The sequence below is a fragment of the Notechis scutatus genome, chromosome 2 (genome assembly GCF_049901735.1).
Source record: "Notechis scutatus isolate UNSWTSFEM ecotype Mainland chromosome 2, rNotScu1.2, whole genome shotgun sequence".
Taxonomy (NCBI): Eukaryota; Metazoa; Chordata; class Lepidosauria; order Squamata; family Elapidae; genus Notechis; species Notechis scutatus.
In genome coordinates, this window is record NC_142010.1 from 81397980 (window position 1) to 81470068 (window position 72089).

The 72089-nt window shown below is 42.3% G+C and overlaps 1 protein-coding gene across 6 annotated transcripts; it reads left to right on the plus strand.

Moving 5' to 3' along the window:
* Positions 1 to 16027: 16027 nt before the first annotated feature.
* On the plus strand, positions 16028 to 58193 carry PITX1 (paired like homeodomain 1). Of its 6 annotated transcripts, none has more exons than XM_087955283.1 (6): positions 16028 to 16413; positions 17155 to 17488; positions 20358 to 20413; positions 41371 to 41520; positions 46456 to 46661; positions 56154 to 58193. In XM_087955283.1, exons 3-6 carry the CDS (start codon positions 20368 to 20370, stop codon positions 56685 to 56687), a joined length of 936 nt encoding a protein of 311 aa, XP_087811409.1. In that variant the 5' UTR covers positions 16028 to 16413; positions 17155 to 17488; positions 20358 to 20367; the 3' UTR covers positions 56688 to 58193. The 6 variants fall into 6 exon arrangements, with proteins under 6 accessions (XP_087811409.1, XP_087811408.1, XP_087811410.1 ...); XM_087955282.1 differs by having other exon boundaries at positions 16338 to 16452; XM_087955284.1 differs by lacking the exon at positions 16028 to 16413 and adding an exon at positions 16585 to 16857.
* The last annotated feature ends 13896 nt before the right edge of the window (positions 58194 to 72089 follow it).

Sequence of the window (72089 nt, forward strand, 5' to 3'; positions counted from 1 at the left end):
AGAAAAGTTACATTCTAAACTTGACACATTAAAAAAAATACGTTTTAATGAAATAGAATAGAATTCTTTATTCATGGGCAATGCAGCCAAAGGCCAGATAGCTTCTAAAAAATCAACTACCGGTATGTACATTATAACTAAAGATAGGCATACAAAGCAGTTATATCTTAATTCCTTTTCAGTTTGCTTGATATATTATGGTTGGAAGATTTTCCTCTAAAATTCAGGATATGGATCTCTGCCAGAGAAGGTAGGATTTAGATTTGATGGACCAGACATATTGTCTGTTTTTGTTTTTAATTAATGAAAGCTCCTATTATGTCCATTTGTTTACTTAAATATAAAGTAGAATAAACCTGAGTCTTTAAAGGCAAACATTTAAATCGGTAGTTAGTCTAGAAAAATACACATCTTAAGTAGTTTTGGCAACTTTATCAGAGATTATGAAGAGTAACACAGTTTCTTCAGAACAATGTTTCTGATATTTACCAACTCATTACCCAAACAATGCATCCAAGAAATCTTTGCAATGTGTGCATCTTTAATGAAAGCAAAAAGAATGTATAATTGGTGGAACACATGAGTTTAAGTTAAGCCAACAACACTAAGAATTCAGGCGGGTGGTAAAACATCCCTAATAAATTATACATACATATTCCTGTGAGTGTGTGTGTGTGTGTTTGTGTGTGTGTGTAAGCAGTCATTTATGTATGCATAATATATAATAGCATGTATAAAGTGCATAGTCTGTAATTTTTTTTAGCTATCATCTGCAGATAGTTTTTGAAAAAAGCTTGTCCTTTCCTAAATCTAACAAAAATCACCATGCTGTGTGGATTATTTTTCTCTCTCTCTTTTTCTGGCTTATAAATTAGCAATTTACCAGGGGTAAAGGGCCATACTAATACTAAATGGCAGGCCAGGAAACATACCCTAAGAAATACTGAGCAGGGCCAGGACAAAAAATTAATTAGATTTCATTTACATATCTGTTTAATTACAATTGTACAGAACTACTGTGATTACTATTCAGTCATGTATTTTAAAATGTTCTTCTCCTGCAGTGAAAGTTTCCATTTGATTACAACTTTTGGAGATCTCTGAAGGCATTACATAAAGCACTAGAATTTTACATTATATGCCACTCTGTCTTAGGATAAAACTCCAAGTCTTGATCTGGTTAAAAACACCCATCCAAATGTCTGTATGGGTGTATAGAATTAGTAACCGAGATTTGCCATAGATTACAAATTAACCATTCATTGATTTGGCTGCAACAGAGTAACATGCCTGTCCTCTAGAAACTGGGACATTTCATGATTACAAGTAATGCTTTTTATTCAGTCAAACTATGAGATTAACTGTATTGTGTCATAGAACAGTATGATAGATTTGGTGATTATTATTGTTATTATACATACACATATCTTCACAATATTTTAATGAAATGATATAGACCCAGTCATGCAGTAAGTTCCATAGCTGAGAAGATATTGAATTCTGAACTTGGTTCTCCTTACTCAAAGGCTCAGAGATATTCTTTCATAAATGTAGTAAAAGAAGAGAAAGCAGCGGCCCTTGGTCCCACTGCCTGGGATGATTCCCTTTTGCCCATCAATTGCTTGTCCTATAGTTTCAACAAATATGATTACTCATGGTTACCAAATCTGGTTGCAAACACTATTAGACAATTGCAAAAAACTTCTGTATCTCTTTGCGGTCGTGCAGGGGTGGGATTCTACCAGTTCACATCTATTCTCCAGAACCGGTTGTCAACTTTCTAAGTAGTCCGGAGAACCGGTTGTTAGAAGAAATTACTGGCCTAATCCTGTAAGGAAGGCAGGAAGGAAACATTCTGGTGTTGCTTACAGAAACTGCCTCTCCGTTGACCCTTATTACATTCTTGGCAGGACTGGACTTCCTGCTGTAATGGGCCAAATCCATTGTGTGCCAAGCCTCACGTGAGCAACCTCAATGGTTCCGGTGCATGCTAGGTCTCACGTAGGCTGAAAACAGACACCAGGAACAAGACCATAAAACACGTCACAAGGGCAGTTAACTGGAATGCAGTTTGGTTTGCTAGTTTAAATTTACCATGGCATGGTTATTGGAAGATGCGATGCATCCACTAACATTCCTACGCATGTAACATAATGATTGGATAAACTCACCCCCTTTGTGTGTTCCCAATAAAAGGAGTTCCCCAAACCCTGATCGGGGCAGCTCACCCAAGATAGAACCTGTGTTGGTGTCTTTCTTGATGCATTCGACCACCCAGTGAGAAGCCTTCCATATGCGGAGCAAAGCCGCAATTGGTGACCCCGACGTGATCCACTAAAAGGAACGGGTGCGTCTCTCTTCGACTGCCTATCTCACCCGGCCGGGCGAGCCAGTTGCAACTCAGGGAAGCCGTCTCGTGTCACGGATCCCTCCCCAGGAATCTTCATCAAAGGAGACATCCTCCTTTCAGGTGAGTATGGGCGGAAAATTCTCCAAAGAGCAGATGGCACGTTTGCAGGAATTGGAAGAATTAACGAAGAGTTCAATTCGTATTTTTGGGAGTCAGGGCAAAATGCTCCTGATTCCAACTAAAAAGGACCTTATCACCCTTTTGACTTACATTTACATACAATATCCGGCTTATCCGGATAAAGGGTCCTTGAAAGTCTCCACATGGCAACGTTTGGGTGATTATTTTCATGATAACCCCAGGGCTCCACCAAAAATTCTGACCACGTGGAGGACAGTCATGGAATGCTTAACAATCCATGGCTCAGCGCTGACTAAAGCCCCCCCTGGGGATCCTCCTCCTCCCTATGCAGCTGAAACCAAGACAAAGGACGCTTTCCCATTAAAAACTCCCCCCCCCCCACTGCTCCTGAACCCATGAGTTCTCCTAACTTAAATTCAGCGAAGGATCAAACACCCATGGGAGCATTCGCACAAGCCATGGTGCAGGGATGCAGAGAAGGCTCTCTTACTCTAGAGGAGGTCTCTCTCTGTCCCTTTGATGCCGAGTTCGTAGAGAAGCTTCAGAAAGCCATTCATAGGCAAATCTCTAATGAAGAAGCTTCTGTTAAAACTGGCTGTTGAAAATGCTAATGAGGATTGCAAGAGGATCCTGCAGCCTCTATCTGCCCGAGGGGGGGTTTCCCTCTCCGGACTATATGTTTGAAAGTAAACAAGAAAGCAGCAAGGAAAAAAGAAATGGGAGGGCAACCCCTAGTGGGCTGGCCTTTCCAGAGAACACAGATTGATTTCACCGGAGTACTAACTCCATACGCATATCTGGGCTATAAAATGCTTTCTGCTACTGCCTATCCTTCACTTCCCTCTTTGTCTCTACCTTCTCAACCCACCTTGGTTCAACTATCTGGGTACCATAAACTGGTACCATAAATCTTTCCTGTCTTTAACCACTGATATTCTTTCTCCATTGTTTGAAGCCCTTACTTGGGGGGAAAAGCCTGCTGACACAATATCCTTGCAGCAACCTAAGCTTCAAGCAATACATCACCACAAAGAGCTGAACTTGCTGCAACCATATTAGTCTTCCAGAATTTTAACGAACCCATCAACTTGATCTTAGACAGCCTATATGTTACTCAAATAGTCTCTACTATCCATGACTCTTACCTCTCTCCTGCAATTGATAAAAACCTCCTCTCTCTTTTTGTTACATTACAACACCTTGTTGCACAGCGTCAACATCCTTTCTTTGTAGCACACATTCGTAGCCACCAACCCTTCCCAGGAATCCTCCAGGAAGGCAATGATGTGGCGGATCAAGCAGCTGCAGGCATCATGACATCACACACATTGACTCCTTGGGAGAGTCATTCTTATTTCCATCAAAACACCAAAGCTCTCATGAAATATTTCAACCTCACTATGGCAGAAGCCTCAGCCATTAGGCAACAATGCCCCACCTGTAGTCAACAAGCCCATTCCATTCCCTTAGGGGTAAATCCCCGCGGGTTGAAAGCCTGCGAAATATGGCAAATGGATGTTACTCAATTTCCTTCATTTGCCCCCTGGAAGTATCTGCATGTTACAATTGATACTTATTCAGGGTTCATAATGGCAACTCCGCAAAGAGGAGAAGCCTCCAAACATGTCATCAATCATTGCATTCGCACTTTTGCATCGTTGGGACGCCCAAATGAAATAAAAACAGATACTGCATACACTAGAGAGGGCTAACTTAACGCTAAAAACAGCGTTAGAACGAAATTTGATCAAAGGGAAAAGAACCCTTGGCCTCCCGGTGATGCAAGACACTCTTAATCTCTGTCTTTATACCCTCAACTTCCTCAACCTCTCTGGCACCCCTGCTATGACAGCAGCGGACGGCATTTTTCCTCCCCCTCCCCTGATTCTCCCAAACCACAGGTATACTACCGCCAACTGCCAGACCCTACTTGGAAGGGTCCTGCTGCTCTCCTCACCTGGGGTCGTGGCTACGCAGCTATCCAGCTTCCAGATCGTGTCCTGTGGGTTCCTGGATGGCACATCAGACCATACCACCCCAAAGTAGAAAAGTCACCACCTGCAGACATATCAACATGATTCGTCTCGTTGCCTTGCCAACCCTCTTCCTCTTTCTTGCTGCACATGCCTCCAAGGTCTCCATTCCATCTCAAGTGACGTACTTCACGCCAGGTACTCCCCTCCTGCTGACCTGCACTGCATCTGGGGACATCTTTCCCCCTTACCTCAGATGGTCAACGCTCCCTAAGCCGTGGCCCCACATCTCCAGCAATGCTTCCTTCCAGATCAACACTTTTGAACATCCCCCTCGAACTACACTCCTCATACTTCGCCCCACTGCCACCACCTATTATTGCTCCGGTCGACGCCTCTATGATTCCATAAGCAACATTTATGAATCCTGGACAGTCCTTAGACCCCGTTCATCTCGTCATTATCACAGACAATTCGCAAGTCAGCCTGACATTTATGCTCAGGCCACCCCTTTTCTACATCGGATTAAGAGATCGCAGAACTCTGCCAGCGCATCAGATGGTTGCACCCCCTGCCTGACCAAAACCACGCAGGCAGGATCCACTCAAATAACTCTCATCTACCATACCCAACAACCGCAGAAGTGCCTTCCTACGGGAAAAACTTGCCAAAACAATGGGACCATGTACCATCTATGCAAGATGAACTCAAAAACCATTTGCTACGATCCCAAGGCAGCTGTACGTCTCAACGTCACCTTATGGGCAGGACTTCCAAAAACCTCTGGCAGATCCGATCCTGAAGGGGAAGGAAAACTTTATTACCTAAACCACACCACCGTGCTCAAGGACGGTACTAACCCAATTGTTTTAATCTTTGATGTTTGTGTTGCTTGTTCTAAACCAGGGGGACATTCATGTGGGTCGGATGACTGGAAATCAACGTACGCCCACAATCATAAATACTTGTGTCATACACCCATTAACTGGGCCATGGGGAACCCCAACCACTGGACCCCTTGTGGAGGTTCCGTTGAGTGCTCGGGTTGGTCTTGTGTCTGTGATTATACCGGGGGAGGGTACTCAGGTTGCAATCATCTGTCACATTTCAAACGAATATCAGGGTCTACCACAGACAATAAGGTAGAAATCACTATCTCCAGGCAACACCCTGCCTTGGAAACTTATGGTATAGGGATTGATGGCACAGGAATAGACCCAAATACTTACATTACCATAAAAACTGAAATAATTTATGAGGGCGAGGAAACATCATTAGGCTGGTCAGTATATAATAATTTAAGGAAATTAGAAAAAGCCCCTGATACCAGCATTATTGCAAAAAAACTTGTTCATGGATATGGCAGAAAAAATTGCAAAACAACTTGCAGTAACCAATTGTTTTGTCTGTGGGGGAACCACCACAGGAGAACAATGGCCATGGCAAGCCTTAGAAGCCTCGCCATCTCTGTTTAATAACATGTCTTCTGTAGGAAACATAACAGCTAGAATAGCTTCCGATCCACTTATCTGGACAATTACCACTAACTTAATTGGTAGAAACTGTTTTTCCCGAAATGGATCCACTCCAGTAGGACACCTCCTTTGCTTAGGTACATGGGATAACTCCTACCAGACTTGGACAGCACCTGACAATGCTACCACCACACCTGCCAAATTCAACACTTCCCTCCTACCTTATCTCTATGACACAACATCCTCTCAAATTTGGACAGCTCCAAATAACATGTATTGGATTTGTGGTAACCTAGCCTATCCGTCCCTTCCAGCAGATTGGCAAGGGTCATGTGTATTGGGGTGGATAAGACCTTCCTTTTTCCTCCTACCGATCTCCATCAAGCAAGAACTGGGCATCCCTGTGTATGATACATTATCCCACAAGAAAAGAGACACCGATAATACCTTTGCAGGTTTCCCCTGTCAATCAGAATATGAAGGGGACACCTGGACCTCAGAAAGAATCGTCTGCACCTTCAGCATTGCTAGTTGGGCCCAAGATGGCTCCTGGGGGTACAGAACCCCCATATACATGATTAATAGAATTATGCGTTTACAAGCTGTTTTAGATTTAGCAGGACAACGTATAGACAAGGCTCTAAACACTCTAGCAACTGCTACGGACAAATTACGCACAGCTGTCTACCAAAATCATTTAGCTTTAGACTACATACTAGCCAAAGAAGGAGGGGTATGTGGTAGGTTCAATCTTACGAACTGTTGTCTTCAAATTGACAAAGTTGGCAAAGTAGTAGCACAATTAACAACTGAGATGCGACAATTAACCTACAATCCTAATCAAGTATGGCAAGGTATTGATTTTAAGAATATTTTTAGTTCTTGGTTCCCTAAACTACCAGGATTACAAAGCCATAGTAGCTCTCATAGGTATGATTGCTGCAGGATGCGTTATTCTTCCATGTGTGTTACCAATATTTGTTCGTACCATCTCCAATAGTCTGTCTTTATTAGCTGAAAAGCGTGCCATTGCACAGGTTAATGCCCTCTGGGAAAAAGAACCTCTGTACAAAGTCATACCCTCAGAAGACCCTGATGCGTGCGCTCGCACAAGTTTTTTGCATGGGTAGTGATGAAGATCCAGAAGAAATTCCTCCATATAAAACTAAAACAGAGGAGATGCTGTAATGGGCCAAATCCATTGTGTGCCAAGCCTCACGTGAGCAACCTCAATGGTTCCGGTGCATGCTAGGTCTCACGTAGGCTGAAAACAGACACCAGGAACAAGACCATAAAACACGTCACAAGGGCAGTTAACTGGAATGCAGTTTGGTTTGCTAGTTTAAATTTACCATGGCATGGTTATTGGAAGATGCGATGCATCCACTAACATTCCTACGCATGTAACATAATGATTGGATAAACTCACCCCCTTTGTGTGTTCCCAATAAAAGGAGTTCCCCAAACCCTGATCGGGGCAGCTCACCCAAGATAGAACCTGTGTTGGTGTCTTTCTTGATGCATTCGACCACCCAGTGAGAAGCCTTCCATATGCGGAGCAAAGCCGCAACTTCCTGTCTCAGGAACGTCTCTGGAGTTTTTTTTCCCTCCTTTGCTGGTACTTTGCTTGTGTGGAGAGACCATTCAAAGTTACAATGGCACTGAAAAAAAGTGACTTATGACCATTTTTCATACTTACGACTGTTGCAGCATCCCCACAATCATGAGAGGCCAGGTGAGGAGATGAGTGCCTCGATGTGAGTGATATTGAATTGGCCACGCCCAGCCAATAACATGACCAAGGCACGCCCACCACCTAAGCCACACCCATAGAATCCCACCCCTGCTGTTGTGTCTTGTGAACTGGCTGTTTCCAGTGTAGTCATGATGATAAATGGAATCCCAATAGGAGCCTTAGCAGAAGAACAGCACAGAAAGAATCCTGGTAGAGAACCAGGCACTGGGAAGATACAGTACAACACTATTTTTATTTTTATTTTGGACTTTTTCTATTGATTATTACAGTCTCTGGTTCCTCTTCTCTGCCAGCTGAACTTTATTGGTGAAATCATCCTCCTTCCTTCACAGCAAAACCAGGGTTGAGTTACACACTTAGAATCATACTTTATTTTCCATAACAGACCATACACTGGTAAACTGAAATATAACTTACTTGGGCTTAGAATCTTGTGTGAATTAAATCATTGTGTTTTGCAAATCATAATTTAGAGTTTAGCACTATGTAGACCTAGACAACTGTAGTTAATTCAGTAAACCATAGTTTAATACAGTGCATAAAATTAATCAAAGGGCCCTGTTGCAAACCCACACAGGGATTATGGCCACTACACTCCCAACAGAAGGAACAGAAGGACAGGACTTCAGTGGTATTGCTCTCAATGTATTCATCACGTACTCCAGGGTTGGATCTGCATTAAAAAAAGAGCTTTGAAAAATGCCTATGTATTTAAAATTCATGTGGTAATTATGGACATTTGGACAATATTATAAATGATTTATTGAAAAAAATGCTGGAAGCAAAATATAACGGAGCTTTAGCATGAACTAGATTCCCATTTCTTGACCTTCATTTTTTCCATTTTATCCCAACCAACAAAATCTGTTAGACCATCCATGGACCTGCTAAATGTGTTAGCTCAAAATTTGTATTTCTGAAGATTATAATTCTTATTCCCATGTCTCTATTGTCAGTCTCCAACAGGCTCAGAAATTGCTATATTCAGTTCCCAGAACTAGAAAGAAATTGTAAAGGTTTATTTAAGACAATTATCAAGAACTGTTGAAGATGGAAATTTAATTTTGCTTTTTTTAAAAAAGGGTACCAGATTTAGAGGTCTCTGTGCTTATGTAGATTTGCCTCAGACCAAACTGCTGACTTATTACCATCAGTTATTTTTGCAGCATTTCAAACTAAACTGCAAATTTTATATTCTTTGGAGAAAGTGAATGATTGGCATAAATAAATAATTCAACAATCTGCTTCTTTCAAATAGATTTCAAAAGGATGCTACAAACAGTGCAATTACAATCAAAGATCAACACCTTAGCATGCATCATTCAGCTGGTTCTTATATAAAACCAACATGCTTTTATGAGCTGTTTTCATGATAGCAATGGTGATACTTGTACTGGTATTGAACAGTTAACAGTTACTAAATACAATCAAGCTTCATATAATGCTTCATAGCTGTTAAAAATGTTTCTGTTTAAACATTGCATGACATTTTATATAGAGAGATCAATGTCTACGCTCCAGTTCTTTGGACAAATGCTTAAATAAAATCCTATCCTTTGTCTGAAAAGCAAACGCAGGCAGAGATCTGTACGGCTATTTCCAAACTGACCCTTGGGATTGCTGGTGATAGAAAATTGTCTCACAACAACATCAGCAACAACTGCTCATTAGTATCCAGCACATTTCATGCTTTCCAAATCCTTCATGCATTTTAACCCAGGACTGCTGCTAGTTTCCCAAATGCTACCTAACCATTTAGGATGGCAAATAAAAGATGTTATAATAAATAGGTGGCTTCAGATGTGTTTCTAGAGACAAGATGCAAATTTAAAAAAAACAAAAAAACCAAATACTAATCTTGCAATAAAAGACACATATTTTTCAATATTGTAGTTGCCCAAATGATTTAGGAATAATCTCAGCTGGTGCTCTGGATCTAATGCAAGAAATAAAATATAGTCAATATTTATGTGTATAGAAAATGCAGGGGGGGAATCTTCCTCATATAAGGACTTTCCCTACCAAAAATGCACAGGGTGTTTGGAATTTTGTTTAGAAAGCACTTAATTTACAGCAGAGTTCAACAAAATTATGAAGAATGAATACTGTAACCATAGCTCTATCTGAGTCTTATAATACAGTACATTTAAAAGAGCCAGCTTTTGATTTTCCAATTTGGAATTGGGAGTTAGAAAACCTGAACATTTAATACCTTTAGTTAATCAGCCACTTAAAAAATATGGCTGTTTTTTCAAAAAAATTAAGTACTTAGTGGCTTCACCAATTTTTTTAGTTTAATTCAAGTGAAACTAAAGATTGCATTCAAGATTCATAGAAGCCCAGGTGTAAAAAGTAGTTGACTGGGACCATAGTGTCTTGGGCCTTTCCTCTTGTCCTTTTTTTAATATTGGGATTCTTTGTTTCGTGCCAGTCTTCTAGCCACCTCCGCAGATACCTTCCAAACATACATCTTATGCTTCTATACAAAACTTCTAGCCAGAGCTTCTTGGGACTTGAGATACCATATGCTTAGTCCACCTTGAGATACTGTATGCTTATTATAATCACTACCACGCTACTACAATGCACTTTACTTAAGGATTGCCTCCAAAATGGAACTTCAATGGGTATAAAATTATTTATACTAAAAGACTACAATCAGTTCAGCAAAATAATATCTTTTCTTGTATTGCTCCATTTGTTACCTATGGTTCTAAGTACAATTCAAAATGTTATCCATCACCCATAAAGCCCTTCATACCTTAGATCCAATTACTTTCAGGACCATCTACTGCAGGTAGATTTTTCCTATCCTACACCTTTGAGTGAAGAAAGAATGCTATATATTCCACCTTCCTGAAGCTCTGGGTGTGGGGAGCCAAGAGGTTTGTTTTTTGTGCCAACCAATCCTTGCCAACTAGTCTATATCATTCATCCCAATAAAAGGTGGCCCTCTCTCTGTTAACATTCAGGAGGGATATAAACACAATTTTTTGGCCAGAGTTTTGATCTGTAATTCATAGAGATACTTCTATTGCCATGTATTACCAGTCAAATTTATCATTTTGATTAGGGTAGCATAGACATGATGTAAAACAAATATGTAATTATTTGCACACAAACAGTATTTTGCCTCCCTAGATGACTAAATAAATTAATTCAGTTCTAGGATATTTGGGGCCAAAGGTAAAGATGCTCAAGGAGAAAAGGCAGTCCAAGCCTAAATTGTACATATCACTTATATTTTAGTTCAAATAGCACATGCCTTAATCTCTTAATTAAAAGAAACATGGTTTCATGCAGATGTTATTACACTACTTTAAAATTCCTCCTTAGTCATAGAATACCAGAAACTGGAAATAATTTTAAATCTCTGTTTAATGAGGATCTTCTCAGAATTCCATCCGTTTACATTTTCTTCCCTTTTTCAGTATTATTTGTAAATTTCCCTTTGCAACCATAATAGCAGGAATTAATTTTTTATGGTGGCAGGAAATATTTTGTTAACAGCAAAGATCTCATTAGTAAAAAGGAAAAAATAAATTAATGTTTTGAATGCTGAGTTAATAACCATTCCCAGATTTATATCACATAACAGCAGAATAGCAATGTTTTTGAAATAGATTTGTTTTGTGTGAAACGATAGAGCATGTGCACTATATGCTGAAAATCTCAGATTTGCTACCTGGTATGTAAGTATCCCCAGTTAAAAGAATCAGTAAGTAACAGATGGGGAGGAATTCCCCCTTCAGTGAACATGAATTACCAATCAGAATAAACAATACAGAATAAATCAATGGCCACCAGTGGCACACAGGCTACATGTGCTCTCAACTCTTTTTTTATTACCACCCAAAGCTCCTCAAGATCATATTCTTATTCCCAAACTTTCCAGAAAGTTTAATGGGTCTATTTCAGTAAGAATGCCTTACCACAAGAATCTCCAAAAAAGGTCCCCAAAGTATGATTACCATTGGAGGGGAGGGAGAGAATAGTTCCTTGTCTTACTATATTGCATCATTGCAATATATATTTGTGTTGCTTTATATGAAGGGCCAATGCATTTCAGTTGCTTCACTTACATGCCTATATCAAACACATCTTCCCTGAGCTTGAAATCTAACTTTAAAATAAGCAGATCCCAAGATGGAATCTTTAGAATGTGAACACAGGAATGTTGCTGTTTAAATTATTGTGCAGTTGTAGCTTTCTCTTAACTGTGGCATTAAGCCACATGCACTCTCCATTTGGAAATTACCTTAACCACCGATTATTAAGCCAGCCTTCCCTAGAGCTAATTTACAAAATTTCCCAGTGCACGGTAATTGAGAAAAGGAAAAATTCCACTGGAGCCATTAAAGGTCCTGGGGGCTGGAGTTAAGGATTACGTTGCTCATTATGGACAAGAAGAACAAGAAAAAAAGGATTACTAAATACAAGAGAAATCCCTGGTGTGTGGGCTAGAAACCTTACCATCAAGTCCTTCTTAATTGTATCATCATACAAAATACATACGTGTCATTATTTTTTTTGAATCACTTCAGTGAATGCATCACAAAGTCACATCAGATACACAGTATGTAAAAGAGCAATATTCATTTGTGAAATGCAGCAGGGAGAGACCTTTGTAAGATTCTTTGTGGCTGGGCATGTGTGATTAATCTGCTAGTAGATAATTATCTGGTATACAGAAGTTACAGATGCTTCCTGTTAAGTAATAAAAATATAAGGTTTCCCAAAATATGGCATCATATTCTCTAGAGTAATTTTCTCAACTTCAGCAACTTTAACATCACTCTAGAGCAAGGATGTCCAGAGTTCAGGCTTACTTTATTTTTATTAAAATTCCAAAATCCACAATCCATCGCCTGCTGCAAAATACATGTGCTTAGAATTAAAATATTCTGAAGCCAAGATTTGTTTTGAGTACCATGATTGAATGGGATTCATATTGGTTGAGGACAAAAAATAATTCTTACTTTAAGCTTAATTTCATAGATCTAGGTTCAAGTGAAATTATTGCTGCTGTTCCAGACATCCCTTCTCTTCATTCTTGTATTAAGAAGTGCGCAGAAAAGCTATAGCAGCTCATGGCAGGCCTTGTATATGCTTGGGGGGTAGGGGGATTCTTTTCACCTAAAAATGTATCTAACGAACAATCAACAACCAAAAGCAGGAAATGGGTATCAATTTCAACTAGATGGACAAAGCATGTAGATGAGCTTCATTTGATGCACCTCAATCTTAAACATATTTTAGTTAAAGGCACAGTCCAAATCATATCTGTGTGTCTCCTGTGTAATGGTCCTTGAATGGCTTAGTCTTTCTTATTCCACTGTGAACCCAAAGACACTACCAAGAAGTACCAAATTTGTTAGTTGTAAAAACTGTTTTTTGCTTATCTTTCCTGGATGTTTTTCTTCTGGCACCCCTTCTTTCCCACCAAGTTCCTGGGATCCCAGACCACATTAAGAATAATCCTCCTTTGCTTCCCTATAGACGTTTAAGTGTGATAGTTTGCACAAGGAAGGAGAAAGGAATCAATATATTTTTAAAAACCTTCCTAATAACCTGTTATTAGACACTGATTTACATGCAATCCTCTTTTACTCCCTTTAATTTCACAGCCTCTTTGAAACAGCTGCTCCATTGCAACTTGCTCATCTAGCTGAAAAGAAATACATCACTAGCCGTCTGCCTTAAACTAGTAGAAAGTATTAATTTATGAGCTGTTTTTAGTAACCTTCATACAGCTCTGATGTGCTGGGTAGGTTCTTGTGCCAAAATCTCTCAGACAAGGTTGCGTTAACCCAAATCAACCTCATTCCTTCAATCATATTTGAAAGCCTGAGCAGCCCAACGAATACTAACATTAATATCATCAATCCATTTAACAACTGATTAATGCCCTGTATGTGAATTCTATCTACTTCTTACTTCTGGAACAAATGGAAGGCTATAATTAACTGTCTCAGTTAGCTTCTTTAATCCAATTCCATATTAGATACCTACATTTTAGTTTACATCAAGGAATCTGGAAAGTTCTAATAATTTCATTATGGATCCCTCAATAAATATGAGAGGTTTTTTTGTAAACATTTGTGTATATTTTCAACTCCATGGGGAAAAATTCCTGATATTTGTAAATGCTTGAGTGATCGGAAACCATAATTAAATAGGGAAATGTGTTGCTCATTTCTGAGATTGTGGTCAATCTTAAAATTAATATATTTTTAATCTGAGCATATCTGGGACATACACTTCTTATTGATGCCTATAGTTAAATGGGTTAAATCCTTTTCCTGAATCTACGGGTTCTGAATGGCAGGGGCTACCCAAAAATCACACTCATTTTATCTGCCGTATTATGCAGGACAATGTTAAACCTATAAAGAAATGTAATGGAAGCTCATACAATGCTACAGTGACAAAAGGTCATTAGGTCATTTTGGAGATCACACAGTGGAACTGTATCTAAAAACTTAATCAAATGAAATAAGTATGCATTTTTTTTATTTCTATTATTCAAAGCTTTGGAAAATTACCAAAAAATGAGAAGTCACTTCAAAGCACCAAACAACTTATTATCTAGCATGCTATAGTAGATTTGAATATGTTGTTTTTCCTATGCATGCTTCTAACATACACACCAATCTCATATTCTGGCAGATTGCAGCTTGTTTTTAAGGAATTAAGCAGATTGCAATAGTTAATTCATTTTATAGTACTATAGTATTACATATATTCTATACCATGAACATCCAAAAGTCAAATAGTGTAATTATAATTATATGAGTGCTTACTTTCCACTGCCATTATAAACAATATTTCTATTAATTGTGACCATATATATGTATTATTTTTCTCAGATAACCTTACGTTATTCTTTAATCAAATTGCATTCAATGAGAATTTTCAAATCATTATAGAGATGTATGTCTGGTGTGTTTCTTGGATTGATGTCCACAAGCAAGTTCAATAAATTGTAGCTCCATGTGAATGAGTACAAGACAGTAATCTTACGTTCTTGGGTTTATAATAATTTATATCCTGAACCTTACTGTTCTGAATACAGTTCAGCGTGAGATTAGGGTCACTTTAACAAATTTTAGAAAGCAGGTTACATGATAGATTCTGGCAATTATCAGCATATGCATTTTTTCTCATTTCAATCTGTCTTATTCCAAAATATCAATGTGCTTCTCTTTTATTTAATCTATGATAGCTTTGTTATTTATTTCAATGCATCTAGAATACACCAGTGTGGGATGAAAAGGATGCCAGCTCCTATATTTTTAAAAAATGCTGTGTGGACAAAATCAATTTAAACTCAAAATATCCATTACTGAAATTGATCTTTCTAGAATCTCTTTCATATAGTATATTTTTCTAGAATCTCTTTCATATATCTCCAGTTATACAGTACACATACATTATTTCCTGAATGATTTTCTGAAATTTATAAAAAAAAATGAATTCCTTGAATTAGGTCATCTGTTCAGATGTGAAATTCGCTGCCCAATTTAGCTTAGCATGTTGTTCCAGCCCACCTTTCATCTTTGTATAGTATTCTGTTGGACTGTTACTGAACTGATATGACAAAATGTGGGGAGGACAAGAAGTGATTTTTATTCTATTATTTACAAATGCATAATTTAATCTGTAATGCAATTTGGCAATCAGTTTCAACGTACAATGGATTTATCTTAGTATAAGATGGATTTACTTTCTAACAAATACGTAATGGGGAAGCTCCCCAGATCCTTTAAAGTTTAAACTACAACTCCCATAAGCCTCACAAACATTATCAATGACTTGGGACTCTGCCAATTGTAATCTAAGACTTCTGGGTGACATGAGGTGACCCAGCAGTTTCATGGACCTGCTGCAAATAAGCGGAAATGAATTAATAAAAGGGTTCAGATTCAATATTACAACACGTGGTCTTTTATCTCACATTCATGCCAAATTCAAGTTATTTTTAAACTGAAACTGCTTTTGTACAACAGGCCTCACCCCGTCCGCCTGACACCTCCACAGACACACACACACCAATTCATGCATTAACCCGGGCCTTCTCTCAACTTTCCAGAATCAACCCTTCCTCAACCTTTTCAGTCTCAGTTCACGTTTGCCCTTCTTATCGCGAGATCAAGCGACGTGATTTAACTGCAAAATACTCTTATTGTATGGGGTGTCGATTCCGTTCAGCCCCACTTGTCAGCGCGAAAGGGTTGATTCGTGGGGCAGGTCGGACTAGAGAGAGAACTTCCTTTCTCCTCACCAGAGTACTGTAAAATAATACAACTTCGCCAAGAAGTGGCCGACGGGCGAAGAAGGCCTGGGCAAGAGTTTGGAAGGCCAAACTGTGCCCGGCGACCCAAGAAAAAGGACCCGCTTAGGAGTTTCGCTTATTTTAGTCCACTGACTCCGGGCACTAATTGTATCGGTGCGGAGGCAAAGCAAGGTTAGGAGAGGCTCCGAGCCCGTCAAGGCAGACAAGCCAGCCAGCCAACCCTTTTCTCCTCTCCCCGGCCCCCAATCGTTGGCCGCCCGCTTAGACTCCCTTTCGCGGAGGGTTCCCGCCTCCTGTCATTGAGCGCTTTAGCAAAAAGTCTCGCTAACTTGAGAAAGAAGAGGAGGAGGATTAGGCCTAGCGAGGGAAAGGCATCCTTGCCTGCAAATCCCCAGGCAAAGAGCTTGTTATCCGCTGCCCGGGTGAGGCTCTCCGTAATCACCATTCCCCCAGCAAGGAAGGTGAGGGGGCGGGAATGTTAATAGGTCTGTCACTAGCAATAGGGAACCGGGAACGAGCCGGCGATTGTGGCAGGGCGCGGAGGGGAGGGAAAGGGGGCAATTTAAGCACGCCGAGAGGGAAGGAAACGAAGGCAGCCAATTTGTAGAACCTGCGCCTCGTCAGGGCCGCTCGGGGCCTCCACGTTTGGTTTCTGATTGAGAAGGGGGGGGGATACAAGAAGGCCGTCGGATAGAAGCGGGGGAGGAGGCTGCGGCGGCTGCGGCGGCTGCGGCCCGGGGTCAGGATAACAACCGGGAAAGCAGTTGCGGGAGGGAGGAAAGGAGTGGGTGCGCTGGTCAGAGAAAGGCCGCCGGCTGGATGGACGGGCAACCCTTCTTTCCTCCTTGGAGGAGGATACTCCAGCGGTAAAGAAAAGGAAAATCCTCCCAGGCGAGGTCTCGGCTGATGCCTTCTGCATCAGGAATTGGCACACCTCTTTTCTGGGGTCGAGACATCCCGGAAAGCCAGGCTCCTCCGGATTCGGGAGGCGATCTCCGGTGACGGGGCGGGAGGCGAAGGGCTGCCCGGCGGAAGAAGGGCGGCGGGTGCAGCTAGGTGCGGCGGGATCAATCAAAGGGGGCCAGGCTTCCCCACCACCACCACTCCCCAAATGCCCAAATCTCGGTGCATCCCTGGCTCACTCGCGCTCTCCCCCTCGACAGCGTTTACCACCCTGCTTGACGTCAGAAGAAACCGTGAAGATCTCCCGGAGAAAAAAGCCTAAAGCCTAAAGCTCGGGCAGCGCATACCTGACTGGTGGGCTCTCGGACAGGAGCAGGCGGAGCCAGGCGCTGCAGGGCCACGAGGGAACGAAAGGGAAGGGCCTCTCCCGAGCGCCCACCCGCCGCTCTTCTCACGCAGGGCTCCGCGAGCGGTGGAGTCTACATGGGACCCCGGGAGTAGTGCCAGAGCGCTCTGAGCGGAGGCAACTCAAATCTTTTTCTTGGCTGGCTGGGAATAAAATACCGTGAGCGAACGAGAAGATCGAGACACCCGGTAAGCGCTTCTCGGGCGAGGCGGGCGCAAGGAACGGACTGGAGGGAGAACTGCGGGATTCCGCTGCAGCCTCCGGGGAAGTTGGATTTCTCCGTTAGTTGTTTCGGGTTATTGGGAACAGCTCTCGTTTGCCCCGCGCCCCGCCTGATCCCAGGCCTTGGGTCCCCCTCCCTACTTAAACTCCCTCTCCTAACCCCAGAGGGCAGTGTTCGAACCCCACTGGCTTATGGGGTGCGGGGACTGGGGAGGGGAGAAGGTTCACTGGTCTTGCTTTCCTGTCATACACCAAGAGGGTCTCCGCGGCTAGAACTAGTCCGCGACCAGCAGAAATTCTCCTCTAACCCCTCCGAGCGGAGTTGCTCAGCGCCCCGTCTAACCGCTTGGCAATCTCCTCCCCGGTGAGGGGAGCTACGGATCGGCGAAACCCGGTCCGCAAGCCGCCCGCGGCTCCCTTCCCAGCCTCAGCACTTTCCCCCTCACTCAAAGTCGCCGTCGTCCCCGCGGCTTCCCTAATTGCAGCCTGGGCTTAGCCTTGAAGTTGCAAGTCCTTGACATCTTTATACCTTGTATAAATTCTCGAAGGTTCCTGCGCTTCGTCAAAGCTGACAAATATACCCGAAAAATATAATTCCGAAGGGGGTTACCTCATTTTGCATAAGGCCAAGTCTGAAATCAAACCAGAACGCTTTTGCTTTGGGGAGACTCTCGATGGGGCTGTCTAGCGTCAAGGTTGTGAAGAACAATTTTATTCCCTGCTGCTCCCGCTGGATCAGCATGACAAGGAGCACGCTGGGACGTCGCTAATAAATGTTATATTTTTAGGGGATTCGGTTTTCTTTTATGGCAACAGCTACTTGATCTTGGAGTATGGGATTCTATATATTTCTAACACACATTCGAGCATTTTGCAGTGGGAAAAGATTAATTTAATCTAATATTTCACAGGTGCGTTTTTCTAGAGATTATGAGAATCCAAATGATTTTCTTGCAGACAACCCTTTTTTCTGCCAGATTTTGATAATTTGCCAAATGTTGATTTTTATAAAGCCAAATAAAACATAGCATGTATTAACCCCAAATGGAAATAAAGAAGGAATTTCAATCATTGCAAAGACAATTTTAATAAAGGGAAATTAATCTTTGTTTGCATTACTTAATAGGAAATGTCATTTTAATTTAAAAAAATACAAAGTCTCAGCAAACTTAAAAGTTAATGAAAAGTATTTATATGTATGGAGGAAATCAAACTTTCCTTGTTTAAATTAAAAGTCTAAATAGAAATTATGGTACTAATAAAAACAGAAATAAGTTGATTCCAGAATTCAAAGATTGACAGAAATTGCTGCCATGTTAAAAAAAAACTGTTCCTTATAACAGAAATCCCTCATTAGTTTGACTTTTTGGATCTTACATATAGTTTAAGACAGAATACTTAGATTTAAGCAGATTTAGATTTAAATCATTGTGTTTAACTTAAAACATACACATGTTGATAGTATATCTTGGCATTATTTCGATGGATCTATATTTGTTTGTTTAGGAATACAGTTTTACTTGGAAGTAAATCCCATTTCTATCAAGGGTACTTGCTTTTTAACAAACATATGTTTCAAATCGGAGTGCCAATCCCACAATCAGTTTAAATCCAAACAAAACTCTGGTTTAAATGGACTGTGGATTTAAAATACTTCTTTCCTTGAAATAAAACAAGTACACAAGCAATTATTGTAGACAATCAACAATTGACATGTTTCTTTGGAATATGACAGTTTGCTCCCCACCCCACTCCCCAAAGCTGTGTATCTCAATATGCGCCCTTCTGTGACAGTTTTCAATCTGTTCATGTTGATCTAAAAATAGCACATAACCTGACAATGTATGATATTAATCTTTATACTGGAAGAAGGGGAACACTTTCATATCAATGCACTGAGACACATAATGTTTCCAATATTGGTTATAAGATATATGGAATCTGCTGTTATAATATTAGCTTTTTTCTGCCAACTGCCTGCCTTTGGCATTATATAATATTTAGAGTTTTCAGTTTCAGTTGTTCACTTTTGCTTTATTTTCTATTTCCTGTTCAGAATTACTCCAGTAGGTTCCTGTGGTCTGCAGGTTTTCTGGAAATCTGTTCTCACTACCCACTCCATTAATACTCCATTAGGTAATAATCCTGGGAAAAATTCAGGAATTTTCTACTTAGGCTTTGGGGCCTAAGGTTGACAAATAATTAAAAGTGAGAACTCCCACTGCTAATTGTAGGCAGCATTGATTTAATTCTCAGAACAAACCCCTTCTGAATAAAGTGAGCATAGGTCTGCATATTTGCTAGTGCCAGTGGGGGATTTCCAGGTGACAGAGATTTAAAAGGAGTTGCTGGTAATAGACTTGCCACAGCCATTTTAAAACAGGATATTGTCCTCCCATTTCACTAACAGCACTGGCTCTCCTTACCAGTTAAATCTTGGGCAGAACCCTTCCAAGTCTCCTTGTCTTCTGCCAAATCCAACTGAACCCTAGATAACAGAGGGACAACTGAGCCGTGTTTTTGTTTAGGACAGCTGGAACGGCTCCCCTCATGGCTGCATGGGGATGGTTGGATTGCGCTATGAATCTTAAGTGAGCAAATGCCCTAAGGATTTAATTCAGCAATAAAAATGTGTTTATTGTGACCCCCGCATCTTAAAATGTACTTTATTGAATGTTGGTCTTTTCGGGGTATTTCAGTTAAAAGGGGATCTCCAAGACACACACTCCGTTTGTTTTTTTAATGGAGGTTTTTTGGCGTTTATATTGTTATTTGTGTCAAAGCAAACCCTATAAAATAGTTATTTAATCACGGTGTGTTTTGTGTTGTTCACAGAGTTTGTGCTATGGAGCACGGCCGGTCCAAAAGTATCCCTCCCTATGCGGATTTAGGTAAGATGGGGTGTTTTCGCAGTTGGGAGGAGTGGGGTAATGGGGCAATTTCGAAGTGTGAGATCCGCGATTCCTTTCGTGCCCTAATAAAAAGCCCGAGGAAGCTCAGGCGTGATTCAAATTCGTTGCTTCCAGTCTCCCGATTCCCCAGGCCGGCGTCAGCGGCTGAGTGCCCCGGCTCCTGCTCCCCTCCCCACCCACCCACCCCCAGTCACTTTAGCGAGTGATTTACCTATATTAGAGATCAAGCGGTTTTTTTTTTTTTACAATGCAACCACGGAAACGAGTGGGGCAGAAGCAACCCTGGTTTTTATCATGGTTTTGGCTCTCCGGGGCTGTGGCTTCCGGGGCTGGAGGCACCCAGAAGCCAAGTGACACACCAGGTCTGATGACCCGGGTCAGGAGATCTGAAAAAAGGGCTTATTTGCCTCAAGGGAAATGCGTCTTAGCGGGGACCTATCGGTGGTGCGACCCGGTTTGCAGTGCCTTCTGGGGTGGGTGACCCTTCCTGGGACGGTCGTGGCATGAAGTTTCCAGTTTTTCCCGCCGCGAAGGGGCAAAATCCGGCGAAATCCCGACTCAGGTTGGTCAGTGGAAACGCCCACTGGACTGCCGCGGAGCTGGGGTTAAGCCGGTAAATTCCCTCGGTAAATCGCTTAGCTTACTTGCCCTGTGATCGAACTGCCCGAGTTAGCTTTGCGTTTGTGCTTGTTTTCGTTTAAATGATTATTTTCTTGAAGGCGACGTTTTTATTCGGAGGCCAGTCAGCTGAAGTTTGGGGGAAGCGTCTATCATTGACCTTTATGAGGTTTTTATCTTGAGTTTTCTCCCGAGCAGAAACTTTGATTTCTCAGCTTATTTTTCTTTAGCGTCTTAGGTTTCCCTCCTCCGCACAAAAATTGAGCCGGTTCCCGACGAAGCTTAATTATTTATCTGCTTTGGCCAGGAAATACGCCGGTTGTCCCAAGCCTCGAATTGACTCTGAGCCATATTAAAAACACTGGTCATTTATTAGAAGACTTCGGCTATTCAGGAAATGTCCCGTTAAGAGAGAACTTTTTCTCCACTGCTACCCAATTCCAAATATGCCAGCAATTAAGAGGCTGCTCGAATTAAGCATGTATAAGGAAGGGGGGGGGTGGAAGCGTGGAGATGATGGAGGGGAGGCAGAGATAGACCCAAAGGGGAAATATAATCCCTGGAGGTCCCGATGCCTTTCTTTTCAGCCTGGGAAAGGGCCCTAACGAAAAGGAAAGGCTGGCTCTTCGGTCTTTGATTACACTGGATCAGAGAGAGACTGTTAATTCAACACATATCCCCCACGCCCACAAAGGCGCTCCAAGTTCAGAGATGCCCCGAGTAACCTGAGCAGCCCGCTTAACCAACTCTCTGCCCCCTTTTCTCCATGCATGCAATTAATCTAAAAGGCATGTTCTCCATGGGGGAAAGCCAGGAATTCTCCAGGGCTCCCGATCCCACTGCCCTTCTTCCCCCACTCTCCCGGGCTTTTGTGCCTCTTCTTCCCACCTCTCTTCCCTCCAGAAAGCCCTTCTCCTCTGCACATCAAGAATAGGCATCTCTGGCTCAGCCAAGGACCGCTTTTGTCCCCAGAATAATGGTGGATAGGAAATTGCCTGTGGAGCTGAGGCAAGAACTGCATGGAGTTCGATTTCATTTGCATGGAATTCCCATTAAAGGTGGTTCACGCGATTCCTTTTTCATGCGTGCAATTATATCTCCCTTCGGCGCCATTACAGACTGCATGGTCCCAAGTCTGGGAGGTCCCTGGAAGCCATGCCCAAAACAGACCAATTGGGCAATCGATTGGCTGCTGTGGCCCTAAGGGATGAGATGGTGGCTTTGCTTTTCCTTGAAGATGGTTTGGTTGGTGTCCTTTAGTAAGGCCCTTGACTCCATCAAAAGAATCGGACTCTGCAACAGGAGCAAGTCTAGACCCAAAAGGGTAGCCTCGTGATCCGGAGCTGAGTTTCCAAGCAAGTTCAAACCAAATTCCGGAAGGATTTGATGCCAACAAGGTTTGCCATTAATTGATACCCTCCACGGAGGGCTTGATCTTTTTTTTCCACTAGGTGAAAAGGTGTCCTTTGCTTTCCTTCTGCTAACAATTCTTCACTGACTGCATTTCCATGTCAGCGATGTATAGCATCACCCTGACATTATTCTGGCAATGCGTCACTGACACCTTCTGCTTAATATTACTTCCATCTTAACTAGATATCCCATTAAAGGGGGCGTGTTCAGGTTTGTAGTGTTAATCCTAGTTGAGATCATTTCCAAGTTGCCCAAGATGCAAGTGGAAGGCTACCATGCGTAGCCTGTTTGCCCACGTTTAAATCTTGGACTTTTCTTTGAGGCAACCTCTGGTCTACTGAATGGGATGTCAAGCAGATGATTTGACCCAATCAGCCCCTGGCACACCGATATCTCTATCTATACGGGCTGCTACTGCCTTCTAGATGTTTGGAGCTTCAGCTCCTCTCATGTTCAGCCAACATAGCTGATGGGCATGATGGGAACTAATGCCCGTCCCAAGAACTCCCAAGTCCATACATGCAGTTGCACTTTAGACCGGATTCAGGAATATTTTCCAGCTCACCTAGGAAATTTCTGGACCTTCGATTAGCTAAGCTTCCTGTTGCTATAAGTCTTACTGGACAAGATCACCCCTTAGACGTTTTTCTCACCTTCTCTTTGTTTTCTGTCTTTAAAAAAAAAACAAAAAAAAAAACACGACTGAGCGATCCAGGCCTTTGTGGATTTCTTCCCCCAAACTTTTCGGCCTGGCTCCAAACCCGCCACCCTCCTTCAGGTTTCAGGAAGGAGGGTTGGCTTTTTTTTTTTTTTTTCCTTTTCCATCTGGAAACAGCCTGCAGCGACTTAGGCTAGTGCCTTAGGCTCTTCATAGTTGCTCCGGGTAGAAGAAACTGACCGCTGAAAAGGTAAAGGTCGCTGGTCGCCTTCTTTTGAGGCGGGTTTTTCTGTTTGCTTGCTTGTTTGTTTATTTTGGGACTTCCTGGTCTAACCAGGTGGTCCCTATCCAAGCGCTGGCTAGGGCCTGCCTCGGCTGAGTGGCTGAGATCACCCAAGAGCTCTCTGGCTTCAAATGAAGGCGGGTCAGCGCAGCCTGCCGTTTGTCCTTCGAAAAATAAGCTTTGGGGTGTTATTTGTCTCTGTCAAAAACAAAAACAAAAAAACCTTAAACTTCCCATTTCTTAGTCCTTGCTGTTTCTTACCCTTCCCCCCAGATTTTGTTCGGGGCTGCGAGTGTATTATTAAAAATATCTTTCTCCCGCCACCCCCACCCCCCACCTCCCTTTGAAGTAGACCTAAATGGAAGACGCTTGGGGTTCCTCGGGACTTCCTCCCGCTTTCTTTGATATGCCTGCCAGGAGGGAAGGGGGGGAAGCTCCCGGCTTGTGATGCAGGGGGTGCGAAGGGCTCCTGACGCGGCGGCCCCGCAAGTGGAAAGGTAGGAAGGGGTTCCTTTAGGCCCATTTTGTTCCTTAACACTTTGCTGATCTGCAAGGGACCAACGAGTCGGCCAGCTAGAGGAGGCCCCCTTTCCCTCCCTCCCTGCCTCCGGGAACGCGCCTTCTAAACGTCGGAGGCTCCCAAGCAAGGCCCTGGCTTCACCGGAGGAGTTGACCTGGCCGGGGAAGAGGGCCATCCTGGCCCCGGCGGCGCTCCCACAAGAAGCCCGGCACTACCGTGGTTAGCTTCCCTCTTTTCTTTCTCCCTTCCATCCCGGTGATTTGGCCCAGCCGTCTCAAGCAAGGCCCTACAGCGGGTTTGGACCCTGCACACAGCTGTAAGGAAGGAAGCCTGGCCAAACGCGGTCAAAAGGAGCCCTGGCTCCGGCACCACCACCGCTGCTTTTCTGGCAAGCGACTTCGACGGAGAGCCAGCCGGCCAAGGATCACTTTTTCGGGCCGGTCGCCCTGGGCCTCGGAACGCTCCTTCCGCTTGGCTCTTCCCTTCCCCGCCAGAAAGGGAAATAAGGCTGGAAAAGTCCTGGCCGGCTGCCTTGCCCTGAAGGCGATCGCTTGGACGGGACCCCCCTCCGGCTCGCGCCGTCTCGCAGGCCAAAAGCTCCTCGGGGCGGGGCGGTGAGCTGGAGCTGCCTTGGGAGGAACTGCGTTGGGCTGCGGGCCCTGAAGGAGCCCCGGCCGCGAAACGGGCTTAGCCTGCGGGTTCCTTCGCGTGGGGGGAGGGGGGGGAGTTTCTCCCGTCACCTAAAGGCCTCGTTTTGCAAACCTTCTTTCCCGGGGCCCCAGACAGGATGGAAAGATTGGGACTAGTTAAGGGGACAGCTTGAAGAGAGGAGGAGGGGGCGATTCGACTTTGGGCCCTGCTTGGACGCGCAGACGCTCCCGCGGGGGTGGTTCGCTTTTCCCGTCCACGCGGAGTGGCGGCTTGGCAAAGGCCGCTTTTTCCCCTCTTGGTTCAATGGCGCGAGGTGGATCCTTTGCTTTATTTTCACCAGGCTGTGTCTTAAGTTTCAGGGGCCTGTTTTGAGTTTCCGTGCAACCTACAGACGCAATGCCTTTAATCAATTGCATTATAGTGTGTCCTAGCTATCAAAGTAAAGATGGATGGAGTTTACAACATTAATTTGGTGTGTTGTGTGTGGGTTCCGCTAATGCTGCGGAATTCGCACACGTACAAACTCACACAGTATGAGTGTGCCAGTGTGGATACATAGATACGGAAGAAAGGATGGTTTTGAGAGGAATTGGGATCGGTATATACTGATTTTAGCTATGTTTCCTTTTTCTAACCCTTTGATTAGTCTGGTTTTTGTTTTGGGGTTTTTTTTTTATTAACTCCAAAGGTTGCTTATCCCAAAGGAATAAATAATATGATGGGCATGTATGTACCTACTATACGCAGAACTCTAAACTACCCAAAGCAATGAATTCTCATCCCATGTCTTTAACCCAACTGGAATTTGATAGATTTAAATATCAATAGGGTGATTGAACAGGAGGCTATCAGTGCTTGTGTGTGTGTGTGTGTGTGTGTGTGTAAAATTAGCAGTGTGCATTATTATAAGATTCCTGAGGATAAACACTGATAGTATGAAAGGGTTTTTCACTTTCCCCAGAGATTAAGACAATGAGTGATTACATGTGGTTATATAAAATAGACCCCAAAATCGATGTTACGGCCCTAAAACTTAGGGGGAAAGATATTAGGAATGGCCTCAATAAGTCCATTGCTAATGATAGACGTGCAAAGCAACCGTAAACAAAGTTACAAGGAAGCAAAAAAAAAAAAAAAAGCCTCCTCTTGCATTCAAGGGGACCTATGTCTGAATAGACATTTGTCTGTCCATGCTACTATATGTATCAACCTCTCCCACTAAAGAAATGGAATGTGACAGTAGATCAGTCCCAACTTTTACATGTAAGTGTAAAATCTACTGGTGCTTTTGTTCAAGACCTTGTAAAATACTTGATTCTGATATCGGAAGCCTTATCGTTTGGAGGCCTTTTACTGTGAAAAATAGATCTCGGTTACAACTGGGGCTCGTGTCTAGAACATTCAGAAGAATGCCAATTCAATATAAGCGCCATGAAATTTGGGGAGGGTAAGTCCTATTAATTTTAAATACAAGGCCAGGGTGAGAAGTTCTCTCTCTTCTTTTTCTTGAATTTCCACGCTATGACCATGGTAGTAAGAAGATAGTCGGGGCAGGGTCCATTTTAATTACAGACCTGCTCATTTTGTTTTTCTGGTGGAATGTTGTGGAAGGTGGCTTCCACTGACAACACTGAATAGCCAACCTTCTATCTACGACTACGCGGTGTGCTCCAGATGTTTGGAACAACCACAACTATTTTCCCCAGCAAGCAAGGTTACAGTGTTACATTACGAGCAGATAATGTCATTTTGGGAGAAACTGAATTAAAAGTTTGAGAAAAGCTCTGAAGAGTGAAAAGCTTGGATGTCGATTTTTGTCAGTTCTTGTGTGTTTTTCCCTTTTACGGCATGTTTCGTTCTCTCCCCAGCCTCCACCTTCTTAGTTGCACCTTTGAAGAAAGTATTGTGTGCATTCATTAAGCCAATGACTTGTCCCATGGCGGATTTTCAGATAGAACTTATCTTTTCTCCGCAAGATAGAAAATAGCCATTGTTCTTTTCTTCTTGTCTGCAAGAGGCTGATGGGCACATCGTCCTTCTGTGCTGCAAAGGGATTTATTGTCCTCTGATAAAATAGTTACATATTTCCCATAGAAATCCCAGTGTCACTTTGTGTCGGCGAAAGGCACACAATGAAGTCCAGCTCAGGGGCCTGACCACAGAAGGGGGGAGCAAACCTTCCTTCCATGATAAGAAGTCAAAGCCGTTTCTCCTAGCAGCTTCTTGGATGCCCTTTACTCTTCTAGGCCAACCTTCTTTAAGCTGGCGCCTTTCAGTTATCTCAGATGACAACTCCTATAGTCCACCAACCAGTGATTATGCCAGTTGGGGGGGGGGGGGTTGCAGACTTGCCCATCTCAAGGGCACCAGGTTGAGGGAGAAGGAGAAGGCCATTTCCATTCAGCTGGTCTCCAGCGTATTCCTCCAGCACAAAATATCACCTAGAAAAGTTGCAGTTGAGGGTACTTCTTCTTCTATATTTTTTTTTTTTTTTTTTTGAGACTTACACTTGTGTGGAATAAAACCTGCAAGTTTGCACCAAAGCCCTTCCCTCCAAGCCAGAACAATTTCATTATCAGCTTGGGTATTGGTATATCTGCATGATAGCGTTGACCTGCCTACTGGCTCTTACAGTGGAGCCTCCTCTATCCCATCCAGTTAAGACTTTGTCTTCTAGAGACTATGCTACCATGTGAAGGCGGGAAGAAAAAAACGTAAAATGGCTTATTAAATTCCTTTAAAAAGAGCATAACATGAAAAAAATAAAGAAGCAACCATCTCAGAAGGGAATTCACCACCTTTGGGTTTTTAAAAAATATTAGCAGTTCATTATAACAGGCTTCTCTTCGGCATTTGTTAGGAAGTGGCATCATTTACAAGTTAACAATTCTCTATACTTTATATAAGCGAAATACAAGCGTCTGTAGCATTAATTAAAGCTGTGCAAAATCAGCCCAGGCAGGGAGTCCAGTGGTGCCCTACCAGGGAAGTGAATTGCATAGGTCATTTTCTTATAAAGATGCAGATAAATGCAAGGATAAAACATGTTTGCAACAACCCTGCTTGTTTTTAAGCCACTTGTTCCCAGACTCCCACAACTGGTATGCGTGCGTGAAAGATAGACATGTTGCATCAGAGTTGTTCTTTTTTTCCTTTTTTTTTTTAAATGACTGATACTAGATAATGTTAGATTTGCAACCACAATTCATCTCTTCTGCATTTGTGGGGAACAGATGGGTTTTATCTGGATTACTCTGAGTGCTCATCCAGGCCCATTTTTGTTCCCATGGAATGGTAGACATTTTAGATTGGCTTGTCATAATTTAACTTCACTTCCTGAAGGGTAAGAGGAGAAAATCTGATCGATTGCTAATGTAGGTAGAAGTTTTACTGAACTACCAGGCACAGGCTGGTTTGGTTGTTTTTTTTAATGGCAAGGTTTCCTTTTCCAAAGTTCAAAATTACCCAACTCAAGCAATTGTATTTAAAAGTTTGTGGTTCTTCTTTGCTCGCTATTAATCAGTTAATGCAAAGGTTCTGTCAATTCTAAACATTTGATAGGGTTTAATTCAATGTAATAATTAAGTTAATTAATTGACTTTAAACTCAGATTTTAGTTTGAGCTGCCCATCTATAAAGGATCCACTATTGGTTCTTTGTAGATGTCCCTTATTTTATAGAGTATAGAATTTTTATATACTCTATCATCTTTATAGATATGTCATTTGAGAAATGACATAGATATATCGGGCAGCCTTCTGTAGAATATATTTCCAGTAAGCATATGTATAGGATCAGAAGAATATAAAATTTGTTTTAAAAAATTGTGTTCTTGAGTTACATTTTTGAAATTATCTACAGACAAATTTCTCTTCAAGCAATACAAGTTGTATCAGTCTCATAAAATCTCAATTTTAAAACACGAGGTTTACAGAAAAGCATATTAATCATTTGGGTCAAGGGGAAGATACCTGCTGTAAAATTGTCTGAGCTAATATTTATGTGGGAAGTAAATAGTTAAACAAGTCATAATAATGGGGATTTTCCAGTAGGAATTCCATGGGTATTCCTTAACTGCAAACTAACCCCCGCTTTCATGAAAAAGTATGGAATTGCACTGACCTGTCTATGGATCTAACCCACGAAGCAGTTAAAAGCGGCTGCTTGCCGATTAATCCGCTTAGGACCATTTGAACCATACAAAAAGTAGACAAGAGGAGCGCAAGTATTCTAACTGAAGAGATGTAGGCATTAACTTGAGCAAGAGGATCCCTCGGTGAAATTTGACGTTTACCCTTTTATCAAATCGGATTACAATTATTTATTGTGGTGCTATTGGTAGTGAGGATGAAGGAGAAGGGGGACTGCTGGCTCTGTGCCTACCCGTTAGTATGATTTTAATACAGAATCTCCGCGGTTTTTAGCGCCTACCCTGAAAGGCAGAAAAGCTACGTCCACCAAATGCACATGGCGGAGGGATCGAAGCCGGCCGCGGCTCTTGACTTGAAAGTAATCCCGCGATCTCCAATCACCTACTAACCTCCCCCTCCTCCAAAAAAACAAACAAAAACAAAAACAAAAAGCCCCATTTGGTCCTATGCCTTTTAGTCTACAACATAATGTATACATGTTCGCTTTACTCTAAGACTCGCTAAGTTCGATCAGGCGACTGTTGAGCAAAAATGAACAAACCTTTGCGGCGCTAGCATCTTTTCTTGGTTTAATGGGGTGGGAAACCCAAGATTGGATTGGGACAAGACAAGACGGGACTGGCCAGGACCGGGATGATGGGGCGGGGTAGAAAGATTTCCTGACTTCGTGTGCCTACAATAAAAGCGTTAACGGGAAAAGAACGGCTTCCCAAATACAACCTTCCTTAAGAAGAGATGTTGAGATCTGGACACAGGGCGCGGTCCTGGTGTTTATTCTGGGGGAGGGGGGAACAAATCGTGGGATTTGTCTTAAGGCCAGCCACTTATCAGTTGAGTTTGGTACCAAATGCAGTCTTGCAGACCTCTCTTTTCCCCTCCCTTCCCCCCCATCCTCCTGGTAGTCCATTGAATCCACCTTTCCCAAGCCCGGGCATCATCAGGTCGTGCTTCTCTCCGCAGCTTCCAGCCACCATCACCCTGCGCGCCCCTTCGGATAAGCATCCCAAGGACCGTGGCACGCGTTCTCCCAAGCTTTCTCTCTTCTGCCCCCCGCCCCCCCCCCCACATTCCCTGCCTTTGAACAAGCCACCATCCGCCTCAGAGAGCAAAAGCAGGCGGGCAGTCTTAAGGGGAGGTCACAGGAATCTTCCCTTCCAAGCGGAAGGGGACCCCCGGCCAGGCAAAACCCTACTCCAGCTTTCCCTGTTGGGGGTCGTTTTATTGCTGGCCCTCCAGGAGGCGGAGCCTCAAGGGAGACTGGTGGAGGCTAGCGGGTGATGTCACGGTCCCGATTAAATGACCCATCAGAGGAACTCTTGGGTGGATCCCTCCGGGCAGGGTTATCAAGGGGGGGGAAATCTATGCATTTGGGGTTCAAGCAGGCATCCTTTAATTATCCACGTTCCTCATTCTGTAGCAGGGGTCTCCAACCCTGGCCCCTTGGCCAATTCTGGGAGTTGAAGTCCACAAGTCTTAAAGTGGCCAAGGTTGAAGACCCCCTGCTATAAATGTATGCGAAGGTAAGATAAAGTAGTAACCCAATCTGTGAACTTTGTTCTCTTCTCGTAAAAAGGCGTCTCTGGGCTTGTCGTCTTCCTAAGACAAAATAATAAATGGTTTTCTAGCGTCGATTTAGAATCAAAATAATCCGTCTAGTTCCTTTTCAATCAGCCTCTCCCAATATGGCACTAAATTCGAAAGCAATATGTTGGCTGGGGATTCTGGGAGCTGTAATCCAACTTCAGGCAAGCACTACCAGTATATTGAGGAAAGCTCTTAAGAAATCTACACTCGCTGCACAATCATAACGACTGAACAAACCCTGGGGAGAGGAGTGTGTGCCATCCCCAATTATGCAAAGCCACTTGGCTCTTAGAACAAGCAACAGCTATTTGCAAGCCAGTTGGTCCAACCTTCTCTCTAAATGATTGGGATATTTCCTTTATTGAATTTGATTGATGATTGGTTGGTTGATTGACTGATTGATTGATTGATTGATTTTGGTGTCCTCAAGTCCGAGTTGACTCCTGGTAACTGTGTTGACTAGTCCTTGCAGTTCTTTATGTAAAATGAATTGTTCTAAGTTCTAATAACTTCATCAGAGTGATCCAATATCCAAAATGGAGGTGCAGATATTAAATGTAAAGATAATATACAGAGTCCAGCAGATCCAAGGAACTGCAGGGACACAGAAATGTAAGAAGTGAGGTGGCTTGCTTCTGAAGGACACATTCACAGACCAAACATCTTCAGGATGAGATGAGGTTGAGGAATGTAGGAATAATATAGAGCCCAGTTGCATAACTGGGTTTAAAGTGCAGTCCATCTCTTCCAAAAGCATTAAATCCATATCTCTACGGAGCTCGTATAAAACCTAACAAATATTTTGAAAAGTATTTTGAAAATGCTCAGGTATTGCATTGCTTCAGATGCCACTTCTGAAGTCAAGCCAGAATGTTCATAGCAGAAATTGTATTGGGAGAAGGGGAAATGCTACTTTAAAACAGGTAGAACTAAAGACAAATTTAAGTTGCCAGTGCTGTAAATTGGGGACGAGACAAAGGCACTATCACAAAAAGGATATGCCACATTAAAACATTACCACAACCTGTTAATGCCACAGTAGGGAATGTGCTTGGAAGGGGAGAAGGGGTATTGATTGTGTTGACAATTAAAATCTGCTTCTGTAGGGTGTACTTAGTGAAAATTGCTACTAACTAAATGACTGCGGAAGTCTTGTAGTTTAGCTTGGAACATTTCTCCAAGCCACAAACCTGAGGCTCCATTGGGAGACTGAACTGAAAACCATGGATGTGTGGGTGTGTGTGTGTGTGTGTGTGTGTGTGAGAGAGAGAGAGAGAGAGAGAGAGAGAGAGAGTGAGTGTCCTGCTGCTAGTCCAGGATCTATTGCTCCTTCAATACACAGTAGTAGTAGCAGTAAGACCCAAACAGCAACAAAAATGCACAATATAATGCACATAGTAAAAAGGGCAGTGTTCAAGCTTGAGCTACTTTGCAATTAACAAAACACAAATATTGCAGGCTACAATTACAAACTTAGCAGCAGCAAGAGTTATTTGGGGGGTGTTCTTTAGGCATCAAAAGAAGCTGCACAGAGAATTATTTCTGTCCATCTAGGAAATGAACTAAAAACAAGTGTTAGTGCCTTACAAATAGTAAAATTACTAGTAAAGCAAAACATGAGCGCCTGATTCAATACCACCTCTGTCCTTGGGAAAAGAGGATAATTTATGGATACACTGAGAAGGCAGCAGCAGGAGAAACAGAAGCTAGGTACCAACTCAGAACCCATTTGGGGCACAGATGTCTGAACTATTTGGTAGTGTAACCTCTAAATGGAACTAGCTACCAAGATCTCAAGTTTCATGCAAAGGTATAATCCCATCTCGCTTGATTACTAGGTATCCTATTGTGGTGGGGAAATGGACAAGAAAAGTCAATAAAGGGCAAACAAGGACATTTTTTCCCACCTCAGCAATATCTCTTCTACCACACTTCCTTTGATCTTCATTCTAACTTGCCCCAGTAGTCCTTGGGCCATTCATGGATCCTTGTAGAGCATAATGCCCCACATGTTGCATCCCTCCACTTCTCCTAAAATGGTCAGGCATTAGGTTTAAAGAATCAGAATTGATTTTTGTGAGAATGAGATTCCTTTATCTTTACAGTGTAAAAAATATAATTGCAGAAGATGAATGCTCTTTTTTTTTCTCCCATCTTTTAATGATTGTCAAAAATTGAAGATAGCTTTTTAATCAAGTGGTAGAAGAGATTAAAGTAATAGTAAACATGTAAGTACACTAAAATAGTTTATACTGAATCACATCAATAACTGATCACACTCAGTATTTCAGCTCCAGCCTTCCCTTACTTAGGAGTTCAAGAAGGTTGGACTTAAACCCACCATTAGCTATACTGGCTGAGGGAACATGAAGGTTGAAGCCTACCACATTGTGCTAGACATAAAGTCACGGGAAGCTGGTTTATTCTAGTTTTTCCAATTGTGCCACCCAAGATCTGTTTTTACCTAAAGATGCTCAAGAATGAATATACTTATAGTTTTGGAGTTCACCTCAACTGTTTGTCATGCTGGATGGCAGAGACACCAGAGGGAAATTGTTTAGTCATGTTAAGGAAGCCAAATCTGCAGGAGTCCATACTTCAGATCAAATGCAACTTTTTCATAACACTCAACAACTTTTTCTCTTTTTGTGTTTTTCCCTCCCCCACCCCCAACCCAATTGTGTAACATCCAAAATGGCAAAGAGTTCCTCTAACTTCCAACTTTGTGGTGGTCTGGTAATATAAGAAATATATTGCATAGGACCCGTGGTGGCGCAGTGGTTAGAATGCAGTATTGCAAGCTAATTCTGCTGACTGTTGATTGCTGACTGTCAGCAGTTCGGCAGTTCAAATGACCAGGCTTAAGGTTGACTCAGCCTTCCATCCTTCCGAGGAAGGTAAAATGAGGACCCAGGTAGTTGGAGGCAATATGCTGACTTTGTAAACTGCTTAGAGAGGGCTGTAGAGCACTGGGAAGTGGTATATAAGTCTAAGTGCTATTGCTATCACTATATTAACTACTATTACTTGAGAATAACTGCGAAGAGGCATTTCCTCCTCCTTCTGCACTGGTCCAGATATCTTGGCCTTGCAAGTAATATTGATTTTTCTCCCCACCAAAACAATTCCAGGCAGTCTTGCAGACCAAACTAGTAACAGAGGAAATCTTCCATAGTTAGGCCCTTTGTTTTAATTTCACTAAAACAATCTTTCCTCTTCAAAAGCAAACCAAAGCAAAACCCAAAACAAAACAACCCCCTACATCCAGGCTGCAGACTTGAATTACAAGTATTGTAAAGTAAAGCTCACTGAGCTCAGAGCCATTTGCTCTTAAATAAACCACTGTGGGCTTATTTTGATTGCAAAAATGCCTGAATTGATACTTGACACTAACATAATGTGTTGTTTCCCTAAAAAAAAAAGAAGAAGAAGAAGAAAAAATAGGCTTCCCCTTCTTTTTCATTGGCACTCATATAATAACAATCGTGGTCTCCAAGACTGAACTTCAAAGTCAGTTTCCCAGTGGCCACAAGAAAGGTCTTTATTTCAAATCAGGTCTGAATGGCCACTCCTCCAATCATAACTGCTTCTTAATCTGTTGCCCTGCAGATACATTGACCTAGAATATCCATCATCTGCAATAAGCATAACTCATCCACTGAAAACCTCTTCTTGGTTGAAGAGTGTACTGTATCCAAATCCACACCTGCCTTGTAAGATGTAGTGCCTGATTCCCCCCTTTGACTCTGTGCTTGGATGAAGTTTAGTATTGAGAGTTAACAAAACGCTTTGCAAAAGCAAATCCAGAAGCAACGAACCCTTTCTTACCTGGCAGCCAGGCCTGAGTGACAAAGTAACATAAGGGACTTGTGGTTGCTAGGGTCCTCCCACGCCAGTGATGGCTAACCTATGACACGCGTGTCACTCGTGACACGCCGAGGCACTTTGACTGACAAGCCTGTTGGTGTGGGGAAAACCTGCACATTTGGAGGCTGCCTGTGCTCTGCTCCAATCCCTGCTCCCTGCTTGTTGCGTGGAGGCGTGGTGTCACCGCTGCCGCAAGATCTTTGCAGCAGAGAACCAGTTTTAACCGCCAAAAACTGAGGTTTGTCAGTTTCATTACCTCAGGAGGAAAGGAGATCCATGAGGTTCACAGCCCTGTAAGGTGGCCTTCCGATCCCCAGATCCTGCACCTGCAGCCCTGAGACCAGGGAGACAAGTTTCACAGCCCTGTGTGATCACCCCAGCCCAGTTGGTCATAAACCAAATTATTGATATTTCTTGAAGTGACACACGACCCCGAGGAAGGCTACACTTTTTCCTGATTTTCAACACACCAAGCTGAAAAGGTTAGCCATCACTGTCCTACGCCATCCTGGCTTTAGATGGAGCAAATCTTTCCACCTGGCTCTTTTGATGATCCCTGGACCAGAACCCTCTCAAGGCTGTTCCTTTCATATCAGGGACTTTCCGGCCATCCCTAGCAGTCCCAGTGGCCTTCTCCTTGGCTCACCTTCTCCCTGGCTCCACCTTTCTTTCCACCTTCATCCACAACCCAGGGCTGCCGCTTGGCCCTGAGATCTGCTTCTCCCCAAAGGAACAGTTGAGCCAAGCCAGCTTTGCATCCTGGAGGTGAGAGAAAGGAGCAGAAAACAGGTACAGCTTGATTAGAGACCTTCTCCCAGGTAGCCCTGAGGTTCACAGCAGTTGTGTTTCCTGGAAAGGCCGTACACAGCAGTTGTGTTTCCTGGAAAGGCCGTACTTATTAGAACCGGCATGTATTTTCTGTTCTGAATGGAAAACATGGTGAGTGAAAAGTAAGAAGAATTCAAGTTCCTCCTATCCGACCTGGGAAGGGAAAGGGAAGGCAAGGGAGCTGTAACTCAGAAATAAGAAATTTGTCTCTCCCAGGTAGAAGCTCCTGGGAAGTAGCTTCAACAACAACAACAACAACAACAGGAGACCCATTGATTTGTTTTCCCTGCTGGCAAAGAAAGGGGCAGGCTGAACCTGCTTAGGGCCATTTTGTTACTTTGCCATTCAGCCTGATACAAAAGCAGATGATAGAGCTGCAACTTGGCACAGATGAATCCCAAGGAGGTTTCTTCCCGAGAGAGCCCCATTCATTGCAATGGGACTTTCTCCGAGACAGGAGATATATATGACTGTGGCTTGATCCTGTGTTTACCGGCCTGGAAGGCATTGGCCAATGCAAGCTGGGGAACATTGGGTTTTCTAAAGGCCTCCTGGACATTTGGTCTGCTGGCGAAGATACAAGTGTTCATGAAAACAGCAGCATCCTCTAAGGAGAGGAAGAGGAGAGGAAGTCTGTCTGAACGTTAGGCGAGTGTTGAGCAACATTGTAGTGGTGCTGCAAAACCTTGTCCTGGACGTTTTTGTTTGTTGGTTGGTTAGTTTCCTGCTTGCTGCTTTCCTGGTTCCTAAAATCCAAAAAGCCTTTGGTGTCTTCTGCTGCATTCCCAAAGGACATTTCAAAATGGTTATTCATTGTAGCAATTAGAACACCACAGACTTCATTGGTGATACAGTCAGGTAACGGGTTTACCCTTCCTCTTTAAAAGCAAAGGGTTATTATTCCAGGTACTTCTGAGGTAACAAGGCAGCTGTGTTGGAGGGACTCTGCTCCATTTACTGAAAGGAGCCTCAGCTTACCCCAAAGACCAGCCCTGGCAGTAGGCACACAATGGAGTCAATGTAAGGTAGAACCCTAACTGGGTTCCTGAATTAATCCATTTTCTGAGTTTCCTCAATATAGTAAGCCACTTCCTAATATAACAATCCGCCCCCCCCCCAAAAAAAAAAACCTAAAGAAGAATCTAACCCTAATCATTGGTTATATTGAAAGCAGCCACTGTAAAGTTGGGGTCTTTCATGAAAACTGTGATGACACCTGTGCTAATGTCCCAATCTTCAGTCTTTGACATATTTCCCACATTCGCTGGAGAGGGGGCAGTATATGTAATAGGGGAGGTCTAATAAGACCAGGGTGAAATAACTGGACTTTGGGAGTTTGTTTAACCTAAACTGACGTTGGGTGGGTTGGTTTGTTGATTATTTGGGCACTTCAGTCAGGGGAATCGTTCCTTCTCCTCCTCCTCCTCCTTCCCCCCAGTGATTTTCCTTGGCTCTGAGCTCAGTATAGACAAATATTAGGCCACGTTAAAGTTCAGAGGTCACCTTTTGGAGCATGAACGTGGGGTGGGTGGGTGTGAATGGGGTGGGAGAAGGAGGGAGGGAGGCAAACTGCCAGGAATATGAACTCGCTAGTGGGGCAAGATCTGCCTGTGGTGCTTTATCAAAAGGGCAAAGAGGGTGAGGTAGAGATTTTGCACCCCACGGTCCCCGTTGCCTTGCCAGATGGCACTGCTGGAAGTGGTTGGTTGACCAGCATCTGAAAGGCCTCAAGTTCCCCCTCCCCGGATTAATGCCCTTTGCCCGTCGCTGCAGCGCCGTTGTGGGGAGTTGTGAGCTGACTTCGACTTACGCTGTATTTAGGGTTTAAAGGGGCTTCTTAGCTCGCTCAGAAAGCCTGGGTTTGAATTGCTGGGCCTCAATGATGTGCAGGAATGAGTGTCAGAAGAAGGCGCGGGGGGGAGGTAATTCCTTCACTTGATCGGTTGGAGGGGAATCCAATTCCCGAGGCGAACTCTGGGGACAACTGGGGAACCCACCTTTGACACTTTGATACCCGAGTGGTCCTGGCAAACAGATTTTCCTCGAATTTTCCCTCGTGGAAAGGGGAACGTGGAGGGAGCCTACAAAGGCTCCTGGTTTAGGAGTTTAGGGGGTGGGAATCTGAAACGGCGCGGTTGTAACAGATTCCGGCAGGGTTTGCAGGCACTGGGGTGGATGGCTGGGCGGCCAAGAGAAGAGCTCATTCGGCGGTTCTTCTTAGGCTGTGGATCGGCTCTTAAACCACGCTCTCCAAAAAAAGCCATTTTGTTTTGCGGTGGGCGCGAGAAAAATCAGCCCGGCCGCCCTCCATCCTGAGCCCTCGCGCGGGGTGGTGGCAAGCGAGAATGCTGCAGAAGCCCAACGAAAGAATGGGATGAACAGAAGAAGTTGGCTTCTGGGGAAAGGAACCCTCCACCCTTAACTCCCTCTGGGTAAAACTCCATCGTAGTATTTCTCTCCCCCGCAAATGCGGTCCGAACATGACACCGTCCCAGGTCCAAAAAGAGGCAGATGGAGAAATTCACCTCACTTTCGGGAAGTGCTTTCATCTGTTTTCCAGATGCAGAACCAGTTTGTAACTCTCCGCTTTTAAAACTCGGGAAAAAAATCACCCTGAGGTTTGCCCCTGCCTGGAACTCGAATTCTTCAGAGCCATCACTCCCAGGAGGGTTGCAGCCAAGCGCTCCAGCCTTGGAAAGGGGAAAAAAAAAGGCCTCCCCCTTCACAACAGAAATGGTCGTGTGTCCACTCCCTCCCCCAATAAGCCCGTTAAGAGAAAGCTTCCGTTTGGCTTTTCCTGCCAATTAATGTATTTTGTGCTGGACAACACATCATAAGAAATTAGTAGTGCAATAGAAATTGCTGAAGGGCTGTTCTGTCATTTAAGATCCACCGGTATCCATAGGAGCTACGTTCATCTCGCTTAATATGAACTCAACCCAAAAGCTACGGTCACCGAACTTGCTGTGCCATGACATGGCATGCGTTTCCTTATTATTATTTAGAGATGCTTCAGTGAATCTTGCCATTGTGGTTGATGAGTCATAATGCATGGCATAGTTTCTTGTGGAGTAAATGTGCCAACTGTAATTCATTCACTAAACCCCAGTTAAAGAAGCCCATGGCTTCCTCCGACGTGTGAACCGAATCTCTGAAGGCGTCTTCCTTGAGGCGAGCTCCAACCAGTTGTGAAACTAAGGTGGAGTTTTCCTTTAAAATGGTATTTTAAACACTTCCCATCTGTTTACCAATGGGCCTTGTATGCTGTTCATTAGGTTTCCCAAAAAAGACTTTTCTCCATGTCATCATCCGAAACAGACTTTTTTTTTTAAGGAGAGTATAAATAACATGATAAAAACACCTTACTCTAATCAACAGCCTGGTTTTCGGGGAACGGGGCGAGAGCCAGATCCCGATGCACCCTTCGTGGTATTTCCATACCGGCGATTTAGAGCGCTCTTCATTACTCTACAGAACAGTAATGAAGAGAAGAGACCCCCTTCCCACAGCGTGGCTGGCCGGTTCTTCGGGTGGCCGAAGAACCCAAGAGATGTGTGCCCAGCCGCCTTTCTCAGATGAAAGCCGCAATCCTCGCGGTTGAGCTCTGGCAAGGAAGGGAACTAACTGTAAAGACGGTGAGGTGGGTTTATATGGTCGGTCTTCTAGCCGATGCTGTCATAAGGCAGCAGCTGCATCCCAAGCCTGACCCTCCACACACACACACACACACACACACCACTGGGAAGAGGAGGAAAGGGAAGGCGGCTTGGCATGGGTTTCAAAGGCATGCGCCTTAGTGTGCTGCGCCCTGGCCGGATCTAAACCCCAGGGCTTCCCCCCCGCCCTCCAGGCTGAGTTGAACGCGAATCCAATGGCCAGAGCCGCCCCTCGCCGCCGCGAACAAATTGAGGCGTCTGCAAGCAGCTTGGCTTTGAGAGGGGGTAGAAGTTGAGGCCGGAGACAAACGCTTTGGGCTGGAGTCCACACCCACAGAGCCCGGCCGCCCCACTAGTAGTGCGAAAACCAAAGCCGAGAAGGAGGATCTGTCCTGAACGACCCAGGACAGCGGAGGGAACGGCTCCGGAGTCCCGAGCTCTCCTCCTGAAGTTGTCGGTCCTGCGGCCGAGCGCTTTGTGGCCGAGGAGGTCAGGCAGCTTTCGCCTTGGCTCGCCGCTACCTAAAGGTCCCAAGAGTTTGTGGCGAAGCTCCCGTGGAAGGCAGGCGGGGGGGTGGCAAGTGAATCGCGAAAGTAGCCTAAAATGGCAGCTAGACGGTTTGAGAGGAAACTCCGCGGGGATCCAGGGATATAGGACTTGGCACGTTTGGGAGCGTTGTTGATGAACCGGGCAAATCCCATTGACTTCGACGGATTTGTCGCACCGTCATCAGATTGATAGAATTGAAAAGTCTCATTTAAGCTCAGGGTCCTCCGTGACCCAGATGAGGTTTAAAAAGATTTGGCGGCTCTTCACTTAAGACCGTCAATAATATTAACGGATTAAGCACCTTACTTAGTTGTTTATAAGGACACCTAAAAACGCCTGGTTGTTGTTGTTGTTGTCGTTGTTGTTTAAACAAAATAGTAGAAGCAGTTCCACCTTGGTTTGGAAAAAAATATTCCAGTTGGACTCGGAGAAGCCGAGGGATGTGGTTAAGGTGGTGAAGCCTGAAGTCTCGATTTCCCCGACCAAAGACACCAGGCAGGGATCCATAAAAACAAATTCTTCTCAATCTAGCCTACTATATTATATTTCCTCTCCCCGAACTCAGACCTACGGGGAAATTTCCCTGAGCCAGCATTTGCGGGCCACCAGAAGGCAAAGAGGAGATCCAGTCTGTGCTGTTCAAAAGTTTGAACTGTGTTTCCCCTCCTAAAATTGGGAGAAACATTTATAATTCATTATTAGTTTCCCCCTTCCTCCGAAAAAATATCCCCGAAGCTTTTTAAACAGAATATATACCCCCTTTTACACTACTTCCTGGCAGTTTGCTTTTAACCTCTAATGTGGTTTTTATAAGTTGCACGTCTGACACAAAAATAGGTCTCACTACATTTACTAAAAGGCTCTCCGAAGTAAACCAGAAGGAAAAAATACTTGTGAGTAAATATGGAAGGAGTTGGCTGACTTATTCGAAATCTGAGGACACGTGCAATCACCGAAAGAGTTGAATTTTTGCTTGCTTCTTCGGAAACATGTCCTGTGGTCTTTTAGTAAATGCATTTAGGGTTGCACTCTACATGAGTCACGTAGCTGAACAGTGGAATGAATAGAAGGCCGACCTTGCACATATTCACTGCAATGAAGCCCAATCAATCCCATCATTGACATCCATCCTGAGCCTGGGGAACTATCACAACAACCGCTGGGGAAGCTTTTCTTATATAGGACGTAGATGGATACAAATTGCTTTTCTGGCTAAAATTTGCCGGGAGGAATAGGCCGAGTGAACGATCGTTCAGTAAGACGGATTTCCATAGAAACTCTTCTCGAGTAAGCGATCTCCTTCCCCCCCTCCCCAACTCCCCCATTCTGGTGATTTCAATGACAGAAGCCCCCTTGCCTGAAGCGGACCTTGGAATGACGCACACTGTCTGGAGCCGGGGGGGGGAGGGGGAGAGAAGCAAAGAGAGGGGGAGCAAACTGGCTTTGGGGGGAACAGCCTCGTTCCTGAAACTCGGCTTTTTAGGGGGGTGGGGAGTGGAGGGGAAGGGGGAACCGAGCTGCAAGGAAAGGAGAAGCCGACGCGGAGCGGGCGCGGTCTCTTTAACCAATGCGAGAAGCCCACCCTCGGAAGCTCTCGCTCGCTAGGGCCGAGAGCTCGCAGGAGGCTCCAAGCAGGCGAAGGAAAGAGCTCGGTGGACGAGATCTAGTAACCAGGAGGACGGGGGGGGAGGGGGGTTGAACTTTCCTAGGCGGGGTGGAGGTGGGGGCGGGGAGGGAAGGAAGGAAGGAAGGAAGGAGGGAGGAGGAGGGAGGGAGGAAAGGAGGAAAGAAGGGGCGGAGTCTTGCTTCAACTTTCAGGCGTTCCTTCCAGGGCAGGTCATTTGAATCTTGGCCACCCCAAGCGACTCGCCTGGTTTCCTTGCCCCCCACCCCACCCCTCCCACCCCCATTCCCCGGGAAGTCGGACCTGTCTGAAGCTCGGCCGCGCCTGTCCCTACAGTCAGCCAAGCCGAATCTTAGTGGATTTAAAAGTAAATAATATCAATAAAGCGGACTTCGGTGGACCCCCTCCGCGGCAGCCTCTCGCTGCCATTCTCTCTAGTTCAGCGGTTTCTCCTTTCTCAGTTTGTATGAACATAAAGCCGAGAGCACGCAGGCTCCGCCTCAGCCTCCCTCTTGCTTATGGATTCCTTTAAAGGTGGGATGAATTTGGAAAGGCTTCCCGACAACCTGAGAACCCCGCAGGCGTCCCACGACATGGCTTCCAGCTTCCATTTGCAGAGAGCTTCCGAAGGCAGAGAACCCATCGAGAATTCGGCCAGCGAATCTTCGGACACCGAAGTCCCAGGTAAAGCCACCGTTTGGGGCGTTGGGCGGCCGCGGTTTACAGGAAGTAAGCAGAGCAAGACTCCTGCCCTCCTCCTCCATCCCTAGCGAGCAGGGCGCGATCAGGCGAGAGGGTCCCCACTCAAAGCAGAAGCGCCCCCGGAACCCCTTGGTTTCGCCATGGGAACGAGGGGCGGCGAGATTCATCGCGCCCTCTCGGTTGTGGCGGAGTTTGCGCTCAAGTTTCCCAGGCTAACTGGCACTTTTATTTTATTTTATTTTTTGTTTTCTTCTTCTTCTCCAAAATACGCAGCTCTCGATTTTTTTAAAAAAATTGTTTATTTGTTTATTTATTTTGCGAGCCCTTCCATTCGGGCTCCGGGTTTTCAAACTCACAGCAAGTCCTGTTTGGGTTTTTTTTTTGTTTTTTTGTCCAGTCTGGATAGCGTAGACGTGTAAAAGGATCTCTCTGGAGGGCCAGGGGAGGGCACCCATCAAAACTCAGGCGGGGAAGAAAAAAGAAGAAGAAGGAGAAGAAGGAGGAGGAGAAGAAGAAAAAGGTGGAGGAGAAAGGGAGGAAAGCTTCAGGCCCTGGCCAGGGAATGCGCAGACATCTTATTCCGCCCGGCGTTGCTTTCAATCCGAGATGTCTTCGTAGAGGGAGAGGCATGTTTAGGAGAGAGTTGTGTGAAAGGACACCGGCGGCAGCTTCCCTCCGTCAGCCTTATTTGCAGGTGAACGTGAGTCAATTGCCTACTCCACAACGCTAGTTATGTATGCCGTCCAACTCTTCCGAAAAGGTCTTTTGCTACGAAGAAGTGGTTCTCTTCTATTTCAGGGCAAGGGAAGGGGGGTTGCAAAATGTCATTCCCCCCCCCCCCCAAATGTAAGTGCCCAGCCACGCTCCTTGCTTGAGAAAGTTACCGCAGTGCTCCTCCTCGGCTCAAATCTTGGGAAAGTTAACTCCCTAAAAATGAGTAAAAGCAACGCCTCGATGACAGACTGTAACCCCAGAGTGAATCCTTCACACTTCTCCTTTCCCAGGAACTGTGTTGTGGACGGCAACCTATAACACCTAAGAGCATTGTGCCGGATTGGTGTGCACTTTGACAGTCGTGCTTTAGTGAAGGCATCTCGAGTGGAGAAAGGTGTTCGGGGAAATTAGTAGATATTTCTTTGGGAAAGGATTTAACTTTCAAATTAGGAAGAGAATCTAATTCTTCTACAAGAGTAGAATCCAATTCTCAAACTCCAAATCATCTCTGTATTTTAATGTGACAGCTGATCTCAATAAAACTGGCCGAGTTTCCCCGAAACTGAAATAAGTTTAAGAGGCAACCCTTCAAGTCACTCCCACTATTTATTGCTGAATTTAGGCTTGTGCTACCCTGAGACCAGCCCCTCTTAATGTTTACATATTCAGTTGCATCAGTTGGAGAAACAATTTCCACCAAGCAAAGAGAGGAAAGAGCCAAGCGAGCCAGTTCCAAGATACACAATGCATTCCAATAGGAAAAATTAAATAGGGAACCACCGGTAATATTTAATAGAAAGGGTCAAATTAAACAGGAGCCTGGGAATTTGAACGATAATGGGGCAATTGCTCAGAAAAACAACACCTTTGCCTCTAGATTTCCTCTGAAATAAATTTTAGGCTTGTTCACCTGGTAGGAGCGACCCAGCCAAAAAGCGCAGCGCCTCCTCGCCAAGTCACACCACAATTTCTTTTTTAAAAAACACACCCAGCTGTTCGGGGAGTGGTTTGCAAATGGCAGGAGGACCACTGCAGCTGAGGGTCCTTATGGTTGTGCCAAGCTGTGGTTCCTAATGGTGAAAAGGCTTCGAGCAAGCAGCACCTTCCCTGTTTAGGCCCACCACCGGAGCTTAGTTTTCACTTCTTACCTTCTGGAAAACAGTGCAACGCCAAGTCCAAGCTGGTGGGAGTGAGCTGTGTCGAGGCCCAAGGGAGAAGGCAGCTTTTTGGGGGAGCGGGGGGGGGGGGGAGAGACTCCCTTGGCAGAAGAGAGTTAAAATTCACCCCCTCTTGAGGACTGATGGGGACATAAGGTCCTTGGGGGCCCTGCCCTCTGTCTCCCTCACATTTTCCCCAAGGTCCAGCCTTAAGAAAAGCCAATGCCACCAAACCGGTCCCAAGCTGAGCCCTCTTTTCTGTGGCCTTGCTAGGAAAAAAGTGAGTGTTGTACCCGGCCCTGGTGGATAGAGAGAAGAAGCTGGAAGAGGACTACAGTTTCCTTAGGCAGCAGCAGCACCAAGGCCTTGTGGGCTCTGTGAACTGCTTCCCTACCCTCCTGTCTGAGTTGAAAGAAAGCCGCTTCTCCAGAACTAGTTGTCCTTTAGGGGCTACCGCCTGGGCACCAACCCATCTCTCTGATCAGTCTTCTGGGAAGAATATCAAAATCCAGGCCTTCAAAAGGAGGAGAGAATGTATTTAGGTTTTCAGTATACAGAATAGCCTCCCAAGTTGATTTATACCATGGAGTTGCCTAATACTTTATGGGATGGGGTTTGTTTTTTCTTCCCCCAAACAGCAGCTTGTTGTACAAGAATCAATGTGAATTTAATCTTGCCGGTGCCTGCACGTGCTCCGTGACCACTTTTCTTTCTTTCAAGAGGCATGAGTAATTTCTGCATTTTTATGTGGCATCTGATCTTGCCGAAATTAAGCCATTGAGCTCTTTGCTCTTTTCAATTAGAAAGGCAAAGCACTTTTTGTAATCTGCTGAAATCAGGGGAACATAAAGGGCTTATTTTGGGATGGATCATGTCTGCAGTTTGACTTTTCAATATAAAAAGGATGTATAAATATTAATGTGGGAGGGTGTAGGTCTGTTTAAGCATATAAATATAGTAGATGCATGTGATAAGGTGACTTTCTTAAATGTCTGTAGAGGGAGGAAGAAAAATAATATTCTCTAAAAAAAAAAACCCTCTCACTTTCTAGAAAGACATGGCTGGAGACCCACAACTCCTTTACTACACACTTCAATTTGAGTCATGCCATTTATTTTAAGCAGGCTATTAAAGAAAGCAAACAATGTGGATTATTAGCCAGGTCAACTGCAGAATCTTCTGCGTAGTTTTAATTATAATGTATTCAAACTGCAAATGGACACGCATAATATGTTCCAAAATTCTTTTGAAATACTTACATAATATCAGTTTACAAACTGATTTAGAATCATGTGAAGATGAATGTTGCTTCTCCACCACGGTGCAACCTGAACTACTTCAGTAACTATTGCACAAGCAATTCAATTATAAATACTTGGACCAAAAAGACTCTGCCTTAATTCAACTTGGGAAGCATTCTTTTCCAGGTCCCATTAGACTTGCTAGAATTTATAGGCTGCAAATTGGCCAGTTTGATTATAATTTAGTTATAAAAGTATTAGCATTGAAAGACATTTAGCTGAATTGTATTAGCATTAAGAGACATTTAGCTGAATTGTCGAGGTGTTCAACTGAATATCAAATCTTTTCAAAAGTGGTGGGTTCCACTGAATTCAGCTACACTTTTTTCAGTAGGTATGGATCTAGGCCTTAGATGGTAGAATTATCCTTTTTTGTGTTGACTCCTGATGGCTGGCTGGGTAGGTCCCTGAAGTTTCTTGGCAAGATTTGGAAAGTAGTTTTCCATGGCCTCTTTCCTAGGACTGAGAGGGATTAACTGACCCAAGGTCACCCGGCTGGCTTCATGCCCAAGGCAAGACTAGAACTCAAGAGTTTTCTGGTTTGCAGGTATATTATGCCTTAGCTGCTATATCAAACTGACTGTCAGAAAAATATCTCAGAATAATACCCTTATGCTCTCTAAACATTCACTTCAGTTCCACAAATAATAAGTTGCATCGATATTCCTAACTATATCTCATCCCCTCCAAAGCATAGTGGGAGAAACCTTCTGCCAATTTAACCTGGGAATTAATGTGAATTGTTTGTATCTGGACACTGCCATGCATTTTAAAAATAGGAGCGCCCTCACATTTAATGCACTGAAGCCTATAAAACTTGGGGCTTGAGTGAGCCCTGATGTCTTCCCACTCCCATTTACATGAATGGTTAGATCGAAGGAAAGGTCATGCCAATTGACCTGTCACTTCAAACTTGTACAAACTTTAGCCATTAGTCTACAAACACATTTTATGCTTTCTGGAGAACGTTGCGTACAAATGCAATTTTTGTATTTTTGAACAGAGATAAATCCAAATTTGCAAAATATCCTTATCTCAATAGTTTAAACAAAAACATTTTCTTAATATTATACATTTTAATTAAATATTAAAAGGGATCCTTGAAAACTCATCATGAAGGTAGAAATTCCAAATTCCCAAGGTATAGCTGCTCCTGTCCTTTCTTCCCCGTTCCTTCAGTTTAAGATGGGGAAAAGGTTGTTCTCTAGTCTAAGTAGTATACCCTTGTAAGTCCTCAGCAAAATAGAAAAAATGCCTCAAGACGATCAAAATGAGCAGTGAATTTCTTCCTTTTTGAGAGAACAAAGATTCTGATTTGTAAATGAAACTTTAAGTCATCCGAATTTTTCTATTACGCGTAAAAGCATAATTTTTAAAAAGTATTTTTTCTCTCTATTTCATCGCTTACTTTCTAGCTTTCTGAGTTTTCTATGCAGAAAGGTCATCTCTGGCCCTTGTTTCTGTAGTGACAAACCCTTCCGTTCTCCAAACTTTTTGAAACAGGGGAGCTGGTTCCAATCCAAACCTTCTCGCTGCTATTGCGAAATGGGGTATAATTTACGGGAGATTCGGGTTACAGACTTTCATATTAGTCAACTTGTTGGCAGAGGCCCGGTTACTTGCGCCGTCTTGCATTAAAAGGGCCTAGCGGAAGACCTTTAATTTTTCTTCGTAATAATACTATTAATCGCACCCCAACCGATCCTTATTGTGGTCTCGATCTCCTCGGCCCACTTACTTTCTAGAAAAGGAGCCAAGCGGCGTGCAGAAAAACGAGGAGGGGAGCGCGGACGACCCGGCGAAGAAGAAGAAGCAGAGGCGCCAAAGGACTCACTTTACCAGCCAGCAACTGCAGGAACTGGAGGCCACTTTCCAAAGGAACCGCTACCCGGACATGAGCATGCGGGAGGAGATCGCGGTGTGGACCAACCTCACGGAGCCCAGAGTCAGGGTGAGCCACCTCCGCGATCGCTCTCCAAAGCTTTCCTCTCCTCTCCCCCTCCTCCTTGCCCCACTGTATGCAGACTACGCAAAGGTCACTCCTTAGAGCTTATTCCGTCTTAGTGCCTTTCCCGGGTTGAGCGGGCTTTGCCTGGAAGTGAGCCCATCCCGTTCCACTGAGCAACCCCTGAATAAGTGTCTCGGAGACAGGAATCCAAAGAGCTCCAAGGGTTACTTGCAGGCGTCTCCCTCCTGGTTCGGATTGGGAAGGGCAAAGATCGCCGCGCGAGAGGGATGCGGGCGCGGAGGCGGCCCGCGGAACCGATCTTTGCATGAGAACAGAAGACAAAGTCGTCTTCTGCAGCCCTCTCCGTTGCAGCAACGGGGCTAAGAACCGCTGCGCTGTGTTTAAAGGGGGCCGGAGGGACGCCAGGCCCGATGGAGGCCTGATCAGGGAAAGCACAGGCCGTGTAACTTCTCCCTCCCTTTGCAAAACCCGGCTCTCGAACGCCTTCAGTTCGGGAAAAGCCCACAGAAGAAACAAAACCAACAATTACGTGAGCAAAAGTAAGGCGTAAATCCTCTTGGATCGAGCGAAGGTTTCCCCCCTCCTCCCCCCCCGTTTGGCAACCTGCATAGGGTTCCAATATTACCATGCCTCGATTAGGGTGCAATCAAGAGTTTATTGAATTGCTGTATAAATGCGGCCATCTCCCCACATTTTATTCGAAGAATCTCATCCCATGGAGGTTTGCTTAGGAACCAGAATCTCCAAAGCCACTTACTTTGAAGTAAGCTCAAGGATTACCTGTGCCTCTTCATTGCTTTTCAGTACATAAATATATACAGAAAAGGCTGCGAATCTGGGAGCTACTTTAAACACTCACACACACACACACACACACACACACACACAGAGAGAGAGAGAGAGGATTAAACCCATGTTTAAACTTTGCTGAAAGGCTAGCTGCTAAAATCAGTAAACGGAGCTGTCTGTCCGCACAGCTAAATCTCCTTGATTTCACTTGGTGTCCCTTCTAAATAAGATTATTTCTTGATTAGTTGTTGGACACTTTATTATTTTTTGTGTCCAACCCTTTGGACGCTTATTAAACGAGACTCCCAAAAATCCGTCAAAGGAAGGGACGCCCAACACGTGCTCCTAAATCTCGGCTGCGCAGTTCCGTGGAGGGTCAGCCCTGAATGAGGTTTTGCTCTCTTCGAAGTGGACCTTCGGCAGAACTGAACAGAGCATCCAAATCGGGCTGAGATTTCATCCAGGAGGTGAATCTTTATCGCAATTCCTGATGGGAAAAGATGCTTTTTCAAATGGCTTGAAATGCAGTCTCTCCTGCCTTCCCTCTATCTTGAAGGAATGGCCTTGCTAAGAAAAAACGCTAACAGAGTCACAAGCCTTTTTGCTTATTTATTCATTTATTTATTTGGGAAAAGCATGATTTGCCCAAAATAGACAAAGGTCGCCCAAGATTTATTGTTTCCTCTGGGTTGATTATAAATGCAGCCATTTAATAACAGCAATTCTGGTTCATCTTCACGGTGGAGGGAAAGAGGATGCAACGCTCCTGGTGGATGGGCTTTGTGAGTGCGCTCTTTTTCACAGGAAGGGGAAATGTATAAAAACACCAGATTCCCCCAAAAAAAAAAAGTCAGGTGAAGGAGGAAATTGTTTTTGTCTCACTTCCTACTTCTGGAAACTGATAAGGAAGCTTTGGGAATACGGATGTGTTTCTCCCCTGGTTTCTATAGCCTTCTATAGATTTCTATTGGTTCTGACTATAAATGGGAAATTTTGGGAGAAGTGCAAAAGATTAGGGATACACTGATCATTTTGATACTAATAGCCAGGTAAATGGGCCAGGTTACATGAAATCCTCCAAAATTCCCATCATGACTCAAGGGCCTTCAATGGAACTATAATAGCAGGTGTTGGCTTTAACCCTGGACAAGGCCAATAGTGTAGCTATAAAACAAATGCAATATTGGGATTGATTTGACAGGCATAATCTCTCTCTCTCTCTCTCTCTCTCTCTCTCTCTCACACACACACACACACACACACACACACACACACAAATATACTGGGCAGGTATACAGCCAGTCATAAGCACATTAGCAGATGTCCTGTGAGGTAACTAGGGCTTAATTTCAAAGAATTGTACCTAGTTCTGGAATGAAAAAAAATTAGTCAGCAGGTTAAGTTGCTATATTATTCATGGTAACACTGAGTACTGTCGTGTTTTATGAGACTTTTATCCTACAGAGTACACAGAATAGCAGTCAGTGTGCCTTTAAAAGGGTACATAGTAGAGGTAGGAACAGACAAACTCCATTACAATCAAGGGAAAGCTGTCACATACGTATAAGCAGGATTCTGCAACATGCTCAGCTAAACTCTATTTCTTTGAAATGTAATGTTTTGTGCACTTCTAATCATTCTGATTTGTGTATTGCCATTGTGCAGATGCATCCAACTGTGAATAATACAATAAACCATGATAAAGCAAACCAGAGTTTACTCTGAGATGGACATAAAACCCAAAATTTGGGCAGAATTGTGCCCAATAATGGAAGTAAATCATAGTGAACTGAAAGGTTTTAGGTGTTGCTTTCAGAGAGCTATATTAATTTATCTGTACAAGTATAAGAATAATTGCACCAATTATTTAAAAATAACCAAGAAAGAGTAACTAAATTAAAATAATATTAAGGGGGAGGAGGAAAGACAGGTATTTGGAATATTTAGCTACTTCTTAACAAGGATACACTGATCATTTTGATACTGACAGCCAGTTTATATATATATGAATTTTTGTGCCCCTCAATTCATGCCAAGCTGAGTGTAGACGAAGATACATCACTACAATGCAATGCAGTGATGTATACTTGCATATGAACAATTGCTGGGTAATAGGTTTTGTTAAAATCAATGGAGCCTCCAAATCATGGACAAGAGAAAGATTAAATTCATCAGGGGGTGGGATTATTTTGAGATTCCAAAATCAGCTAAGTGTTTTCTAGATAGACGTGGCTGCTTGAGCTGATTGTCAGGGATTTCCTGCCTTCAATGGCAGGAATTGCTGAAGTTTGTTTCAGGGGATCCAGTGTCAGAAATAACCTGTAAGACAAACAGGACTGGCATTTTATTAGTCATTCTCTTTGCTTGTTTTGTATGCTGGATTCCTGGTTTATTGGTTTTGGGTCTCCTTCCCTCAACTTCAGTTTGCTTTATGCTTTCAGGAGGGCAAATGAATCCTACAACTTCTGAAGGTGTGGGTGTATTTAATTCCTATTGGCTTGATGAATGCAGTAGTTCTTGATTTAATAGGTTCTAAATGGAGATCACCCTAAAGATATGACAATATTCCAGAAATAAGTTATTGAGGATTCCTATAATTTATTGGGGCCCACAGGGAAAAAGATATACTGAAGTTGTGTTATTTTAGCTTTTTTTAAAAAATAGATCTTCTTATTAGATTTGAAAGGAAATCAGAGCTTTTCCACATAGATTGTTGACATCTATTTAAAATATATGAGCCTCACATTCCACCCCCTAATGGGATCTACAGAAACTTACTTTGCCAAGAAGGCCTCACCAACAACCCCCCACCCCCCAACAAAACGCTAGCAGAAAAGCAGAGACTTAAGTAGCTTTAGGCATCAGTCTGCAAGAAAATCAAGAGGTTCCTCATTATTATCATCTGCAAATTAGAACCTTGTAGCCCAGGGGTCTCCAACCTTGGCAACTTTAAGACTTGTGGACTTCAACTCCCAGAGTTCTTCAGCTAGCAAAGCTGAGGAACTCTGGTTGAGGAACTCTGGGAGTTAAAGTCCACAAGTCTTAAAGTTGCCAAGGTTGGAGACCCCTGTTGTAGCCTATTCCTGTGCCTTTCAAATTAAGATCCACCAGTTTTTCTCCTGTAGAAAAAGACAGTCTTAGCTTTCAATCCTGCAGCTGCTTACTGAGTGGAAATTGGATGGGACTTAACCAGGGGTGGGATCCGACCGGTGTAACTACTGGTTTGGTTATTTACATTTTGCGCTCGTGCGCATGTCAGCTTGCTGCCTGGACAGCTGAGCAGCGCTGCACGCAGGGGCACAGCATTTGAAAAAGCACTTATTTCCTGCTTTTTCAACCGCAGCTGTGCCGCACAAAGCAGCTGAGGTTGAAAAAGCAGGAAATAAAGGTCAGATAAGAGCCCGGGCAGGTGGGTGGGCCAAAACAGCAGCAGACATAGAACCGGTTCTATGTCTGCTGCTCTTCAGAGCTACCGGTTCTACAGAGCCGGACAGAACCAGTAGAAACCCACCCCTGGACTTAATGAGTCTGCCCAAGACTTTCCTGAAATTTTAAGGGCAAAAGTCATATCAAAGCAGTTCTTCCATACTTCTATGTATTTTCTTTACTGCACTGTTTCTGTACCTTGAAGTCAGCAGAGAAATCTGAAATGCTAAGCTTAGCATTGTATTTCAGCTGATTAGTTATGCTGCCTTAAAGGAAAAATAGTAAACCATCCAATCATTTCAAAGCTTACACTCTACACTGGGGGGGGGGGGAATTCCTCTTTTAACATAGCCTTGAGGCTGCCCCTTAATGAAGCATTTTGAAAATTGCATGGCAAAGTGCTTTTGTGATAAAAGACTGGAGGGTGGGAGACTTAGTATGCTGAAAGAAGTGGCATTTTACAGTGAAAGTAATAAAAAAAATTAAAAACATACTTCTAATCACATTTGCCCCTCAACATCAGTGAGAAATCCTCACCTGGAGTACATCTATAGAGATACACTTCCCCAAAGTTTGCAGCAATGCACATTTTTTTGTTAATTTCGGCACAATTCAGCCAAAGTTTGTATAATAAAGTGCAATTGATGTCATTTGTCCCATTCTGTCCATCCTCAAATTATTCCGCATATGATCTAATTAATTGCTACAAGGTTAAAATCCTGCTGTGATCAACAGGGTTGTGTTTTGTTTTTTCACTGAAGTGCCATGAGAATTAATGAGTTTGCCCTGTAAGGAAGGAGCACTTCATACAAAGTTATTGACCCTAATAAGTTAATGTGGAGGCCAGACTTGGCTTCAGTAGGGAAGGATTGCTTCCAAATTAAAGTAGGATGTCAAGCAGAGGGTAAGCAGCCATCTGATGCTTTAATTTAGATTCCTCCACCAAGAGGTTCAATCCAATAGTCCACATTCCCTCCTTCAGACCCTCCCCCCACTGCTTATAAAATAGGGGGAAATCAATAGATTACTCCATTTCCTTCCAAATCTTAGCTCAAACTCCTCTGTAGTTGTATTTTTCTAAAACTTTAATTTGGCCAAATATGCTAAGAGGACTTTGTTTGAAAATATCTAGAGGCAGCATTAAAATATTTAGCCTCGGTTTCAGGAAATCCCTGTCTGGAAGTACTCTCTGAGAAGTGAATTTCAAGCTGCTTTTCGGCTTTTTCCACGTTTTTTTCCTCTAGGAGTTGCAGCTAATTCTTCCTCCCCAACTCCTTCTCTTGCTCTTTCTTGTTGAAACTTGCATTTTTGTTTTCATTTGGTTAAACCATTCTCCAAACTGGCAAACACATTTGATCTGCAAAGAACTTTCTAAAACAGGGGACAAAATAGGCATCTACAATCCTGTGAGTTGGGCTCAGGAATTCCATAGTTGGACTTAGGAATTACATAGCCAATTAAATTACCCCTTGCTTTGTTTTTGAGAGCCAATTTGGTGTTGTGGTTAAGGCATCAGACCAGAGACTGGATGACCATGAATTCTAGTCCTGCCTTTGGCAGAAAGCCAACTGGGTGACTATGGGCCAGTCCCTTTCTCTCAGCCCTAGGAAGGAGGCAAGGGCAAACTACATCTCAAAAACTTTGTCAAGGAAACTGCAGGGGCTTCTCCAGGTGATTTCTGAGAATCAGACATGATTCAATGGGGGGGGGGGAGTTGCACTGTAGTCCCACCAGAACTACAGAGCCACCTTTAGGAAAAAAGGTATTCCCACAAAGTGGTTAGATTCTCAGGTTAGCTGAGAGCCCAGTTTTGCTCTCAACAATAGCTTTTTGCATCTGCTTGATAGGAGTTGGCAGCCAACTCCTATCAAAATCCTAACCTACCAGTAATGCAGGCAGTTCCACTAGCCATATTTCCTCCAGGAATCACGTGGCTAAGGCCTACTGCTCTTAGAAGTGGACCCAGTGCAATTGCAACTGCGTCCTGCCTCAGGTTACGAATGAGATATTTTTCCGGTGTTTTTGAATCCCTGGGTTTTTCATGAAAACAAATTGAAAGCCTTTCCTAAAAGATTATTTTCTCAAAGATTGCACCAGCTTCTCTCCTCTGTTAGACCTCCCCAGGGCATCTAAACTGATTCCCTTTTCTGGCAGCAGAACTATAAATACTGAACATTCAGTTGTAAAAGCAGATGCCACTTTTGGTGAAAGGCAAAAGATGCATAGGACTGGTTGGCTGTGTCTACCTTTAGGATACTTGCCTCATCCGTTTCTAATTTCCAGAAATAAGGAATTTTTGTTTATTTGTTTTTTTAAGTTGGATAAAGCCACCAGGATCAGTCTGAGAACAGCAGTTTGGGCAAGAGGTTTGGCCAGAAAGTGGTTAATGGAAGGGAAACAAGTAAATGAAATCCAGAGATCTTGAACAGGAAACAAAGGAGATGCCAAGTCAAGGCAGCAGTCTGTAAGGCTCCAATCGCAAAATGAAAAGGCCATCTCCAGAGAGAAATGCCAGCTATCCCTCTGACTAAATGCTGTCTGGGACAATCTTTATCTGCTTTGGATATAAAGGGCAACTATTGAAAACATTGGTGTTTTTTCCAAGACAGCCTATTTAAGGACAGGGGCTTTTTTTTTAAGGTGAGAATTTATTTCATGGCACACATCGGATTAAGCAATGGCTAGGACTGACAAGTTGGAAAAGGGAACATTTGGAGGGCACCCACTTTAAAGACTATCCTCTTCAAAGTATTAATTCTTATTAATATCAACATTAAAATATATCCCTTGGTTTTCAGGCATGTACAAGTTGTGATATCGGCAAATACCCCAAATGGACAATTAGAATGATTAGCAGCCTTTCTTACTAGAGCAAAAGTACAGGTTTCTCATAGCTTACAATAAAGAAATTCCAGAATGTTGCATAGGATGAGGCTGAAAAGAAGTAGGAATATCGGTACATTTTTCCTATTGACTTCCCAAAAGCAGATTGAAATATTAATTAATATGCGTGTTTAATGTATTGAGTAATGAATAAGTTAATGCATTTTTATTATACTTTGATAGTTTTGATTTGATTGCAACCAGAGTTTTGCTTATAGCTATCTCAGCCCCACCCATTTCATAAGGTTGTTGTTCTGGGGGAATAAAAGGAGGATATTTTGGATATCTTTCCACCTTGAATTATTCAATAACAACAATAATAATAGTAGCCGTAGTACTAATAATAATAATTGCTCCAGAAAGAATAAAATCTGGACTTTAAGATATACAGTAATATGTAAACTGATTAGAGATGTTGAGAAACCTTCTTAACCATTCCTTGTTGCCAGAGGACATTTTCAGAGAAAGCATCAGAGGGGAAGTTGGCTGAAGAGATAGTAGAAATCTAGACACAGGCAAAGAATGCTGCAACACAAAACAAAATCAATCAATGTAACAAACTTACCCCTGTTTACAGCAGTCCACCAATATAGCATATCAATAGAAGTTACCCAGGTTAGCTTTACACACCAAACTTAATTTGAATCTCAAGTGGCTGAACCCCAGAATGTATTTTCAGTCCCAGGTCTTGACTTAGCTCATGAGAACAAAGATGCCCAGAATAAGATTACGTAGCTACATTGCACGACTGTGTGTATGGTCCAGGAGAAAGAATGGCTATTCAACAGATATGCAGTTTAGTTTGGCACCTCTTCTTTCAGCAAGAAAAGTAATGCTGGACAACTTTTCTATTAGGTTCCCTTCCCTTCCAAATTATTGTACCGTATTAAGTTTTCAGAAAAGATCCAGCAGGGGATTCTTTAACTAGCCAATGGAAACAGCTCTGAATCATGCCGATCAGTTTGTAGATTGGGAATCGCTAGCCCCTGGGCTAGTGGGCAGCCTTGGAATCTTGAGAACTGGGGACAAACAATGCTATGTCTTTGTTTACTCTTCCCCAAAGACTCCTACAAAAGATTGTCTTTTTCTTGAGCAGCATTTCCAAATTGGCTGCAGCTGCTGAGTATTTTTATTTTGTATACAGATAGCAGAAGCATTCTTAGAAAATAAGGCATACTGGAGATGGGCAATTTACTTTGCAAAATGTCAGCAGTCAATGTGATGATTGATCTTTAGTGACCATATAGATATTCTCCATAGATCTATCCCCAATTTGGTCCTTCAGCTCTTCCAACTGTACACTCTTTGCTACTGTAACAGACTCTAACCACCTTAAAGCTAGTCATCCTCTTCTTCTCTTTCTTTTAGATTAAAATAACAGTAATTAAAACTAAAGAGGAAGTGTTGCTGTGCCATAGGCTGTGTGGGCTCTTTGGAGCCCACAGTGCCATGATGGGGACCCCAGTTCTGTTTGGCATCTTTAAATCAGTTCTATTAATTCATAATTGGGAGATTGCTCTCAGTTTGCCATAATGCCTAGGCAAATTTCAAGCTCCCTGTTTTTCTTGGAACCCTTCACTGTATCACGAAATTCCCAGTTCATTACTCCGCTCTATGTGTTGAGCTTGAAGGGAGCTCTCGGTTCTTGAAGATGCACCCCTGGTCGCCCAAAGCTTTATTCATTTCAACACTGCAAATTGGGGCAGGTGGGTAGAAAAACAGCCACGCAACAGAATGTCCAACAAACACAGCAGATGATTTCCCAGTAAATCACCATTTTTATCCTGCGCCCCTATAGGGAAAGGTGAAATCTCCCTCACTTCCACTCCATCGGTGAATCTGATAGTTTCCTTACCAACATTATTGCACCAAAGTTATTTGCCTTTTGCCTTCTTCTAGGAAGTTTTTCCAACTTTCCAGTCTAGCCCAAGCAGTAGTCTTGAAATACCTGGGTAGTCTCATTTTCAAGAACTAACCAGGACCAGCCTTGCTTAGCTTCCCAAAAAAACAGATCGTATCATGGCTTTCCCAGAGTTGAAATGACAAGGTGTCTGTTCCAGTACTTCCTACGGTAGATGTCCTCCGGTTGTATCTAATAGATTGTCATTTTAGTTTGATGGGCCGGGGAAGGGACCACCTTAGAGAAACCCTCACCAGGCTTGCTAAATTCCACCTGAAGGGACAGCAGGGTGGACCGTGGGTGGACCCTCCCCCCTTTACCTTAGGCAGACAGGTGCTAATTTTAGGCAGGCAGTCTCTCTCTCCCCCACCCCCCACCGTTAATGTCTTTGTCGCGAGCGGACGCGCAAGCGCAGTGCCTGCCAGTGGCCGTTTCTAAGCCGGTGGGGCCCTTTTTTTTTTTGCCTTCCCCCTCAGGTCTGGTTCAAGAACCGTCGCGCGAAGTGGCGGAAGCGGGAACGCAACCAGCAGATGGACCTTTGCAAGAACGGCTACGTGCCGCAGTTCAGCGGCCTGATGCAGCCCTACGAGGACGTCTACCCGGGCTACCCGTCCAACTACTGGCACGCCAAGAGCCTGGCGCCGGCGCCCCTCTCCTCCAAGAGCTTCACCTTCTTCAACTCCATGAGCCCGCTGTCGTCGGCCCAGTCCATGTTCTCGGCGCCCAGCACGCTGCCCTCCATGAGCATGCCTTCCTCCATGGGCCCTTCGGCCGTGCCCGGCGTGGCTAACTCCAGCCTCAACAACCTGAGCGGCTCGTCCCTCAACACGGCCATGTCGACTCCCGCCTGCCCCTACGGCCCGCCGGGCTCCCCTTACAGCGTCTACAGGGACACTTGCAACTCCAGCTTGGCCAGCCTGAGGCTGAAGTCCAAGCAGCACTCGAACTTCGGCTACGGCAGCCTGCAGAGCCCCGGCTCCACTCTAAACGCCTGCCAGTACAACAGCTGACCGGCCTCCGCCTCCTGAAAAGGGACCGCGGCTGCGCTCAGGGGCAGGGAAAACGCGCCGGAGGAGGAATGGGGAGGACGGACGAGCTTGGGCAGACGAGCCGTGCCTGGCGAGAAGACAGCGAGCGAGCGAGAGAGGGACGGACCCGATCGGACCTAAAACACAGGGATGAGTTGCAATGGCTTTTTGTTGTTGTTGTTGTCGTTGATGATGATATTTTTAATTTTTCTCCTCTGGATGATGCGGGTTTTGTATGCGTGTTTACTTGAACTTGCACAGGACTTTTCTTCCTTAACAATCGTCCACTTTATACGACCAGAAGACACGGTAACGGTGGAGGCGGGCGGCTGTGTGCGTGTGGATGCGTGTGCGCGGGTTTCGTCTGCGGGAGGGGAGAGGGCAGAGGGACGTTGCCGAGGAGCTCCGAGCGGCCCCTTCGGTGAGGAAAGGGGCGTGGCTCCGGGTTCGCTCCTTGCGGGCGGGGCGGGGAGGGGATCGTTCGACAGGGAGGGGTCGCCGGTGCCAAGCGGAAGGACGGGGCCCTCCGAGTGGGGCGAGCCCGCTTTCTCCCAGCGCTCTATTTATCTTCGCTTTTCCCTTGCGCTTCGCCGTTGAACAGGCGGCAGTTCTCCAGTGCGTGACTCTCGACGGGATTTTGTTTCTCAAGCTGGAAGCTTCGGGGGAATCACTACAAGTTCGCGGCTGAAAAGGTTCCTTTTCATACCTCTTCATTTCCTACCAAGCCTGCAGTACGAAAATCCCTCTAGTCTCTCTTAAAAAAAAAAAAACTATAGAGTTCCTTCCCCCCCCCCCGCTTCCCTTTCAGAATCTTATCCTGATAATCAGATTATCGTCCGTCCTTATTTAAAGGAGTTTTTTTGTTTTTAATTTAAAAATTAAAAAGGAAAAGATTCTCGTAGAGAATCTTAGGGGAGCATGTTAAGAATGCAAAGAAAAAGAAAAAGACAGAAAAGGAACACCAGAAAAATACTGCATCTCAAATCAAGGAGAGGAAGTGACCTCATGGGTGGGTAAAATAAATTTGGGGTGGGGGATTAAATTACTTTGTTTTTCTCCAGCTTTGGTTTTAGATGAATCAATACAAGTAAGGAACCCAAACAAGAAATCTTTAAAAAGATGTTATGTGTTAAGTGTAGATAATACTTTAAAGGATTTTTTTGTTGCAAATTTTTGAAAAATATAAAAATGATAAATATGATCTTTAAATATTAATACGCATACAAAACACATATGAAGTTTTTTTCGCAGACATACTTGTTGCTTCTTCCTGTTGATACTTATTACCTGTAGATGACAAAGAAATATAATATAAAATGCACAAGGTACTTCTTTCCCAGTGTATCCCCACCTGTGGTAACCCTTACGCTGGATGTTTCAATAATGCTGTTGTGGAGGATGCAGTATACATATTGTTTTATAAGTTATGTTTTTGTGATTTTTTTTTTTTGGAAAATTAAGAGCATGGGAATAAAAAAAAAACTCTTGAACCTCTTTGTCTTCCTTTCTAGCTACATTACTATCTAGATTGCCCTTCCTTAATATAGGACTCCACAGATGTGTTCAGATTATAGTTCTTATCATCCATAGCCTATATAATCAAGATGGTTGAAGACACTGGATAACCCAGCATATCTCCCATTTGATGGAAGTCCTTATTGATCTAGTTTAAAAACAGACAAAACCATTTTTGATAATATTTTTCAATGATATTTTAATGTTATAATGCCATACTTTCAACACATACAGACATAAAAAGATCTCAAACGGTAAACATTATAGTGAGACCAGTTAAGCAGAAATAAAATGATAGTGTTCATCAAGTAAAATGATAGTTCACCACGTAAAACACTCACTTGTTTTTATATTATTTATATGTTAAATTGAATATGTCACCCATCTTGCTGTCAAGAAACTTTCACAGTGAATCCACTAACTTGCAGTTGGAGGCCAGAATACTGACTTATCTCCTCAAGGATTTTCTCTCTACACTCAGGATGAGGGGATCCAGTTTCAAAGTAGAAAATCCAGCATTTGTCTCTGGAATGAACTTTCTAATCTCAATAGACTCCAGTTTGAATGCCCCAAAAGAACTATAGAGAAAGGTGAAGCAGAGAAATTCCAGGGCAAATGGCTCCCCAGGTCCATTTTGGCATGCCTCAGATTATGCCACTTGAACATATTTTTAGCAGAAGAATTCATAGCTAACATTTATTCCCAATGAAAAACTAAAATTTATTCCTGATGAAAAATTCATAGCTAAAATATATTCTGCATTCACACTGCTATGCTGTGCTTAACAAGAAAATACTCATGTTTTAAATTCATGTAAATCAGAATGCAAATCAGAATGTTATTCTCAAGGGAGTTGTCTATGTCTTGACACTGAGCATGCTTACTTGGGAGTACACAACCTTATGTCATAGGGAAAATAAAATACTTTAAAAGTTCAAATCACATCTGTGATTGGTCACCCTGCAATTATTAATATGGTGAGAAGATGAGGAAGGAAGAGAAGGAGAAAACGCCAGGATGATTGATGGCAGCCAAGCAATTCAGTCAGGGCTAGAGGAGAAGTCGAAGTCAAGACCTCAACCATCTGAGAGATCCAAAACAGAGTGCCTGCTTTTTTGTGTTAAGAGTGCTACGCTTTTCCATCTCTGCCAACCTTTGAAACGACACATTTACAATGCATTGAATAGATTATTCTGTGGGTTTATTTTGTTTCAAACAATATCTTTTTGTGGAGGATCTAGGTCCAAGGTTGCTCTCTCAGAGCAGACCCTTCACAATATTGCCTTGGCAATCTTTCCGAAAGGGCCCTGAGATAGGTGTGATTGTTTTTTCTGAAGGGTGTTTGGGACTGGTGGAGAAACAAAGGGAGAATCCTTTCCACGCTTTCCATTAGCCCACTCTAAACCTTACATGTCCAGGCGTCTTTTCTCCCTGGGAAGTTCTAAATGCGCTTCTTGGGATACACCCAACTGAGTCAGCATGTTTTTGCAGGCATCCTTTGGCATGCTGCACTTTCTCCACTTCTGCTGGGGAAGGCTGCAGTTTGGCTGGGGGAGGGTTTCTGGGAAGGCGTTGAAATAGGATTCTATTTTAGGGCGGTGAGTGATATGTTTGCAAATGTTTTTTAATAATAACTCTTGGTTCCATAAGCAATGAGAATCCACCTTGAAGCAGAGAGTAGGTTAAGAAAAGTATTCTGGTTAGGTTAAGAGATGCATTAAGATAACAAATACAGAAAGGAAAGAGGAAGTCTTCTTCAAAAACAACCCAGGAATTCAAAAAAGCAGAACTCAAAGCAGCATCCATTTTTACCAGTTAAGCAGAAGAAAATAAAAGCACAAAGCCATGAGGAATGTGAGCAGCCTAAGTAGCAACAATAAAGGTTTCTTTCTGAACGAAATCAATTACAAAGAGGAAGCCTGCCAAAGAACTACTATAGTCCTTTTTAGACCACCCAGGTGTAAGAGAAGTACTTACAATCAGAATAAAAAGTGAATTCTTTTACTTCCACAAAAGATGCTTCTTATTTTTCAATTAAAGACCTAAATAGGTTGCTCATAAAATAGCCTGAATTTACAGCTCTCCTTAGTTTAACATGCAAAAACACAGAGAAATGCAGAGAAAATGCTAATGTTATGCAAGAGGCAATTAATGTAATGGTTATTTAAACAAAAGACCAATGAAAAGTTCTCTAGATTTTGCAAATAACTATACTTGAAATCTGTACCAAATAATGATTGCATAAATACCTGGTTAATATGTGTCCTAACCTACAAAAAAAATCTTTTCAAGAAAAAAAAATCACATGTCAACATGTAATCTGGAATTTATACTGTAGATGAAGTGAATGGTTAATTCCTTTGAAAAATGCCTGTCTTTGAAGTCTTGTCCTTTCTCACTAAATATTTGTGTTGATGGACAGCTAGTGCTACTCATATTTTAGTGCATCTTTCTATTTTGTGTCCTTCCAAATGACAACCTTCATGTGGGTCCTCCATTCACACAGATAGGAGTGTTAAGGAACACTAACTTAATCGCGGATATTTCAGTCAATATGTTATCCTTGAGTTTTTCCATGAAGCACTGAAAAGTTGTTTTAGTGAAAAATAAAACCGAACTGCAGTAAATGTATTCGATAAATCAGCAAAGAACTAAAGAGAATGGGACACTTTATGGAAGATTGGTTTAGATTCATTCTAAAATCCATTCTTGAGTCCCAGAGCAATTTGTATATTCGTTAACATACATACTATAGACAAATTATAACACTACTTAAAACCAAATAGGGCAAAATTATTGAAAATCAATAATCCTAAAATAAAAAGTGACCCAGCAGTGGAAGAATGGATAATAAATAGTGAATTCTATACTTTTCTTTCCACAAAAGTAAATTCAGTAGTCTGGAAAATTTCTTGTGGGAAATGATCTTGTGGCTTCATCTTCAATTTAGTGTTGAGGATAGTGTTAAGAATGAAATACTGTATGTGACAAAATAGATTTTCTTTAATTTTAGCAAGTTGGACTGACTTGTTAACTACCAGTCCTTTACATAAGGAAACTTTTTTTTAAATGTAATCTTTATATATTTTGTAGATTTTAACTGCTTGCAACATTTAACTGCTTGCAACAAAAGACAACATTTTGCTGGTAAAAAAAAAAAGAGAGAGAGAAGCAAGACTTTTTGAACAAGTTGTGATCTCTTGCTTTGGATCCTCTTGTCTCTCTAAAATGAAAATGATTTCTTGTTTACCCAAAGGATATTATAAAAACAAACATAAAAAATGCTAATTTGGAAGCCCAAAGTATATGAAGTATATCTAAGTGCACATCTACGTTACATATATCTACGTTACAGAGTATATCTGTAGTAATAACATAAGCTTTGTGAAATTGCTGCTACCAAATATAACAACAAATTAATCATTTTTATTGGGCGAAAGATTTTCTACCAAAAATCTTGCTTATAAATCAACAAAAAGAAAAGAATAGCAGCTTTCAATGGCTATCTTTGGACAATTTTATAGACAAACAGGTGGGTGTTTGATCTATTTGGGAATAAATTAATAATTCCCAACTTGAGGTACAGTAGCAGCTTTTTGAGACATGCAACCAGGGTGGAAGACCACCTAGCGGAAAGTGGAGGAAGAATCAGCTAATAAGAGACAGCTAATGACAGACCTTGATTTAAGGCATTTGGAATGGGAATATGCTGGTGGAAAAAGGACAGGTTTAAGAAAAAAAAGTGTTAACTCTTCATGTGAAAAAACATATATTTATAATTAAACCTTCACATTTTAGCCTCACTATAGAGAAAACAAATTTATTTCCTTACAGATGAATGCATCTTCTATGTTAATAGAAGAAAACAGTTAAAATTCCACCTTTGTGAAGTCTACAACATCACATTACCATATAAATTGGAAAAAATAATTACCTAACTTCTCATCAAAAAATCATTTAACCAAGAAACTATATTAATGAAATGACTGAAGGGGGCAGCAAATCAGGAAGGAATACCATAAACTACCTCAGTATCTATCACAGGGCTGTCAAATTCCCGGCCCGCGGACCAGATGCGTCATGCGTGGCCACGCCTATGCCCGGTTTAGCGAAGGGGGGGAAGTCCTGATGCATCACGTGACACTGCCGTGATGATGTGAGTTTGACATCCCTGATCTATCACATTGCTTGCACTGGCATACTTGCTATGGAACCTCAGCATAACTCTTATGAAATCCCAGTGTGAAGGCCACAGCAGCAGAGGTGGTATTCAGCAGGTTCTGACCAGTTTTAGAGAACAGGTAGCGGAAATTTTGAGTAGTTGAAGAACTGGCAAATACCACCTCTGGAGTTTTTACAGTATCCTTCCCCTGCCACACCCACCAAGCCACACCCAAAGAACCGGTAGTAAAAAAAGATGAATCCCACCACAGAGGCTTCTATGCCTGCAAATCTTTGTTTATGGCTCAATACTACTGTGGCCCAATGGGCCTTATTGTGCACAACCCAGGCCAGGTTGGCTGATAACAGTTTTTTACTTGGGGCTTTGCAAATCAGAAATGAAAAGTCATTATCAGAAAATTCCTCTTTCAAAACTGATCTTCTCATTGAAAACCCGCAAGAAGCATTTGTGAGCATCGCCGCCATTTCATAAAATGCAGCTGAAAAACATTGTTTAAAAGGAAACCAAAACCAATTCCATTTTAATGAGATACATTCATTTATTACATTTATGAGCTGTCCATCTCTGAACAGTTCCTCTGGGAAGTTTACAATTAAAAGCATAAACAGAAAAATATTTTACAAAATTAAATACAGAAACAAGAAGGAAAAAAAGCAAGATTGATATGGTGGTAGCATCTTCTCAGTTTAAACCACCAGCAACCTCCACACTGAATACTCCCAACAGGACCCCAGGCTAACTGGCAGAGCCAGGTTTTAATGCTCTTCTGGAAGAACAGAAGGGTGGAGGCAGACCTCATCTCATATATATTACTTTATTATACATAATAATATAGCATGGTAAGTAACAGTGACTCAATCCAAAACAGCTGTAGAATGAAAAAATAGTCCTTGCTACTGTTGCTTTGTAAAGATTAAGAACTTATGTAACTCCATGCTGATTTATAATATGGAGCAAATCTTAAATATTTACCTGTGATTATACTTGCTCCTATACAAGCAGAAAGTCTTTATTGAACACTCCTGCATCCACTCTTTGCTTACTCAGTAGTCTCCAACGATGAGAATTCTTCTGCAGATACAGTTTAAGGGCACTGATTTAAAAGAAGAATATTGTGGATCAAACACCTCTGGAAATAGGAAAAGAAGCATCTGGTGCTCGCTGTACCAATTCAAACTCTCTGTATGCTTCTATTTTCGAATTATATAAATAAAATAGACTTTACTGATTAAAACAAGACTCAGTAAAGATACGTTATATCCCAGTTGGCAAATAGTGTGTGAAAAAAAGAATCTGATAATTTCAAAACAGCTTGAGATTCTAACATATAAATCAAGGTTTACTCATTCAATTTTTGAAAATTAAATTACATGGTGATTTTGCAAAGAAAAATAGTGTTTAGCAAACAAGACTGAGAATGCATTTCCTACACACACTTTGTATCTGTCCAGTAACAAAAGTATCTTTGGCTGCTCCGAAACATTTTATATGCCTAGAAGGCATCAAATTGCCTTGAGATATAGATAATTGATAGATGCTAGATGATGGATAGATAAGATAGACAGACAGACTGCTGATACAGTAGATACCATGTTTCCCCAAAAATAAGACCCTGTCTTACATTATTTTTTCCACCCAAAAAAGGCACCAGGTCTTATTTTCGGGGGATGTCATCCACAGACTAATCTTACTTACATGCGTCGCCACAGCCTCCTTTTCGCTATCAAGAGGCCTTCAGGAACTTCTGCAGCCAGCAAGGCCTTCCCGAAGACCTCTGAAGCCGATAACAGAGCTCTGGATCAATCCGGAGCTTTGTTATCAGCTACAAAGGCCTTCAGGAAAGCCTTGCAAGCCTTGCCAGCTGTAGAAGAAATGGGCTGGCAAGGCAGGTGTCAGGGTGTGCGAGCCTTGGCTACAACTGTGCAAAGGTAAGTAGTAGGGCAGCTCCACCATCCCCATCCCCACCCTAGCTTATTTTTTACCTGTGTACTTTGGAGTGGCCGGGATCTTAATTGGGGCTTATTTTGGGGGTAGGGCTTATATTGGGTGCATGTGTAAAAATCAAGCTAGGTCTTACTTTCAGGGTAGATCATATTTTTGGGAAACAGTAATTATATAAAATTTGTTTTAAAAAACTAAAAATCACTTATATTTAAAACAGCTGAAAAACAACACAGTTGCAGCTGCAACTGTGTCGTTTTCTTGTTTTACAGTTTTGAAGAAATGAACAAAAGAAATTAAATGTAATTGTGTAGCAGTAGAACAAGTCTTTTATCTACTTTTCCAAGTCAAATCCTCATCAGCTGATGCAAAGCCTATAATAATTCTGTGTTTGTGGTTTGTCATAGTATCAGCCAGATGTTTTGAATGTTTGATGTTTCATGGTATTAAAGATATTGTCATAGGGACTTCCGGTTTGAAGGGCTTCGGCAACAGACAGGAATCCACGATCGTGCGCGGTTTCTGCCTGGGCTCGCCGCTGGAGCGCCCCAAGCCGGCTGGTTTCGGGACTAAGCCACCCCGTAGAGGTGGTGAAGAGGGGGGAGACCGCCAGCAGGGTCGAGGAGAGCCGCATCTCTCCTCCTCAGCTGGCCATTACTCCCTTTCCCGAAGGCGGTAGGAGCGGTGGTCAGAAATGGCCACGTCAAAGAAGAACTCAACCGGAAAAGAATGTGCAGGAGGAAGATAAGAAGTGAAAGTTTTGGCTGACCAGGCTAAGTTGAAAAAGCAACAACTAAGGTACCCTGGAATTTAAATTTTACAAGAAATAACATTGCTCCCAAAGAAGAGTCAGAAGCAGCAAAAGAAAGTGAAAAGGGGAAGGTTTGGCTTTTTTTTTCTTCTCTCTCCTTCCTTATATTGACAATTAAGAATAAGAAATTGGAAAAATCTGCTTTGGCATCAATAGGCAATTAAGATGAAAATATAACTAAATGCCAAAGGGACAATAAAGATTTCTGGACATTAAAAACTTTTTCTTCTATAAGCAGGAAGGGAGAGAAAAAGAATAAGGGCAGGATCTGGAAGAGGGAGGAGACTGCCTGGACTTTAAAAGAATCTAAAGTAAAATTTCAATAAGACTTCTAAAAGATACATTTTAACTGAAACTTTGCAACTAAATAGTAACCCCAGGAAGAGAAAGTAGGGGGAAAAAGAAAGAGCAAAAAGAAACAGCTTATGTGTATCTGGATTACTTGGTGACTTTTGGATTTTTGGTTATTATATTTGAATGACTAAAATCAATTGGGTGGTTGTTTAAAAATCTCTACAATGACATCACTTTTGGATGAATTGAAAATGGAACTTAAAAAGTACAAAGAAGATGCACAAGAAGGGAAGGGTTCTTTTGGCTTCATTTTTCAATTCTTAGAAATGGAGATTTGGAACTATGAGAAACAACAAGAAAAGACTGCAAAACAAGAAGACTGGGATAAAGAAGAAGCCATCTTTAATGGCTCTAGTAACTCTATGTGGGGAAGAAAAAGGAAAGGGGGGAAAGAGGATGGAGAATTTAAGACTTAAAAAAACAACCAAAGAAAAGAAAAATAATTCGAAAAATAAGTATAATACTGGAAAGCAACAGAAAAGGGGAATACAGAAGAGGGAAATAGAGATCTTTAAGTAACTCTATGTGGGGAAAAAAAGGAAAGGGGGGAAAGAGGATAGAGAATTTAAGACTTAAAAAAACAACCAAAGAAAAGAAAAATAATTCGAAAAATAAGTATAATACTGGAAAGCAACAGAAAAGGGGAATACAGAAGAGGGAAATAGAGGTAGAGAGACAAAGGGGTAAAAAGGGGAGAGAGAAGAAGAGAGGGAAGGAGGAAAGGAAAAGAAGTTACAAAGGTCCGGAGCAAGATATAAAGAAACAGGACTTATTTAGAGATAATGGGTGAAAATCTAACTGAAAGGGGGATTCTGTAAAGGTACATGAGATTGTGTTGTTATATTTGTAATAGAAATAACTTTAGAAAATTGGAAACAACATATGATTAGAATGAGGGATAGAATGGTTAGTGTAATTTAGTGAAATGTTTCTGAATAAAGTAAATGAAATAAAATAAATGAGAAAATTGAATTAGGAAGGAATGGGAACATTTTGATTAGTCAATGTTTTATAAAATATAAGTGAAGGGGAGGGAATTGACTATGGAAAGTATATAATTGTTCCCATAGAAGTATGATATTTAATTGAAAAGTAACGTGAAAATGTTAAGACTTTAATGAATATTAATATTAATGATAGAATTGAATTGAAATGGAATGTTGTTTTAATTATTTACATTTATAATTTTTTCTTCTTTTTTTTTTAAGAATACTGTGTGTAGTTTAAGAGTGTACCAGGCAGAATCCGAGTGGAAGTTATGTATTATATTGAGTGTTATAACTTTAGGGGAAAGATATAAAGGCGTCATACTCCAATCAGTAACTACAGGAGAAATTTTGTTTAATAAGAAAAGATAATAGACAATTGAAACAGGACAGACAAAAAATATAAATATAATGATTTGAATTGAGATGAAATAAATAAAATAAAATTGAGGAAATTAGAAGAGGGGAGAAGCCATGTAGAAAATGTAAAATAGTAATAAGATATGGAATAGAATATAAAAATGAGCATGAACCTGAATTTGCGTCTGTACGAAGAAATGTAACCCGGGATTATGCTGCTTTCAAAAAAGATGTTTTAATTGTATTTCTTTTCTTTTTGTGACAACTCAAATAAAATTTACAAAAAAAAGAAGATATTGTCATAGGATGTAAGCTTTTCCAAGTAAAGCTAACTTTTGCAATTGACTAATGATGATTTTATCAATGCCGGTGGTGATTATCATTATATTGGTGAGATATTTAGACTGGATTTGGCATTTTTCTTCGCCTCTCCAGTTATTATTATCATTATCATTTTGATCCTTACATTCTTTAATTTTTGCTCCTTTGTGTTTTTTAAATTACTTGCTTCTTGCTTTATTTATTTAGTTTGGCCTCAAGTCTGATCTTCCACTTTTGAGATTGAATATAATTTTGGTTTTGGTTTTCTAATTAGAATAGCTAGTTCTTCTGCAGCTACTACCTTGTACAGTAGGCAAGCTGGTTGATCTGTTTGATAGACATTATTTTAATCCTTGAAAGTATCTTATTTACATCCTTCATTATAGGCACCAGATCTTTTTAGGACACTACTTTCAATGGTGGCAGTCTTTGTGTATTCACTGGTAAGCTGCATATGCCATAATCTTCTCTGTTAATTTTTCTTGTCAGTTCACACATTTCAGTGCTGGCTTATAATGCTACTGTTATTGCTCTTCCAAGTTATCATTTGTATATCTCAGTTATCATTTTTACAGTTTATATCAGTTATTTCCTTTATATTTCAATCATTTTGTGTGGGTAATCTACAGTTAGATTCAAAGTTTAAGACTTATAGAAACTTAATAATTGAAGCCCTAACCAAGGACCTAAGAATTATTAAGATAGTGACTACCGTAAGAATATAGGCAGTTGCAAGCAAGTTGGTTTTTGTAATTGGGTATTCAGGTCTGATAAGGTCAATATTTCCAGCTATCAAGGAAGTCTTTTAGATAGTGCTCCAAGAGCTTTAGTCCCAATTGTATAACAAGGGATTTCTTTTTTTAAAAATTGATTTTCTATTGTTTACATTTTGTTAGTGCTTAATAAACATCATGTTGTCTGGGTTATTTAATTGCTTAACAGTACAGGTTAGCTTCTTAATCTTCACCTCTTTTTTCTAACCACTGGTAAATTAAAGTCCATGTTTGATAATATTCTGTATCTTCAAGGGATTTCTTTTTTCATAAGGATTCAACTTCGGTATGCAAGTTCCAATATTTCATATTTTTTCCAATTGTTTTTCCACAATCCTAGCCTAACCAGGAATAATGACATCAATAAACCAGACTTTCTTCTTTTCTGTAACTGTTATTTCTGACATGTTATGAACCAGAGGCCTGTTTGTCCAGATCTTAAAGTCCAATATGATCTTAATCCACTCATTTTCTAAAACCTTCTCAACTTGATAGTCTCAGTAGTTTTTTTTACTACCTTTGAATCCACACCTCTGGCAAAATTTTCACTGAATAATTTTGGTGATTCAGTCATGATGATACTTGTAGCAGTTTGTAGCTTGCTGCAGCCACTGATCAAATAGTCAATTGTTTCATCCTTTTCACTACAACTATGCTGTTGTTTGCTACATGTTGAATTTTTCCTCCATGCAATTAGTTGGTAAATCTTCTTGAGAATGTGATTTGAAACATTCCTTGAATAGGGGACTTATTAATGTGACATTCTGGTGAGAGAGAAGTTCCCTGAAGATGGGCTCCAGCCCAAGTCCGAAAGCTCGGAAGACTAAACTTCTGGTCCCAGTGACTGACCCAAATAGAATCCTGCAGTTTCAAGTATGTTTGCATTTCATCAATTAGTTTCTATTTCTTATTTAGTCTTTATCAAAAATTCTTTTGTTAAAAAAAGTACTTTCACCGGCTATCTTAAAGTTATTCTCCGATTTCTAAAATGCTACAGGTTGTTGAAAAAGGAGAAGCAATGATTACTAGCATTTTGCGTTTTACAACTTCTCTTAATCAGAAAAAGAATTCCATGCGAACAGTTCTGGTCCAATGCCATAATATACACTTCAATAAAAATCACACACTGAGTAAAAAATATGGACAACCTATCTCAGTGTCCTATATATGGCAACAGTTGATGCCAGATATTTCAGAACAATTATGAAATAATCCATTCCCATTCACTTATCCCTTTGACAAATCAGAGACTTTCAAATACTTGAGTATAAAATTGCATCCCACAGTCATCTTGGCTCTCAGCCACTAAAACATTTAATCACTATGAATTTGTTTAAATCTGTGTTGAATTGAATGATACAGCCTTAACAACATGCTTTGAAAGTAGGTTCCAGAAGTGCTTACAGCATGGAACATGACCTAATTATTTTAAACCTGATACTTATTCATGTCATCATATTCACTCTGGTCCTTGATTTATAGCAGGGGAGAAATAAGAGTTCTTCATTCATGTCTTCCCTACTATTTTTGATCTTTTATGACTGTACTACATGGTTGAAATCTGATGCCTTGTCAAATGACAGTCTGTCAAACTTTCTGTGAAAAAGACTCCATGTAAAAGAACTACTGAAACATGAAATCCAGCCCTATCTCTTTTTATTTTGCACTCTGTTCATAAAGTAATCAGGACATCCTGCATGTATCCAGCACTCCAACATCAGTACTTAAGATTTGACAGCAGTTTTCAAGATATATTTAAAGGTGATACTTGCTACTAACGCAAATATAAAAACAGCACAATCCTGATAAGAATGCTCAATATTTTTAAAAGCTATATTACCATGTGCCAAATAAAATAATAGAAAATATTACAGTATTACCTTTTTATTTGTTTTATAACTTCTTTATGTTCTTCAGAACCTTATATATTACCACTAATCTAAGGACTTTGGGTTGCAGTTCTATAATTATCCACTGAATTAAACAAAGCTTTACTTTGGATAGATGTGTATAGGATTGCATTGATATGGTGCAAACCTTTGCATGTTTAATTTCTAAAGGACTTACTTCTTTTAGTAAGTATTTCACATGTGATGAAGCTTGACTTACAATGCTTTCTCATCATTTAATAAGTTAAGAGATGGCACTAGAAAGCCAGGGAATAAGACCACATATGATTTTTTTATCTACTTACAAATCTATTGGAAGGGTCATGCAATTGGTGCCAACAACAACATATATATAGAAATACCTCCCCCCTCTCTCTGTGCATGTGTAATAACAGTGCAAACATTGAGGAATTAACTTCATATACTATGATCCTAATTCTGATTTATCCCCAGCTGATATTTTGAAAGGAAAAAGAAGGTACATTGAACGGGTTCTCTGATTTGGCTCTTAGAATCAAATATAGCAATATTATTGAGAATGGCAAGGCTACTTCAATCACCTCTAAACACATGAAAACTAAGTTCTCCAAATATTTCATCCAAAGCTCAGTATATGCCATGTAAGATTGCTTTTGCAGTGGTTGAAAAGTTTGTGGTTTCTATAGATCTTAATAATGTCATCATCCCTTGTCTGGGAGAAGGATACATGGAACTTAACAGGACAGATTGTTAAATAGAAAAGTAGAGTCTTCTCAAATTTTTCTATTGCATCAAATAGAAACTGAAAAAGAAACATGCATACATACATTCCAAAAATGAAGTGGGGAAAGCATCTTTTAATTACTGCTGTGGGAAGCCACCTTCCTAGAAGAATATTTAAAAAAGCAAAATATTATACTTCCCTAAATGAAAAATGGAATAATGAGCAATGTAGCACTTCATGGGTTGAAAGCTCTTCTTTTCGGAGACACTGAAGGGATATTTTCCTGATGCCTCTATCAATACCTTCCCCTTTGCATCTACAGTTTGATCAATTTTTAATTTTTGGCGAGTAAAAATTTGTGTGTTACCCACACATATTATGGGAAAAACAGGGGATATTGTTGGAAGCCCCACTCCTAGAAGATATTTTGAGGAATATTAAAAGGGCAGAATATGATATTTCCCTAAATGAGAAATGGAGAAGCATGTTGATTTTACAGGCAGGAAGCAGACTCGCTCTTAATAGCCCTCTCCAGGGGGGGGATTCAAATTTTTAACAACCGGTTCTGTGGGCATGGCTTAGGTGGTGGGCGTGGCTTGGTGGTCATGTGACTGGGTGGACATGGCTTTTGATCATGTTATTGGCTGGGTGTGACCAACTCAATATCACTCACATTGAGGCACGCATCTCCTCACCTGGCCTCTCATGACTGTGGGGATGCTGCAACAGTCGTAAGTGTGAAAATGGTCATAAGTCACTTTTTTCAGTGCCATTGTAACTTTGAATGGTCACTCCACACAAGCAAAGTACCAGCAAAGGAAGGGAAAAAAACTTCAGAGAAGTTCCTGAGACAGGAAGTCTAGTCCTGCCAAGAATGTAATAAGGGTTAAAAGAGAGGCAGTTTCTGTAAGCAACTCCAGAATGTTTCCTTCCTGCCTTCCTTATAGGATTAGGCCAGTAATTTCTTCTAACAACCAGTTCTCCGAACTGCTTAGAATGTTAACAACCAGTTCTAGCGAATAGGTGCGAACTGGTAGAATCCCACCATTGCCCCTCCCCCCCAGCAGATATTTTGTGCCCATTAAAGACTGGGCCAGCCTATCTACAAAACAAAAGACCTTCAGCTCCAGGATGATGGGATTAAGAAGAACAGGATATAATAAGATTAACCCACTACCATTTAGCAGAAGACACAGAGCTCACTACATTGTACAATCTCCTAAGGGTATTTCAGTCATTGCATTATCTCAGAGCAGTCCAAACTTCAACCAAACCTGGGAGCTCAGACAAACTCCTAGGATTTGTACTTTGCCTATAGTGCCAGGTATAACCCCTACATAACCCCTACATGGCCCCATGGGAGTCTGAACAACAACCAATAGAATACATGTTCTTGCAGAGGAACGGGAAGCTCAAGTGCAAAGCACAAGAGAAGGTATTAAAGCCCCTCTCTTTCAACTCCATTTTGCCAGCTGCACCAAAACCATGTGCTTGGTGGTTCTGTTCATCATCAAACCTTATTTCCAATGAGCCTCCATGTTTCTAGTG

What these genes read in the sequence shown, in the direction of transcription:
- PITX1 (XM_087955283.1), top strand. Translation starts at nt 20,368, where the DNA reads ATGGAGCACGGCCGGTCCAAAAGTATCCCTCCCTATGCGGATTTAG. An exon ending in TTCGGACACCGAAGTCCCAG is followed by an intron (nt 41,521 to 46,455) that starts GTAAAGCCACCG and finishes CTTACTTTCTAG; the next exon opens with AAAAGGAGCCAAGCGGCGTG. An exon ending in TCACGGAGCCCAGAGTCAGG is followed by an intron (nt 46,662 to 56,153) that starts GTGAGCCACCTC and finishes CTTCCCCCTCAG; the next exon opens with GTCTGGTTCAAGAACCGTCG.